Raw genomic sequence first — 72,089 nt, 5'->3', positions numbered from 1 at the left:
AGTGCTTGCTCACTCAGCTCTGATATTTTGATACCCATCCTTGTCCCTGAATTTCATCTGTGTTTTTTCTGTTTTGCCATTTCATTGTGCTCCGTTTGTACTAACTCCCTTTCAACACGACTCAAGTTCTCTTGGAGTCCTTACCTCCTACTTAAACTTTTCAGAGTTTCACTTACAAACAGGACAGATTGGAAAAATTTTCAGCTTTAAAATTAACAATTGGTGTAGCTATAGACATGTCTATCAGTATGAAACAAGACTGACCTATGATTTATTTAAAATATGACAGATCTAAGAAGAATTTTTAAAAGCTCACAACAATTATGTGCTGCAGTATCTCAAAATCTATTGTCCAAACATGGTAACTTCCAATTTTTTTTGGCAAAATTTATGGGATCAGTTTTAGAAAATGTCAAAAAGCCACCAAAACCACAAAATGACAAAAGCTACTAGTGCATGGGAAAAAAAGCATGCAGAAAAGCATTACCAACAACTCAAACTGTTATTTATAGAAAATTATAATTAACTTAATTTGTTATATTTTGTAAGAACATCATATGCATCTGGAGCAATAACTGACCAGTCAAGTTTCAGCCACACAGTGTCTGAAAAAGATAAAGCCATCTCAAACAGGGACTCAAGCTATATCCTTTCTCAGTTGCACTGATACAAATTCAAAGCCCATGGACATCAGTGGAATTACTCCAGATCTACACTCTTGTAAAGGGAGTTATTTCTACAGAATTTAAGGGGTAGGAGGGAGCAGGATATTAAAAATACTGGTGATTTGTAATACATTAAAAAACTCATAACAAAAACAACTTCAAATCAGTCTGAGCTATAGTACAGCTTCACTGAAGTACCTATTTTATCCAACATTTGTCTCCACTTGGGTGCCTCGGGAGAGTCAGGGTTCTTCTCCAACAGCTCTGTCACTTTGTCCTTTAGTTCCTGCACTTTATTCGCACTTTGCTTTAATTCAGTTTCAAAAAGCTGCAAATTCAAGTGATAAAATAAATAAATAAGAGACTAAAGATGAATGGCAAAGTGTAAAGTTTGAAGTCCATAATACTGAGATGCCAAGCATGAAGATAAACAGTAAGTATCTAGCACTTATAAACTACTTTTCTGCTATGAATCTCAAAACACTTTATACTGGTATACGTTGCTAGTCAGTTTTTTTGGAAGAGATAACCTGACAGATTTAAACTGTATTAATAATAACAATTATTGTTTAATTTGAACAAGTGACAGAACTAGAAGAATTCAGATAAATAAGATCCGCTAGGTCCCATCATTATACTTGGAATCCGTTCTTGTACAGAAGGCAAATTACGCACAGTACAGTTCACAGCAGAAATAACCCAGCTAGCGCCAACAGAGAGGAGTGCGGTGTAGCCTCATCTACCTCAGTGGAAATCCTGCTATCACAGATTGACTGCTTCTTGTAGATAATCTAGAACTTTAGTCTGAAGAGCACCATAGCTTAAGGTGTAGACCTAGAAGGGGACTGAGATGCCCTGGCAATTCCTAATGCGTGCTGTTCTTAGAGACAAAAGTGAACAGTCCTTGTGCCTGGGAAAGGGTTCTTAACATGAATTTTCTTAAGTAACAAAGCTCGCCCTGTGGAGCTGCATTTTAATTATCCAAAACCCACTGAAATAAACACTGAACAAACCTGTGCTTCATGTAGAACTTTTAGTAAAACGTCCAACTGCATCAGAAGGATGACTCTTCCCTGAGCACTCGCTCAGTTTTCCAACTATCTGTGAATACCCTTGTATTACTACACTGTGGGTAAGACTGTCATTTTAGCTTTGCGCATTCTCTGTTAAAAAAATAAGGATCTAGTTTTCTTCCACATTTAGTCTGAGTTCTCAGACTGAATGTTATCCAAGTCTGAGGAAAGTTAGTAGCTGTTAAGTTTTAAGCGTGACCAGCCAAATATAAAAGAAGTACCTCATTTGAATCAAATTCTGTCCTTGTTTATCCACAAAGGAAAGAATCTTCCCTGTCCACTAATTTCCCTTTATAAATGAACATTTACATGTGTAAATACTGTCCTTCATTGCCAGAGAAGCATACTTCTCCAATGCCAAAACAGGACACAAGCTTACTGCTGATTCAGTGGTTTTCTCATATCAATTAAAAAGAGGGAGGAGACTGTTGTGCAGCTATATAACTTAACAAGCATGACATGGCTGCTGAAGAGAAACACTGCCTTGGAATAGACATAAGCCACTGCAGCTGCAGAGACGGGGAGGCCTGTGGAGTGTCAGCGAACCACCAGCTGCAAAAATGGCTTTTAGATAACATAGAGCCCTGCAGATCTTACAAGCAATCCAGTATGTATCTCTAAAGCACTCAGGAGATGAAAAAAGTTTATTGCATAATCAATATGGCCTCATCTATTTAAACTGGCCACCAAAATTATTATTTTCTGACCTGCACAACTCCTTCTCTTTGACACAGTGCTCCTTTTACTCCACTGACAAGTTTGCCAGATTTGCTCTAAGCATGACTGGCATGCTTACTCAGATCATTTAAATATTCTCTGCAACATTAAGCTAGCCTGAGATATCAGGTGTTCAAATAGAATTTGCCCAATAACTGCAAGAATGAGTATTTTTTTGAAGGCACAAAGTACCTTATGTTGCTCAACTTGGGCTTTAACTGCTTCATTATCAGTCGGAGCAGCTTCCCAATCTGATGCAGTTTTGTCCATTTTTTGCAACCACTGCATCATTGAGGTCGATTCTTCCTGAATATTCTGCATTTTTGAAAGCATACTTTCTAGTTCTGAAATCTTTTCCTTCAATAAAACTCCCAAATCTTCGTAACTATGATTCACATCAGACATTGCTTGTTGAACAGTTGTCAGCTCTGTAAAACGTGAGATGCACAAAGACTATGTTAGAGATTACAAGCCCTTCAAACAATACTTAAAGAACTTCTAAAAAGTACACTGAGTTACAATAGCTAATAATCCCCCAAATAAGAAGTCACTGAACGTGTTAGTTATTTCCAGTTCACTCTAAATGTGGTAACACTACATCTGAGTGACTTAATGTTAGTTCCTACTTGCAAGAGCTTCTCATTTCACAGAAATCATTACCTTAATACACACAGGTACACAAGTACCTTACAATCTTTCTATCCATTGTTATTTTAATATTTTAAGCAAAAATTCCATGACAAAAAGTTGAACATACTGGACTACAGTTCAGTTACTTATATGACAGCCTAATATTACTGCAATAATAGCTTGCTCACACTCATGTACCATTAGAAAAGTGTTTTATCACTGAGAGAGCACAGCAGGCAGACTGTGTACTAGGTAGACTGTAGTTTAGGAGAACAGACACTGCAGACTCAGGACGTGGTAAGTGGCTATCCATAAGCACAGATGAAGCGCCTATATAAGTTCCTTTGTTTCTGTAAAGGGATTGGTCACATGCAGTCATACAAATATATGTCACGTGGGTGTCTTTGTATATGTATGTGTGTGTACGTGCACGTTGTGAATGCTGGTGAGCATTAAAAAGTTTCAAACCACATACACACGTGTGAGAATTTTCTCAAAAGCCATGTGTTTTATTAAAACAGCTATCCCTGTATACATTTAGAGAAGTACATACTGATTCAGAAAAAGCAGCAAAATTTGATTTCAATAGAAAATATTGAAGGTAGGTATTTTTACAATTAAGTTTAGTATCATGTCCTAGTCAATATAGTGATGGTGATGTGAAATTTCAGTCTAGTAGTGACTGCTACAAGTAGATTTATATACCATGTTTTAAAAATACTTACATATTTAACAGTAATTGGCAAGTGCAATTCTTTATCACATCCTGAAATTTTTACTGACCTTTATTTTTTAGGAAATCCTGAGTTCCTGGAGCTCCTCCTTCACCATTTAACATTGTGCCACCTGTAGATCAAGAAAGACCAAGTCCTATGCTTATCTGGGCCTTTTCCCACCAAAAAGCCAGTACTGCATTTCCTCTTCAAAACAACATGATACAGAGCTCTCATTATAACATTAAAGAAGTATCTGAATGCTAACCTTGTAATAGCAAATATTTTATTTAAACTGCTTTATGTATTTTAAGGTTGTTTTACGTTTCAAGCTGCTCCAGCCAGCTAGTACTGTAAGTGATACCACATACGCACAGCATATGTGTAGCGGGTGGGTGTGCACATGGATGCACATATAAGTATGCACATATGCATGACGTATAAGCAGTCCCACCACTCACAGTATTATGCTAAATAAAGGACTATAGTGGACACAGGTCTATGCCCTAGCTGTAAGGCCTACTCACATCCATACAGCTAACATCACTCCCTTCCTCTCCCCAAAAGGAGCCTGTTCCCTGCTACCTACCGAGAACATGGTTCTACACAGCCATGCCTGAGTATGCCTGGGAGAGGGTGAGCTGTCAAATGCTGAGAGACTCTGAGGAGAGCACTAAACATTAAACAGCAAAGAAGCCTGAAGCGGTCATTGCAGACACCACAACCAAAGGTACTGCTCACTCAGGACACCTTTATCCACCTGGGAAGTGGTTGAATCACCATCCCTGGAGGTATTTGAAAGATGCGTAGATGTTGCACTTAGGGACATGGTTTACTGGTGGACTTGGTAGTGCTAGGTTAACAGTTGGACTTGAGACCTTAAGGGTCTTTTCCAACCTAAATGATTCTGTGATTCTACCATTAAGCAGCACCTCACCTCTGCACAAAAAGCTCTTGATACCAACTGGATGAATCCCTCCCTATGTAGTCATGACCAAGACTTGAGCATGTGCTTCATGACAGGGATTGCAAAGTGGAGTCCTTACTGTCACTCGGAGGCAGCCACTCACCCAGGCAGCCCTACTAATTAAACATAATTTCAGAGTCTCTGGAGCCAGGGCTACTTGGGCTTTGTAAGACGCCATCAGACCACGGAGCTGGGGCACACAGTCAGGCCACAGAGAACTGCAAGGAGAATCACTTCCCGCTCTCCTGCACATATGTATTCCCAGAGGAGCAATTAACAGAGAAAGATTAATGGTTGTCTTGGAAAAGGCTATCCATCTACCCCACAGTACCAGCTGGACAGTGAGGACCACATTAGTGGCAGCTGGAGGATGGCAAGAGAAAATAAACCAGATAAACGAAGTCACAGGCTCCAGCCAGAGCCCTGTAAATCTTCATGGTCTATTAGCTGGATGCCGGTATTTATAACTGTGATTAAGCAATACACAGTACAGCTCTTGTCTTGGAGGGTGAATACTCTAGTCTGGAGGATTACAGCTGCTCTTACATGCTAGTTATTTAATTATTTTTCTATTAGGATGCACAGGAGTAAGGAAAGGGGCAGGGAAAGGAGACCAAATATCCCATATAAGGTTCCAAAATGTTCTTTGAAAGATTTTTATTTAAATTTCAAAGAAGAATGAAACCAGAGGCAGCTAATACAGAGAGATGTGAAAAAGAAAGTGCTCTACTATTGCCAAATAGGTATCCTCTGGCAGTCTCCATCCTCCCAGTCCTTTGCAAATGACCAATGAAGGCCAACACACTTGAACTGACTAGGTCTGGAAATAAATTCAAGAACTGACTGAAAATGTGCTTATGGCCATTAAAACACCCTTAAGCACCACATGCCTTGAACTATGGCTTGAATGATAGCTAGCAGAATTACTGGTGTCTGTAAAACAAATTAACATTTGAACACTAGAGTACAGAAAATCATGGAAACAGATTTGCTGCCTTTACAATCAGATTACTGGTAAAAAGGATCTAGCTGAAGCTCCAGACTGGAAACACACTTTGGCCCAGGAAAGTCATGCTGGGATATGGAGTTGGTTCCCTTCCATGCTGTTGTTTCAAGTAAAATATTGACTAGCATTAATTATACTATCATATTGGGATGAGAATGTTCACCTAGGCTCACTTTTTAGATAAACCATGTCCTCATCACCCTTCTAACAAAAACTCAGTGACTGCAAACTTTTATGTGTTTGTTTGGCATCACACAGAATAGCCTTGTGGCCGTGAAAGAAGTCTCTCTGTGGCAGCGAAGGTGTGCAGGTACATCAGTGTTTGCAAAACCAGGGTTTGTATTTGTCCTCCTTGCAGACTTAGTGGGTATCTGAAGCACTGAACACTGACCAGAGTAAGTCAGTTTCTCATTATCAGAACTTCTCTGGGATGAGGTGAAGGCAACTGTGATACTGTTAATTTTGTTCATTATCTGGGAATTACATACTGAACTAACAGCTTTAGGACCTATTAATCATTTACATCAAGGTGCTTTTACACTATTTTGGCAGTGTAAAGCACTCAGAATGTATACTGAATTACTACAGTAGTTAGACAGTTTAAATGACAGTCACAGCAAATGACAGTCAGAACAGACACAGCTAGCTGACTTCTCACAAGCCATAATATTCAGAAAGCTAATCCAAGGGTGAAGTATTTTAATTTTTCTCTTAAAGGTTTTAAAATCTCCTGAAATGTTAGGCTTACCTGATTTTACAATCACATACCTGATTTTGCAACTGCTCTCAGTTTGGCAGGAGAAGTCACAGCAGTAATTAGATTACACAGCAATGTTCCTCTGCTATTCATTTTCTGCAGTTCAGGTGCTTTTAATGTCCATTCATCTTTTAAATTCTGGTTAAGAAAAATAGTCATATGTTCACTACAAAACTGATTTCAGACTTAAAAGATTTAGTGTAGAGAAGAGAATAATGTTGCTACTTGGGAATCCTCTGCAGTATATCCAAACATGCAAAGGAAATGGGAATGTAAATGTGGACTGCAAGCTCTCTAGTCCTGATTACTGCGACTGCTTGCCCCTTAAGTCTGTACTCTTATGTTACTAATAGATGCCCTATTTCCTTCAGACATATTTCACTTCTCATCTACAATGTCTTACCAATGTATCTTCCAAAGGTTTCTTTAACTCCTGTGTATTTAGAGAGGGTTGCGCTGCTGGAATTCGTTCTGTTGTCTCTTTTATCCATTTCTTTAATGATTCTACAAGAAGCTCAAAAGCATCCATTTGTTTTTGACAAGATGATAGATCCTCTTCTCTAGACAATTAAAGACAACAAAAGAAATTGAACACTAAATGTCAGTATTCCTTCTGATAATTAAACCAACAGATCTTATCAATCTGAGATTGCTATTTCTAAATTCAAAGATTCACACAAACTAATTCTATGGATATGAGCAGAATGTGGAAAATCTAGTCTTGCTGTACAGGTAACTGATATGGAAGTTTTAATAATTTCTCCAGTTTTCCTTTACAGCCCAATTCCAAATGGTACTCTAAAGCAATTTGCACAAGCAGCAATTTATATTCTATCAGAGAAGGGGAGAAGCAGGGTTGTCTTAGAACTGACAGGACTCCTGTGAATGTCACAAAATTTGAAAAGAGTTACTTGTCTGTAAGCCAACATTAGAGCTCTTGAACCAGACAGACTAACTACAGACACATTTCCAAACAGAATCTCTCTTTTTTTAATAAAAAAACCTGTCTACTCTGTGGTTAACTGCCAATCGTGTGAGGTTGCATGGAAGAGGATAGCAGTCATCACAACACGAACGTGATATTATTAGCCAAGGCGGAAACACTTTAATTATTCAACTTACTTTTCCTTTACAGTCTCCTCAACCTCTCTGAATTTCTTTGACAAAGCATTTACTTTTTCTAATACCAATGCTTTATCTCCAGGAAGAGCATGGAATGTAAGTTCTTCAAGAAGCTGCTGCAAAATTTCCAGATCTTTCTTATGTTGTGCCAATTCTACACTAGCTTCCTGCAAAACAGGATTACATTCTTCATATTGGACTTTACAATCACATGTTCAAAATTAGATTCTTGATTTTAGCTAACCAACCAAAGTTGGGAAACAAGCATGCCTTATTTATTGTTCAACCAATTAGATGAGTTAGACTAGAAATGCACAATATATACAAATGGAATGGTATAGTACCTGCATATATTGAGACACCTCACTAACATCCTTTCTTGGTGCCTCCGTCTCATTGAGTGCCTGGTTTTTCTCATCTAGAAATGACTGAAGTTTTTCTGACAGACCTTCAAATAACTCCACTTTAGTCTTCAACTCCTCCATTTTCATGAGCTTCTCTTTATGCTTGTTACTTGCTTCAAAAAAACGCCCTGCAAGTTCACTCATTTTAGCTTGCAGTGTGGATGCAGTGGATGGATCTGCTGTTTCCGTGAACTTCTTCACTTTCTCATTCATAGTGTTTATACTGCTTTGGCGACCTGCAATGTCTTGTTCTAGCACCTGAAACAAGCAAGAACTACTTTGTATTGCTTATAACTAAATTTTAGAAAGTGAAACCAGTCTACCATATGAAGAAACAAATCAGTACAGATAGACCATCAGTGTAGATCTACCTATTTCAGCTACAAAAATCCTTATGTGCAGTTTCACTTCACTCAACAGTCCTCTTTATTATGTATTTTGAATCCAATAAAGGTGCCAAACTAAGATTGTAATTCTTTCTTGAAATCTGAATTATCAAACAAATGTTTCTTCTTTCAGAGAATGCTACTTACAATGCTTTTACTAATAATATCTTGAATAGCAGCAGAATTCAAAGGCACTTGATCTTGTTCTTCAAGGCTCTTTTCAACACCTTCCATCCAATCCAGCATTTCATCCAAACCATCCTGCACGCTTAGGGATCGTGTCAGAGTTATTTGTAGCTTCTCATTCCTTTCATTCACAGACTTGGATAAATTATCATACCTCTCCACAATATCATCTGATAAAAAGAAAACATATTTCTATTTTTTCCTTTAGCCAAACTAAGTTTTTAACTCATTTTACCAGTTCTCACCCGGTACATATGAGTCAAAAATTGCCTACATCAGAACAAAGTAAAAACATCAGCTTTATTCAGTAATAACACACAAGCAAAGATCAGAATCTTCAAATAGAGCCACGAAGCCCATAGGACAAGGGGAATGAGGGAGCAGCTAACAGCTGTGCTCCCCAGCTTTTAAAAGCTGGTTCCCATGCAGCTCTAGCTTATGACAGCTGTTGACTGTTCACAAAAAATAAAACAGCAGCGCATTAAGACAGTTCTTCTACAATTATGTCTCTTATGTTATTGTTAGAGCTGAAAGATTCTTCCAGGTGGTTCTTCATTACACCTTCAATACTTTTGGGATAAGCCTCTGAAAGTTACAAGTTCCATGTACCTCCCATGGACTTTCATCACCAACTCCAAAAAGGCAAGCCCACAGTTGTTTTATTTTGTTGCTCTACAAGTTACTTATGGGATTCCAGTAAGAGACAGTTGTGTGATATACATATAGAGTCTTCACACTTCAGACAGAGGTGAACGTCATGCTGTGCTACTTCTCGCAACTGACAGGAAAGAGTATTGGGTGTAGGCAGTAAGGTTTTGGTAGTGGTAAGGTTTTTGGCCTATCTGAGAAGAGGCCAGGGGCTGCTCTGTGGAAGACACAGATGGTTCCAGCCAGCTCCAGCTGACCCACCACAGGACACAGCTGAGCTCCTAGGCTGAGCTGGTGGCACCTCTGGGAAAATGTTATTTAGGAAAGGGGAAAATGATGCTGGAGAGTGAGAAGCAAGGGGGGAAAAAGTGTGAAAAACAGCACTGCAGACATCAAGGTCAGATTTTGTGAAGAGGTGCTCAAGGCACTGGAGCAGATTCCCCTGAAGCCTGTGAAGGACCATGCTGGAGCAGATAACGACACTGCAGCACATGGAGGACCTCATGCTGAAGGAGGTGGATATTTTCTGAAGGAATGACAGACCATAAAGACCCCACACTGGAGCAAGATTATCCTGAAAGCTTTCCGTCCCAAGATGCATGCTGGAGCAGGGCAAAAGTGTGAGGAGGAAGCAGCAGCAGAGAGGAGCTGTTATGGACTGACCACAATGACCCACTCCGCACCCACCCGGCAGTGTTTGGCAGGGAGGAGGTACAAGTAGTTAGGAAGGAAGGAGTGATGGTGAGCCTGGAAAAAAGAGTGGGGTGGGAGAAAGGTTTTGTTTTAATTTGTCTTTGTTTCTCACTATTGAAACCTATTTTATTTGGCAATAAATTAAATTTAATCTTCCCCTAGTAAAGTCTGTTTTGCCCATGATGTAATTGGTAAGTGACCTCCCTGTCTTCATCTTGACCCATGGGCTTTTCCATCTTATCTTCTACTGCCATCTTGCTGGGCAAGGTGAGTGAGAAAGCAGCTGGGTGGGCATCTGGCAGCCAGGCAAGGCCAACCCATCACAGTTGGTTTCTTGAAGTCAGAAGGAAATAATTCCTTGGCTAAGCAAACTTCAAATAATTGCCTGGAAATAGATAGTTGGAGTCATGTTCCTTCAACTTGAACATGCTCCTTCCCGCTGGAGAATTTATGATCCTCAGCAAATCACTAATTCTGGCATGCCCATCTGTAACATGGGAATTAAACATAATCTCTATCTCTAGGGGGAAAAAAAAATCGTAAAAAAAAAAAAAAAGACCGATTTTAAGTGGAAAGCATATGGATCAAGTGTAGGAGGCAGACCAATAATGAAGTTATTATGTTGTAATAGCTTATGACTCAACAAAACAGGGACTTAAACAGTGACACAAGAATGTAGAAAATCTGTATTTTGTGTCTTCCAGTACCTGCATCCAGACACAAGTGATAAAAAGAGTTATTAAGAAAAGTAAACATTTTACCCAGTGTTTTCTGAATCTCATCTTTGTCTGGTGTCAACTCTCCCCTTGTATCAAATAACACTTCAGCAGCTTTTTTCAGTTTTTCTACAGCAATTTGGTGGTTAGATACCTGTCCCTGAAGAACCTGTAAAATTCCACAATTATCAGTTATGCTTTTCAATACAGCTAATAGTTACACATGCAAGGCTTGAGATATGCCATACAGCCTAAACTTAGTGCTGGGAATAAACTAACTCAATTTGTGACCTCTCCTTAAGAAAAATTTTCACCAGTGGCTATGACTGCTGTTGACCTTCTGGCCATTGTTTTAGTGTATTCACCATCTGTTTTATCTTCTGTTTTACAATACTTCTCTGATCCAACTGACTTCTTGCATGTAACTTCAAAATGTGTCTTTTGATTAATTGTTTTTAAAGACCATTTGTACAGACTCATATACTATCCAAAAGAAAAATAAACATATTTTTCAACTCAGCATCAGAGAACAATTCAGGGAGAAAAACATACAGTTATCAGCAGTAGCTACACATTTACCATCAGTTGCATTGACAAAGGTTGAGGCTGGTATTGTAGCGTAAACAGGAATAGCTTGAAACAAGACGATCACCTTCACAGTTTAAGAACCTCCTGGAGCCATCATCACTGAATTTTGCCTAGGTTTGTCAATCTAACCAAGGAACACAGGTTTAGAGACTAGCCCAGCCATGACTCAGTCCAGAGCCAAGAGAGAAAGACAGGAAGGCTGAACCAACTTCTGAAAGTGGCTTTCCCTCTCCAGTGTGTAAACGTACTTTAGGGTGAATAGTCTTTAAATTATTTCAGGCCTCTGTGCTAGTGTATATGATGTATCTTTGTTTTGATTCACTTGAACTTTATACAAGTCCAAAATGAAAGGACTTCTCATTTATTTTTTGATACACACTAACTCAATGAACATATGACTCAAAAGATAATCCTATTTGCCCTGCCAGGACAAAAGAAGTCATGTCAGTGCATTCAGCACTGGTATCCAGAGCACAACAGTATGCCAGAACACAGTATGTCTTGCTGAACTACTTGACACAATAAAACTCAGATAGACCTGAAAAGGAGTTTTCCTTACACTAGAGAATTATACTGTACTTGTGGGGGAAAAAAAAAAAAAGAAAAAAGAAAAAAGATGTACCAGGAACCTTTTATGCTGACAGAAAGCAAGCAAGCTGATGGCAGTGGCACTGAAAAATATTCTGAAGAACAGTTAATCCCCATAAAAAGATTAGACCCCACCATGGTGCCAAGGTCTGTCCCTAGCTGGATTATCAGCTGCATGTGTTGGCTACAAGGGACAGCTTTAACTTGCAACACCTGACTTCTTCAAAAATACTCTTTGTTTTGCTTTCATTAATTGTCTGTCTTTCTTCAGCCTCCTGTTTTTTCTCTTCCTTTGAATCTTCTGACACATTGTACCCTCTCCCTTCTTCCCAGCTCATATTCATTGAGTGCTCTTTTGTGTGCCAAGTAATCCATGTAGGCATTTTATGAAAGAACCCCAGTACTCACTCCTTTTGTATTACTTGCATGAAAATTGGCATTATACAGGATATAATTCGTTTTGGCATAAGGAACAAAAAGTTTAAATGAAGCTTCAAATTGTAATTGGTGTTATTCCTACTTTTCTAGTGCTCGGGAGCACAAATGTGCCTAAATTGTTCCACTTTTAGGAATTCAAAATTCACACTTTCAATTTTTTTGTCTTAGAACATCACTGTGATTTGTCTCCTCTGATGTCTCATGCACCAAAGTGTTGGACAATTCCAATGGCAGATTTGAAAGATACCATGTGGTAAAGGTAACTCCGTTCAGGCTGATGTAAGAGAAATGGTTAAAGCACGTACTTTCCAAGACCCATTGACTGTCATTTGTCAATAGCAAACATATCAGACCTTCATGGATCTTGCATTTTAATTTTAGTATAGATGACTGAGTGTGTTGATGAAAATATAAGAGTCAGTTCCATGATGACAGACTGTATGAAACTTTATATAATTCACCTTACACTTGGGTTCCTCAAGCCTCCTGTAAATCTACATTTTACGCAAGTAATGGGAGTTTTACCTTCTGCTTCTACTAGGATTTACAAAAAATTGTTTTCCCTCAGTGGAAAAAAAGAAGAGCAAAATACTGTTTTTCTGTACACTCTCTGCAGGGCATATAGTACTGGATACAACTGAAGCAGGCAAACAGACTAGTCACATCACACTGCTTACCCAGTATGATCCCTTTCATAATGCAGTAACATATAAATGTGAACAGAAAAAAGCAAAATTCACAGGCCACAAACATCAGATGGTCTTCTCTACCAGGAGAGAGAAGTCCCAAGCCATACTCTGATAGCAAACTGTAATCACTAAATCCTTTCTTAGTTCAAAACCTTTCCAGATTTCACCCTATCATTTGCTGAAATGAATATGAAACACATCTTGCTTTCACCACCGCTAATGGCATCTTGGTTCCCCTTTTTTTTTCCCACCCTAGCACTTTTCAGATAACACTTTGGACAGCTGAATTTGAGACTAGAAAAGTTGCATGCCCACACGCCAGGCAAGAATTTGGCCTGCAGCCACTTGGATTATATTAGATCATCCTGTTTTTCAGCCAAAAAGCAGTTCCTTTTAGGACAAAAGTACTTCTGCTTTTTAAAGCTTTTCACCTTGGTTTCTTCTAGTTGTCTTTGGAGATTTTTGGGATCCACTGCAATTGGCTCTGATAGTTGTTTGTTCACAGCTATTTCAGAAGCCTGGAGACCTGACAAAAGTCCAGCTGAGGCATCTTCATAATGCTGGTATTTATCCACCAGGTCTTTAAGGTTATTTCCAAGGATGCTACACTAAAAGAGTAGAAAACAAACAAGCAAATACCCAGACATTAAACTGTGTGCTGCATTTCATACCAATGTCGAGGTCGTATTTTACTTCCTGAAATACTGCATGATTTTTTCCTGTCATCGTTCTACTGTCCAACTGATTTCTGAACTAAGGCACGACAGCTGGACAGGATACACAGGTCTTCCCAGTTTGTGCTCCTCAACAGTGACTTAGGATCAATTCACTGCTGCAGGTGGGAAATTGAAATCTAATCCATTGTACTAGAATAGGAAAAGCTTTACAAAGACCTTTTGATCCACCAACGTAAAGATTCTTATTCAGCATTCTGACAGCAAAAATGTAGCCATTGGAAGCTAGAATTTTTTTTAAAAAATCGTAAGATATGTGTATACTCATTAAAATACAGACAGCAGAGTGTTGCTTTCATAAACACCTTATCTGCATAGCTATGGCTCGGTATGGCACATATGCTTTGTTTTGGTTGCTTAAGAATGACATCTGACCAAGGTCATCTATGTTAGTATGCCCCAAAATGCATACAGTGAATTGTCACATAAAAAGGTCAGTGGACCTCTTTCAATCTTGTTGGAGATGGTTTCACATGCAAAATCTGATTATATGAAGTCATAATATTTATAAACAGTTACTTTAAATATTTATATTCTGAACCTTCCACACACTGTATTTTAACATTTACATTTGGTACTTGGCCTCCATCTGGTGGGCAAACATAGAATGCATTCATTTATATACTCTAAGGTTAACCAAGAACTGACTTTAAGATTCCTTGACATATACGCCTATAAACTCACATGTGTGTGTGCGAATATATATAAAAAATAAAAATGAAAGCAATATAAATATTTATTAAGAGCAAGAAGCTTTTACAAAAGGCAAAAAATGGGTTACTACAAACCCATTTACAACTTGGAAGATACCACTTTTTAAAAGCCTGTCCTTCAAGTTCTTAACGAGACTCAATTTAATAATAGTCTACCTTGTGTTGGTTTTGCTCTGCACATTTATAGTCAAATATTTAAAGCATGTTAAATGTGTATTTGGAAAGGATAGAATTTGGCAAGTTGACTTATCTGAGACCACAAATCAAGCTGCTAGCACAGGATTTTTATGTGCATAAAAATAAGCTCTCTGAAAGTTTTGCAATGAAAGCTTTACATTCACACTCAAACTAATCCAATAAACCAACTGTTTCATTGTTCATATAAATTAAGTAGGAAAATTAAAATGAGCTTCTGCAAATGGAGAGCCTTCTTCACAAATTGTTCAACAGAGCAATTGTTCTTACATTGGTTTTGTAATCAAGTGATCAAATCCATGCCTCTACAGAATTTATGTTTCTGAGCAAGAAAACCTTAAAGAGATGAAAATTCTCAAAGATGCTGCTGACCAACACTGAATCAGTGGACACTGAAGCTCTACTAAGAAGTCTGAACCTATGATCTTAGAAAATTATGAAATGGCATAGTCAAAGCATACAGACAGTAACTCTCTCTTAAATGGTTCAACTAATAGTTATCTAAAAAGTTTACAACTTCAGAATATTATCAATATCGAACAACACTTTGTTGGTTTTTTGAAAACACGAGAGTCAGCATGTGAGACCAGTAGGTGATGTCTGCCTCGTTCTACCAGACAGATTCCATATGTGAACTTGGCACAAAGAGCTGAATTATCTTCCCTAGGTTCTCACTAGTTAAGAGACTAATCTCAGATTGTTAAGAATAAAATTGTATTTGGCAGAGTAGTGGAAAAAGAATTGCTATCCTCAAATCAGTACATTCCTGTATGCCTAGTGCTGACAACAAAGGTCTCATTGGGATAAACTATTTCAGGATACAAATCAAATTGAAATTTTGAATGTTAATCTTGGCATAGTCTCTCTTTTTCTATACTCATTTTATTAGTAGGAAGCCAAGTAAATAAGCAGTTGTGGAAAATATTGCAAGGAACATAAAGAAATGTTATCCATCTAGAAGTATTACAGTTTCTTTCCACCCCAAAATGTTACTCAGGCATCCTGTACTGTCATAAACTCAAAGAGTCTGTTTAAGGTTGGAAAGCACAACAAAGAAATCTGGGCTGATTCCTCCCTTATAACACAAGGTAGAAAATTTCATCCATTCAGACCTTAAATAGTCTGGCACTTGACTAAAGCAGATCTTCTAGAAAAGCATCTTGTTCTGTAATCTAACTTGAAGAAACAAAGAACTTACAACTTCCCACAGTATTTGTTTCACCAGCTGACCCCTTTCAATACAAATTGCCAAATCAGTTAGTCTTTCCTATTCAGTATAAATATAACTTACCTTAGTATAGAGAGATTTGAAACGATCTGAAGCACTATCCAGTTTATTTTGCACTTCAGCATATGTAGCAGAAGTATCGATACCATCTTTGTCAACCTTCACACCATCTCGTTTGCTACATGACCTTGCAGCATCTAAAACTCTTTGTCCAGAAATTGTAATGTACCGTAAGTCACCTTTGTGAGATATAACATCTTCTGAAAAACTCTTTTGCCTTTTCAGTTTGACCATAATACCACTGAAGTCAGAAGCACCGGCCTCCAAATTGTCAAGTTCTTGTTCTGCCTGCTGCAACCAGGTTTCAAATTCACTATAGTCTGCATCAAATTTCTCAAGTTCTTCTCTTAGAGAATGAGTCAACTTCATTTTCCGTTCTGATTCAGCTAAAGCAGCCTCGTACTGAGCCTTCAGTTCTTTCATGTTTCTTTGCATCTTGTCTTTTTCTTCAGGGGAAAGGTAGTGCCCTTGTTTCTCAAGCAGTGCCTGAGCAGACTGCGTTGCTATTATGACAGCCTGCTGCTGTGAAACAATTTTCTCATGTTGAGCCTACAGGAAAAAAAAAAAAGAGTAAATTATGACCAGCACCTTCTCAGACGGTACCTTACAAACGACAAGTAAAACGAAGTCCATCAAAATGATAAAAAGCTTTTCTAGTTTTCATATTATTTATAAAAAACCATTTTTTAAGTAACATAAGTGAACATATGACTCCTGGTCATCATACTTCTATGCAGTTTCAAAATTTTACAAAATACCCAATGGTAATTTTAGCCAGATATACAGGCCACGACCAAATGGGAGTCTTCAAATATCACTGGAACTCAGAAATACGAGAATATATATCTCACACACTTTCCCTGTACTTCTAAAAGACAACTCTGTATAGTAAAACTAAACACTATCAATCCCTTTAATTTTTTTTTCCTAATAAAAATTAGTTGCTTATTACTTTAACGTTTAGGGTAGCATGCTTAGTGTAATCAAAATTTTCCTAATTCCCTGTCTCAAAATAGGTTTTATCAAATAAAGTATTCAAAGGTAGGCGACTTTCCAAATCAAAACTGTTACATTTCCTGTTACATATATTGTAGCTACCATTTCAGACAAACAGATCAAAATGAGTGAAAGCATCAAACATTAAAAAGAAGACAGACATTTTCTTCTTATATTGAGTGAACAAACATGACTATCCAGTATTTTTTAATTTCATTTTTCAATTTCAAGAGCAGTGATTCCTATCAAATATACTTGGTCATAAAACAGGTCCTTTTGACATTAAAAATCGAAACACATTCTATGCATGTAAATTGTTTCAATCTCATAAAAAAACAGGAAGTCATAGGAACTAGAACTATATGCCAAATAAAATCCGCATTTCAAATAGACTCTTTCCAAAAATCTCCATTCTTGAAGGTCCCCTATTCCCATGTAAAATAGCTATGTAAAATAGACTATCCTGTAGGCATTAGGTGCAGAAAAAAACTATCAAAAAGTGAAAGTAAAAAAATTATGTACACAAAAACAAATGATCTCATTTTCTTAGGTTGTTTTTTTTTATTTTTAATAAGAAAGGAAATCCAAAATAGTATCAGCTATCAGCATAATAATTTTCATCAACATGACCATCAACCCACACCTAAAACTTCTTCGTTGCTCAACTGTAAGTCAACAAAAGCCATAAAACTGAGTTCTTATTATTTTGAATGCTTCCAATTATCTTACCTGGAAAAACTACTTTTAAAATGCTGCGCTGTGGTTTTATGTAACTCATCCTTCTGAAGACTTCAAATAGTGCTTTGCCCATGTGTTAAAGTTACAGGGAATAAAGATTATAATTTCAGCAAACCATTATTTGCAGCGATTGGTAATCAGTGGTCACAGGGAACTGCAGAGGGCTGAATCACTTGGCTATTACAAAGATTTTTTAAAGAAAGTATGAATTTGTGTTGCTGCTTTTTGCATTTTATTTACCTGCATTATTTTCTCACTATAAAAATTAAGAATAATAGACTCACTATCAGGACTCTCAACAGTTACCTTGTAGAATATGTCCTTTTTCTTCTTTTTGCAGGAAACAACGATAGTAACAGTGGAAAAGCGGCAAATTTGCATTACATTCTAACTACTGAAATTCCTACCACCCAATATTACTAACTTTCTCTGTTCCAAAGTCTATGACAGAAAGGATGAGATTGAATTAACTCATGTTGAATGAAGACTGACACACTTAGCACCAAAATGTTGAATAAACCCAGTAACAGTACCTTGACTTTCTGATACTGCTGGTTCAGATTATCTTCTGTGCTTTTTACTAGTCCATCCACCTGAGTTTCACTGTCTTGCTGAATTTCTAGCAGATTACCATTGACATCATCCTCCTCTCCTTCCAAAGCCTTGACATCTCCCTCTTCAAAGTGTGTTCCATTCTGTTCTATCACCTGCTTAAATTTCCAGCCGTGCTCTGCTTCTTTATCCACATTTGATAACCAGTCCAAGAGATTTTCTATTGTATTTTTACTTTCTTCCAGCTGTTCTATGGCTGCAACCTGCATTGAAATTTTACAGTTTCAGTTTAGAAATCTTCTTTCAGCATTACAAAATATCATATGCAAACAGACCATTTAAAATACATTAACATTAAACAATATTTTTGATTGACATATACGTTGCTGTTTGCTGTTTATTTTATAAACAAAATAAACCAACAAACAGTTTATTAGTCACCCAAATTAAATATGCTTTTTATCTCTCCACAGTATATCAATAATAAGTTGCAAGACTAATCCCCTGAGACATGTAAAAAGTTTGAATATAGGTATGAAATGGTTGCCTAAAAACCTTTTCTGTTTCCTGCTTAATTGCTGTTGTCATAGCTTTATCCAGTTCTTTTTTGGACTCTTCTGCCTTCTGGCTAAGGAGCAAACACTTTGTCTTAGCTTCATTCAGTTTCTGTTCAAGAATAGTCTTGTCTTCTTTTGACAACTTTTCTCCATTCTCTTTCAAGAAGGTTTCAGTGTTTTTCACAATCTCTGCCAGTGTCTGGGCACTCATTCTCATGTCCTTTTGTATCTCCTTTTGAAAAAAAAAGAAAGTCAATAGGAGTAAGTAAATTATTCACCAGAACTTTCCAATTAACTTTACTGGAACTCTCTCTGTTCTGGGGATAAGAACTATACTGGCCCTTTCTAACTGGGGAGAGTACATAACACATTACTAAACTGCAGGTAGGATTATTCAAAAAATAAAATCAATCCAACATCTGACAATGTTGCTGCAGTTCCGTTTGTCTTTTTTTTTTTTTAAATTGCAAGTCTGTTGGCTTACACTCCTATTCAGACTGAGGCCACTTTTTTCCTTTGTTTAGCAGCTCAAATATTGCATTTCCATGTAGACAGAAGAAAATATAACTTATTTTTTAGGTATCAAGAGATAAAGTAAATCTGCTATACTGTAGCTAGTAAGGTGAGTCTCTTGAAAAATTCTGTTCCATTACTATCCTAACAGAAAGCCATGGAAAATAAGGGGACTAAATAGAAGTCAGAGACTTGCAGTCACCTTTCCCAGGTGGAAGTTTTCCTGTATTTCTTGGTTTTGTTCAGGCCAGAAATGCCATAAGAGTATTTTTCTTTAATTGTCATCAATCATAGTATCTAAATCTCCAAAGAATGTTTAAGTCCATTAAATTTCATAGAGGACAGATGTTTAGTTTATCCAAAGCAGTTTGCCTAGTCCTGTGATAGTGTTAGATAAAAAAAAAATCTCCCTCCCAGTTACCTGAGAGAAGCTTTAATTATAACAGTAATTATGCTGTTCAATATATTCACCCAGTTACTGAAATAATGAAGGTTTTTTTCTTTATATGTGCTATAACACTCCTGAAACTGCGAGACAAAACATTTGATTCTCATTCTAGACTACAGATTTTGTAGCAATTATAGAATATATTTTGGCAGCTAAAACTGTAACGCGTTTTAACACTTCAGCAAGTATGTTAGAAAGATTTTCCTGGGGACACTATATCAAGACAAGAGTCTCCTTCTTTGACAAAGATCTCTGTGCTCCCTTTCAAACAGCTCACTAAGGACAAAAGCTCTGACTTGATGTATAAAAGACTTTTTTTAAGCCCCCATTCCCCTCCTGAGACACACTTCTACAATGATGTCTACAAGAAATCAGTCAGCAAATAACAACTAGTCTGCTAGGCAATCACAAACACTAGATGGGAAAAAAAATGAAGCATATGCTATATCAGTTCTTCACTCCCATGGGTACCACATTTAGGCCATAAACTCTTAAGACAGGTAGGCGATATTAAGAGGTACCATAGGGGTGTCTGTATCTTTCCACTCACTATAAGGAGAACTTTAATGAACTAGGTGTGTTACTTTGAAGATAAGTAAAGCAAGGCAAGATGAATAAGGACTTTTCTGCCTTTATAAATTACTAAACCTGATGTAGAGCTCTACAGTATAGTAAACTACTACTAGGAGAAGGAGGAAGAAGAGCAGTACCGAGTCCTTCAGTCCTTTAACTATCATAAACTCAATCAGTATCAGCCAGGATAGAGTAAACGCTTATAGATGACAGGATATAGCTGAAAAGCAAGGTCTTAATAGGAAAGCAAGCAAACTGAAAGGGCTCTGTGACAACATGAGGACACCAAGGTGATTGCAGGCAACACTAGAAAAAACAGAATTCAAACCAAAACAAGAGTGAAGCAATGAAAAGCCTCAGGTAAGAGAAAGCCTTGCAGCAAAATTCCTCAAAATACTCTGAACAGGAGTAAGCACTCCCTGATACCAGTTAAAACACTGGTTAAATTATTTTAGTGTAATAAACAAGTGTGATTTTATCACATCCAACAGGAACAATTTGAAGCCAATATATAACACATATCATGCCTGCTCCAAGACTGCTTCTTGAAATGTCTACTACATACTCCCTATTCTAGTGTCTCCTAGTTTGAAAGTTTCCTTCCTCCCACCTGGCACATACTGGGGTGTATTCATGGGCAACAGTTTAAATGCACGCCATTAAGACTTTACTTTGGTAGGTCTAACAAATCTATTTTACTCTCCTCTCACATGACAGTCTTGTTATTCAGCAAAAGAGCCTAGTCACTCTCCTGTGCACTCAAGTCTTCTTTAACTTATCGGACTAGAATTGTGCATACCTCCTGTTTGGTCTGGTATTGTTCTAACTCAGCCTTGCTGTCTCCAATAACAAGAGATTCTTGCTGTCCGATGAGTCGATTTTCAGTCTGTGTAAGCAAATCATAGATTTCCTGCAGTTTCTCTTTGCATCCCTGCTGCCGTTCAGCCACATCCTATATTAGAGCCAAATAATATTGAACAGTAAAACAAAAAGGTCCTCACTTCAGGAACTATCTAGACACTCTAATAGGAATTACCTTTGAACATCAATATTGCAAAGCAATCGTTTTAAAAGTATGCTGTAAACATGATAGCAGTGGTACAAAGAGTGAGATAACATACGGAAGTTATGGATAAACCTCTAATATGTTGTAAGTAAAAGAGACCATGTTTGATGGAATTGCGCAGTAGAAGTCTGGCCATGCACATATGTGAAAGATGAAATCTCCAAACCACAGGAGCGAAAATCCAGTCTCTTAGCTGCTTGCAACCTGTGATAAACACTGTTAATTCTGAAAAAAGGATATCAAAAGAGAGGTTAGTTGTGACTGTGAGTTAGCTCTTGTTGGTATGCATAATATGTTACCTGAATAGAAAATGTTGACTTTTTAAGCAGTAGAAAAGAACAAAACATGCAAGCTCATTGTTGTTACTAAGTCCTAGAAAAGTTATCTGTGCCTTTCCTTTACTCTATTTTACGTTTCTTTCACAGAGTATGGTGGAAACAAACGTCCTTAAAATGGCAAAATAATACAAAGTGTTCAAAATGCTAAACCACTTTTCATTATGCTTAAACCGGGAGGTTAGGTGGTGATTCTGAGTCTTAACAATGCTTCTATGAGAGAGGAGGAGATGCAGTTACATTGCAGCATCTCATCAGACTCCTTTGACTCTACAAAGGCTGCTTATGCTTGCCAACTGCAGCCATGCCAGCTGAAGAGGTGACTGTCCCAACTTTACTCATAGCTTTCCCAGTGCCCATACCTAGAATAGCAAATATCTTAGCCAATTTACTCATGTTTGTCGCTCTAACCTGTCAGTCAAAGCAAGCCATGCTAGCAAGGATTTATATAAATCTGGCTCTTTGACTGTAAAGACCTAGAAAAAAGATCACATAAGCAGGTTACCTGGCAAATCGGAGGAAAAGAAAGTCTTTAGCAAGACAGAAGTGATGAGCAATGGTCCAATAGGAAATTCATTGATCAATACAGCTGCAACCAGAAAAGTTTGCTGCTTTATTTAATTACTGATATAGCCGCAAACAAATACCACCTGTAAGAAACCTCAGGTACATTTCTCTCATTGCTAGAAGGAGCAGATGTGATCACCTCAGGCTGTACAGATCCTAATGCCCAAAACTGTATCTGTCCATAATCTAATATCCTGTTTCTGTGACTGTACCAAGGAAAGACAAAAATGACAATTCACCAAAGTTGATCACCACCATCATTGTAGAACTGTGATTGTATCTGAGAAGATAGGAATACACTTAATACTGCATGCTGGTATTAAAATTCCTCATCCATAGACAAAAACACTCAGCACACATTTACACAAAAAGGCGAACCTTCTGATCACCCAGCTCTTGTGCTGCCTGTAACTGATTCTCTAAACTTTCCACTTGAGATGTTATTGCTTCCTGTACTTCCTGAAAAGATTTCTGTGTGGTATTTAAGAGCCTCAGCAGCTGTTTGCTCTGATTAGGAGAAAGATCTTGGGCATGTTCAGAAATGAAGAACTGAACATCAAATGCAGTGGACTCCAGTTGCATTTTTTTACAGCCGAGCTCTGCAGCACTGTTCTGTAAATGAAGAGAAGGAAATGACTAGCGATGAAGACAAATTCAGTACAAATAAAACACAAGTATCACCACTCTCTGTTTCTTAGCTCCTGTTCCAAAATGCTTTTGGGACACAGTTTGGCCACAGTAAATCAAAACTCTCTGTAAGAATCATTCTGACACATTCAGATATGACATTTGAATTTGTGCATGGTTTCCTTCTGGGATAGTCCATGTCCAAGTAGTAAATAAGATGACCTTGAACATCTCTTTCTTTGCTCTCTCATGGATGTCTGAAAACTGGCTGACCTTCAACTCTGAAAGACTTATGGCAAGTTAGATTTAACACTTCTAGGTTCTAGGTCTGAAGACCCAGAAATGTTAAAATATTTACTTGAAAGCATTCCTATTCTTAATACCACAGTGAAAAGTCCGATTTCCAGTAGTGTGGCAAATTCTGCCCATGGTTACACACTGTGCAGGCCTTATGACATTACCATGCATACTGGAACTCTATTAAAGCACAGTAAAATAATGCCATTTTTATCATTCATGCATACAGAGGTGTATGAACTTCACTAAAATCTTGATCTGATTTGTTTTTCATGACTCATTTCATGAAGTGTATAATGAAGAGGCTTTTTATCTCTCCTGATCTTCTGTTCTCACATATAATTGATTTGGAAGGCAATTAAACTTCAGTAAACATTCTGGATCTTACGCATAAAGATCCAATTTCAAGCACTGAAATATTTGTATTATAGATTACATTTCCAAAAAGGGCCAGATTTATTGCAACAAATGTAAGTAGAACCAAGAGTTTTCTTAGTAAGTCAAACTCTATAAAAAATTTTTTCAAGATAAAAAGCAAATCAACATGATTATTAAGTTTATCAAGTAGTTGTCTTCTTCAGTAATTAGTTCTAGCTGTCTGTTTAAGCAATAGAGGTTAATGAGCAAGTATACAAAACCTAGCCAATAATTCATAATAGGCAGTAACATTCGTCAGAAGCACCAACACCTGCCATAAAGGATACTTACTTTAAGTAGCTGTAAACTTTTCTTCATCTCTTCTATATCATTAGCATTCACTATGAAGTCATTCATGATTTTACTGTTTTCTGTGATCCAGTCTGAAAATCTCTGCAGCTTGCTTAAAAGTTGCTGGTGTAATACTGCAAGCTTAGACTAGAAAGGGAAGTTGTATATTTATTTATGCCCCTGGAGTCTAGTCACATTTTCTATCATATTAAATAGAATCATACATGTTATACTAAGATAAAACAAAATAAAGCAAAACCAAATCCTTTCTTTTTATCTGAATTACCTTGAAGAAAACCAAGATAAAAACATACACCAATAAAAACATACCATTTCCAAGTCAACAGCACAGACTATTTGTTTTGCTCGTTTTGAAGATGTATCACAGACCACCAAAAAAGCTTCCTGCAAATTGTCATAGCTTATCTTTAGTTCTTTAAGTTTCTCTTCGGGAACATCGCTGTGACAAAACTTTAAAAACTCTTCTGTCAACTTCATGTCCTTTTTTAGGATAATTGCAAAGGTAGCAAGTCCTGATTCAAATGACTACAAAGAGAATATATATAAAATGCATTAAGTTACTAAGCAAGACAGACATTTAAATCTGAATTACTTTAATTATATTTGAAATCTCTTTTTTTATCTAAGGGTTCTTCCTAGCACCCATCACTGAAGCAACAAGCATAAAGAACACTTTACTTACCTCTAGTTGTTCCAGTTCATCTTTCAGTATCTCCAAGTTGTTACTAATAGGCTGCTGGTTATCTAGGTAGCTTTTCATATCTCGAAGCACTGCCAAATGTCCTCGCATTTTCGCTGTTAACTTTAAACATTGCTGTACTCCATCAACCTGAAAATTAGTTTTAACAATAAGAAAAGGTTTTCCAAACTGAGAGGCTTGAAAATAAGCAATAAAAGTCCTTGCTTTAATTATAATTTATTTTAAATTTATCATTTAATGTTTCAACCATTTTTCCAGCTTAATTATTCTTTCCAGCACTTGGAAGGATTCATGCAATTCCTTTAATACAGGACACATAACACATACCAGCTGTTGTTACTTACCGTGCTGGTGGGGGTGTCTTCCAGGACTGCTTCTTTTGTTTTGAAAACAGGCTCAGTAAAGCCTTTGGACAAGCTGTCGGTCTTCCCATCCTCCTGGTCACTTTTCCAAGCAACAACTGTGTCGTCTGCCAATGTTTTCTCTTTAGGAATTTCTGATCCAAACTGTTCTGTTGAGAAAACAGTATGAAGCCCATCTACTTTGCCTCTACCCTCTCGTTCTGTTGTAATACCAGCAACCTGTGAGCTCATAAGCAAACAACTTATCAGCTCCTCTAACTTGCTTGTACTTTCATCTCCAGGTGAGATTTGAAAAATCTCCAGAAGTTCAGAAGTAGTAAGTTTTGGAACAGGAGCTTTCATGTTTGTTTTACTCTTCCTTTCATCTGGATCATCCATCTTTTGCTTGCAGGATTCCTGCTTCAGAACATCACGAAGAAGATCAGGACTTCTGCAATCAGGCCAAAGCAATGAAAGAGCATCACTGCCCTTTGGCTCAGTACATGGTGCAGGAACCATTAATGCAGTTCTAACAGCATTGCCTATTTGCTTGAGATTAGACTCACTAGATGTGTCACTCCCAAGCTGGGTGCTTCTAACCATTGTAAGTAAATTCTGCATTAAAATTTTGGTATCAGAGTAACTTAGGGGTTCATCCTCCTGCTTGCAGTAAACATGTCCCATTTTCAATTTCCTTTGTAAAATACTCTTTATGTCTTCCATTAGTGTGTCGGACATTTCTGGCGATTGTGAAATACCTTCCTTTACTTGAAAACCGTGGCAGGGTCCTCTTTCCTTTTGTAATGACTCCATGGACATTTGCTTTTTGAAACCAGTTCCAAGGGAAGAAGTCTCACTGGCCAGGACATTTTCTCCCTTTGTGTTTTTCAGTGTCTCATGTTCTTTCTGGGCACCATCATTCAAGTCAGCCCCTATGCTGCTCAGAATTGCGGAAGAAACGTCAGTGGTATGAGCATGACACCCAGAAGGTGGCACTTCACTCCCATCCCCTGATTCTTTGGCATACTCAATACTTCCTAAAGCATCTGCTTTTATTGAGGAAAATTCGCTATCATTGCTGCTCCTGTTTTCTGAAAAGCCTTTAGGAATATTGTCAGTATTTTGACAGATAACTCTCCCTGTTGCTTTAGTCATGCTAATTTCCTTTGGTTTCACTGTATCAGCTGGGGGAAAAGAGTTAGTGTTGAATTCACTTGAAAGCATTTCTTCCTTATTTAGCAGAAAATCCTTTTCATTCTGTATACCCTTCTTCCCTCTTTGCCTATCCTCAAAGAAACAGGATTCAGTTTTATCCAATTCTGAATGGCCGCCTTCTTTTATGTCTGTTGTATGTTGTTTTAAAGAAGCAGAAATGTTAGTATCACTCTTAAATTCATCTGATTTCACACCACCTCTAACGTCAAGCAAAGCTTGATCAACATTTACTTGTTCTTTACTCAAAACAGGACTTTCTCTATCAGCTTTAATTACTGATGCATCAAATATTTCCCCAAGGCTTTCCATCTGAATCGGACTTTTACTTAGCCCCATGATATCACATTCCTCCATAACAGTTACTCTATTTTTATTTTCTGTAAGAATTTCAAAACCTCTTCCTATTTGTCCATGCTTCCTAATGGTGACTGGATGTACTTGGTCACTAAGTGAACTACCACCATCACTCACATAAGGCATATCCACAAAGAATTTATTGTCATTTTGGGATGAACTTTCCTTTAGTTGTTCCATACCAGCCATATCGTTTAATACTTTTTCCTCTGCAAATACTGCTTCTCTCTGCCTTTGCCCACGATTTGAATGTAACACTGGCATGGTACTATTGTTTTCATTCATACTATGAATAAAGCTTTCTGAGAGAAGCAAATTAGTCAGAGTACTTTCATCATCAGTAGCTTGCTTTGTAATTGGGAAGGCTGTTACACTAGTATCAGATGTCACAATATCATGAAGAAGCTGAGAACTTTGAACCTTAAGCTGTCTTTTATTATTTTCCTCACTCTTATAGGATGTCTGTTTACTGTCAAAAGTTTTTTCGTACTGAATAGGCTCAGTAGTATCTTGTGACATATGTTTACTTCTGACACAAGTCTCATATTCTTCTTCCATTTCCTGCTGTCTGTCGTCTTCACTTGTGCATGTAAGATCACTAACGCATCTTTCTTCAGAAACATCTGATGCAGATTCACATTTCCCTGAAGAAAATTTTCCATTTTCATGGTCAGACTGAAATGGCAAAGCACACCCTCTCTTGTGGCCTAAAGAATACCAACAGTCATCAATATTCTGATTATTTTCATCGCTATTTTCTATGTCTCCCAAGGAAATTAACAGTTGATCACCTTTGTTTATACATTGATGGTGTGAGTAAAAAATATCCGTTTCTTCATCACTGTCAGAATCAGTGTCAGAGCCATCATAACTATCATAATCCTCCTCCTCCTGTGTTCCTTCAGATTCATCCTCATAGGAGTCACACTCTACTTTCATTTCATCTTCCTCATTTCTGTTTCGTACTTCTGCTTCATACATCTTCCGTAAAGAACTAAGGCCCCTCTCCGTTCTTCTTTCACTCTCCAGAGTAAGTGATAAATTTTGCTCCTTCTCTCCAAAACTCCCTGTTCTTTCCCTTTCCTCCTCAAGGATTCTTTCCATAGTTTCAGCACTTGTGGAAGGTGTATTTACGCTCTCAGGTAGACCTGTCAGATCTACATAGATACTCTCTCCAACATTAGTTGCAAGTTCTTCAGAAGAGCTGGTTTCTTCTCTCAGGGTTATTAGACCACCTCTTTCCTCTAGAACACCTAATGGAACTGACATTCCAGACAATTCTGGCTCTGGTGTATCATCATTCCCCAATTGCAAAGTATCAAAACCATCATCAACTTGGGGAGTGTCATAGGAACCATCATCATCAATTTGTGGAGTATCATAGACATCACTGTCATCATCATCAACCTGAGGTGTTTCGTAGGCATCATTGTCATCATCATCATCATCAAACTGAGAGCTGTTATCTTCAGGGGCTACCTCACCACATTCATCCTGCAAGCAGTTACTTTCAAACTGTGGGATGCCATCACTCCCTTCTACTGATGAATCAGAACTACTGTCACATAGCAGTAACTTGTTGAACGTAAGATTGCTTTCTTCTACTGTTAGCCTTTCTGCTGTGCTGTTACTGTCTCCCACAAGTGGTCCATCACCTATAACAGTATTGCCACTCAATGACGGCCTGCAGTACATGTCTCCACTGTCTGCTAGACACAGCTTACTCTGCAAATCAGTACAATCCTCCAAGGGTGGGCTGCCATGTATATAAAGATAGTCCTCTAGGGATGGCCTGCTACATACATCAGTGTAGTCCTGTAGAGGTTGCTCACTATATCCATTATCTTCAAACTGTAGTGTGTCACCACATTGACTAACGAATTCCTCTGGAAGTTTATATTCAGTATCTTCACTGATGAATGAACCAAGACTTCTCTGAAAAACATCTTTCTTGCTGCTATCCAGTACCATTGTGCTATTGTCAGCTTGCATTATGAGAGGCCCATATTTTGTGCACCTTTCCAGCTCTCTCCAGGTTACATTATCTGACAAATCATTCACACTCAAGGAATTTTGTAAGGTTTTATCATTCTTGTTTTCATTACCCAGACTGTCTGCTGTATAAATCTCTTCTTTCTCTGTATCTGAAATAAAATTTGGATTTGAGTCCTTTGGAAGATATCCTTCAATGTTTCCTGAATTTGCCTTCTGATTATTATGCTTACACAGTTCTGTCCACTCAGAAACGTCCAGAAGACCACTGAGTACATTCCTGTTCATGGAATTTTGAGTGCTACTTACTACATTTCTAAGTTCTGTAGGGTTAGTTAACAACATCTGTGCACATCCTGATTGCTCAGAACCAACAGCATTGCAAACATCTGGTCTACACACATGGAGATCTTCTCCCTGAGAAGACACATAATTCCCAAAATCTTCAAACTGATTTAATTTCATGTGATTTGAAGTATTCTCACCACCTGAAAGATCAGCCTGAACACTGCCTGTGACATTATTAAAGTGGACATTGCCCATCGACTTTAGGTTAATTCCTTTCGGGCTTATGTATTTGTTATTAAACTCCATTTCTGGCACATCAGCATTGTACGCGGCACCATCACCTTCCAGCAACATATTGATGGCTTCTTGCAGTTGTCCATCATATAATAAAAGTCTTCCTCCAGTGTTTGCATCCATGTAGCTATTTATCATCAGATATGATATGAATAATTTCTTAGCTTGATCTACATTATGACATACAGGCTCTTCTGTACCAGAATCTTCATGTTCCTCCTCACAGTCATGAAATACAGATGGCAGGAATTCATACGTCGATAACCATTTTGCAGCATTTCTACAAGGGGACTCTAATTCTTCTACATTGGGCATTTTATCTGGTAAAGTCACATTGGTCAAAACAGATACAGTATTGATGTCTATTATCCCTGATTGTGCAGCCTTATCCAGACTGACTACTTCACAAGTTTCTGGAATGTAAAGTGCAGCTATTTTCTGTCTTTCATTTAGTATTTTGAATGCCAGCTCATTTGTTATCAACTCTTGGTGCAAAGAAGTTGATATGGGGAATATTTCACCAGTGTGAGGCCAAATAAGTCCAACAAAGCCTCTCTGTGCTTCTAACACCAGCAGTGCACTGGTAGATGAGATTAAGTTGCATTGCACAGCTTCATCAACAGTCAAGCGTTGTCCTGAATTTGGACAAAGGATTCCACCAGTCTGAACCTGATGTGTGAGGATCCCACAAGCAGTGTCCTGATCTATCATCCCTTTTCTCATGGCCTCTTCCACAGTCATTCGCTTCCCTGAGTCAGGGTCAATTATACCTCCAGACATTAACTGAGCACCCAACAGCCTGAACATTGTTTCCCGATCGACAAGTCCTTCATGGGCTGCCCTCAAAATAGTTATCTTCCTTCCACATTTTAATGTGATTCTACCTTTTTCTTGTGGTTTCACAAGTAGGAGTCTTAACCCTGTTTTTTCATGTATTATGCTTCTACGAACCATCTGTTCAAGGGAAATCTTCTCAGCACAGTTGGGGTCTATGAGATCTTTACATGTGTCTCGTCTTTCCAGAAGTTTTGCATATAATATTGGAGAAATCAGGTTTCTCTGGAAAGCATTCTGCAAAGTCAAGTTTTCTCCAGTAGATGGCAAAATCAAGTGCCCACTTGAAAGCTGATTCTCAAGAATTTTAATAGCAAAATGTTCCGAAATTAGACCTTGTTCTAAAGCTGATACCACTGGAAGATTTGATAATGATGATTCTGAAATAAGCTTCTTTGCATTACTTAATTCCTGCAACTGCAACAGAGTCTGCTCATCAATTAAAGCATGAGCTTTAGCTTCTTCCAAATCATAACAAACTCCCAATTCTGGAGAAATTATTCCAGAAAGGATCAGCTGATTCTCAAGCAATCTAATTCCAGTGTCATAGTCAATAAAACCTTTTAAAATAGAATGAAAGACTGAAATGACTTCTCCAGTTGTTTGGTCAATGACACCAGCAATTACTTTATTCACCTAAAAAGGAATATAAAAGAAAAGCTATCACTATTTTCAGACTGTGCATTTTAAACTTTCTTTTGACTTGAATGCATGATAGCATAAAAACATGTACTTACCAGGCCTGGAGGAATGCTGTGAATGTTAGCAGCTCAAATGCGCAAGTGATCTATGTCAGTCATTCAACAGCACACGATGTGATAAAAGATTTAAAATCAACATGCATCTGTGAACTGAAAACCTATGCTTTGCATACACAAATAGGGTTAGTGAAAGACAATAGAAGAAATGACTGCAGAGTGAGCAAATAGAACATATTCCTGAAAGGCAAATTTTCATGCTTTAAATGTCTGTGAAAGGTTAGAATATTCAGAAACAGTATGTGATTTAAAACCACCATGCTATTCATGTTTACAGCATACAGCACTTCTGTATATACACTCAACAATATGGAATCAGATACTCTAGCACCAAATACTACATTTAGTTTGCATGGAAAGCATGAAGTCAGTCTGGCAACATTATTTGAACTAATTACACAGACACTGCCTCTATTATGTACATGAGAACACTCATTTGCAACATAATTTTTGAGAATTCCATGTTTAAAATTATGGTCCATTAACAAATGTATTTGTAGTGTCTCAGAGCTAATCACGTTAAAATGTGCTCGCATTTTCATATCCAGATAAATTTTAAGAAAAATTGAAAGTAGACCTCTCCTAGGACATTTCTGAGTGATGTATGGGAGAGATTAACATGTTATTTTATGGTGTCATTTTTGCAGCAGAAACACAGACTTATCTAGCAGTCAAAGAATGGCTTTTAAGAGAAGAGTTAAGAGATGAATGATTTGTTTATCTTTCTTCATGCAAGGCACACATTATTAAGACTCTTTGCAAAAAAATCTGATGAGCAGAATGTTCATATGCACAGGTAAGGTCACACACAGTATTCCACAGCAAATACACAAAACCTTCAGTCAATTAAATCTCAGATTCTTTTATATGCTGTTAATTGCACCTGCTACTTTTACTTATCATGAGTGGTTCCCACACCATGCAGTAAACCTCAAAAGAGACTGAAATTTAAGTTTCAATCTTGTTACCTTTTCTTCCATCTTGTCTTCACCCAGATTCTGTGCTTCCTGCAGCTGCTTCAAAGCTTCAGTGGATAACAAGCTGTAGCTCTCCTGGAGGGATCTGACTTGCTTTTCCATTTCATTTCTCTCTTCATCTGTCATTCTATTAAGAAAAAAAGAAAAACGGAAGAGGGAAATCTCATTGAGTAATCTGTAACCTGCACTGGGGTCATCTGATTACCTTACTTAAAAAAAGGGGGTGTGGTGGGGAATTGGCAAAAGTAGTCTGAAAGAAATATAGCCTAATTACGAGGTTAATTATGGTCCAGAGGAGGGCCACAAAAATGATAAGAGGGATGGAACACTTCTCCTATGAAGAAAGGCTGAGAGCGTTGGGGTTGTTCAGCCTGGAGAAGAGAAGGCTCTGCAGAGACCTTACTGAAGTCTTACAGTCCTTAAAGGGGGCTTCTAAGAAAGATGGGGACAGACTTTTTAGCAAGGCCTGTTGTGATAGGACAAGCGGTAATGGTTTTAAACTAAAAAAGGGCAGATTTAGACAATGAGGGTTGTGAAACAGTGGCACGGGTTGCCCAGAGAGAGGTGGTAGATGCCCAATCCCTGGAAACATTCCAGGTCAGGTTGGACGGGGCTCTGAGCAACCTGATCTAGTGAAAGATGTCCCTGCTCATTGCAGGGGGGGTGGGCTAGATGACCTTTATCAGCGCAAACCATTCTATGATTCTACGAGGATACTCATGAAAGCTATCATCTCCTTGCAGTCATCCAGGAAAAGAAGCTACATTAATCTAGAATTTATGGTGAATTATCACTAAAGCATTTAACATTTGCATATGCCTTTGTCTATTGATTACCAGTCAAGAAAGGTAACACAGCTAGCAAGGAATCATGAGATATCTCAGCAGTTTTAAGACCTTAAACAGTGTGATTTCAGGCACAGATGAAACAAACTTGTGACATGTAGTTCCAAGTACTAATGTACTACTAATTTGTTAATTATTTTGACTTCAAATGAACAGTACTATCTATCTAATGTTTTTTAAGCTGAACAGAGGTATATAAACTTAGCCAAATTCTGGAAATAAACAAAACTGCATCAAGCTTCCCCAAATGGGAAGACAAAATTATAAAATTAAAGAAGAAAACTGACATATTTGTATGCAAAATGTAATTGGAACTGTAAGATGAGGATATAATTTCTTTTTAAGCAAACAGTATGTACTGATTCAAGTAATATACATTATGTAAAAAATAAAAAACAGCATACTTGTCACTGTGCTTAGCTAAAAATGACTGAGTGGTCTGCAGAGCTTCAGCTATTTGTTCTTTCTTGGTTGACATTTCATCCAGGGAAATCTGAAAAATAAACCACCTCTGTTCAAGACTTAACTATGCACATACATAAAAATAAAAACAAACAAACAACACAGTATTTTAATCTGGGACTAAGCTCAATAGTATAAGAACCTGATTTTTTTCCTTTAAATACTAGCTATTCTTAGAGCAATATTGTTTACTGTGGAATTGTATCATTTATATATGGACAAGTTATCCAGTTACTTGTTTTGGTTAAATAAGCTGTTTGTATTGGAAAACTATTGGGTGAGCCAAAGAGAATTTATTTTTAAATATTATTTGTTTGAAAATTAATCAATCATTTAAAACCAGTTATTATAGTTGGCACAGTTTAAAGCAGCTTTATAAAGATATGTGTACAATGGTCATGCTCAAGAAGTTGTTCATCAAACTATTATACGATTCTATGATTCTATAAGAGACAGTAGCTATTTAAAAAAACATAGCAGAAGGCCACAAACCTTCATGAAATTAAATGATGGAGACAAATGCAGTACCAGACACTTGGAAAAAATGAATTATTTTTTAATATTCTCCCTGCTATAACTTCTGTGCCATCCCCACTAAAGCACTTGTTCTGACAGAGGAACTTGCGAGAATTTAATCTTTTAACTTTCCTGAGAAACTGCCTGTAGTCTCTTTGAGAGAAAAACACCCATTTTGGATAAATAAAGGCAAAGTATCAAAGGGGATACTAGGACTGCATTAGCAAGCCCATGATATCCTCAATGTCAGTGCTAAGAGACCTCCAGCAAGGTGCTTGGGCCCTGCATTCACCTGGGTCTGGACACGACCGATTCTGCCCCTGCGTGCATCGCGTCAAAGGGCCTGAACACGCTCTTCAACAGCCCCCTCTGCAATCGCCACCAGCAAGCCACAACCCCACCACTTGTGCTGCTTGGACGGAAACCAAGAGAGCAAGTGCGGCACGCGCTAGATGGGAAGACGATGTGAGCAGGCTGAGGCAGCAGGTGGGAACACGAGCTCCACTTTGCTCGGGGAACCGGCATGGCTGCGGCTGCGGTGTGTGCCCCATCACTACTGGCACCAACTCCTCCACCCACTCCGTGGCTACAGCCCACAGCAACCCCAAACCTCTCTGTGAAATCTAATTCAGCAAACATAAATCACTGGTTGACATGTTTCTGCAAAACTTGTCACAGCACCTGTGCTAGTCAGTGGAAACGCAAAGCCAGGCACCTCTGGAAGATGCCGCTACCTCGCTGGGCCGTTTCACAAGGGAAGGAAACACCCTCGGCAAACTCCCATCTCACACAGGCTGGAGGAGGCCAAGGCAGCCAACTCACAGGTTCCTCACTGAGGGCTCAGGCTGGATGGGGAAGACGCCATCCATGGCTGCTGTGGTCAGGCTGAGGTGCTCTAAGGAGTTGAGCACTGGCCCAGTGCTGACAGATGTTTGCACTGTTATCATTAACGAGGGCAAAAAAAGACCAGCATTGCATGTTTTTGCAAATCCTGATCCTAATTATTGGTGATTTACCAATCAATAAGCTCAAATCAATACAAGCTTATTTCCTCCTATAGATACAGGGACAAACTCAGCAAGTGAACTAGTACTGGTCCTCTATGGAACAAGCAGCTCGCTGGGACTGGTGGCCATCAGGCCTGCAGGACTGCTGACCTGCCCGGCAGCAAGCTTGATTTATGCACTTGCTGTTCCAGTGGCTCTAACGAGCAGCAGCATGCGTGACCAAAACAAAAAGCAGGAACAGGCTGCCAGGAAGGCCAAAGTCACGTCTGCATGATGACACATCCAGCCCTGTGCTGAGGGATGGGGGAAAGACACTGCTCTGCCTCTGCTGCTCAGCGTGCAGGCAGACCTCCACCTGCTGAGATCTTTTTAGGTGTCACTAAGCTATTTCGTGGGATGAGCCAAGCAGGGGAGCTGTTAGAAATTAGAGGAAACGCCACAGATGGAAATCTATGGTCAGTTACAACTGTACACAACGACAATGTATCTTAAATACAAAGGTGGCAAGATGGGGCCACTGCAGCAGCCTGCGGGCTAGCGTGACAATGAAGAGGGCTCAGTCAACACCGGCTGTCTTCCCTAAGACAGCAGTTTTGACCATCGCAGAAGAGGATCCCCCTCAGAATAACTTTTTAAAAGCAAATAAAAAGAAACCTGGCCCTCAGGCTCCTCCTGCCAACCTTCTCCTGCCTGGTGCCAGGGTAGAAGTCACCAGACTTACTCATTGAACTATTTCAGGGCAAGGGGACAGACCTACAACGTGCCGTCCTGCCAGGATGTGCTGTCCCGCTACAAAGGCTGAGCTACGGTGTGCAGGGTCTAGTTTCTCTAAACTGGTATTTTCTAGTGTCAGAACACGTCACGCACCAGCCCTGTAAAAAGCGGCTTACACTTCTTCCTGAGTAACACGTTTGTGTCCCTAAACATTGGTGTTCATTTATCCAACCCTCCACTCACACCCAAATGTGAAATTACATCTTTAGTAAAATGTGGATGGTGATTTGAAGAAAAAAGGTATTTATGCAATATTTTGTCATTTTAATCAGCACAAAACGCAAAGAAGAGAAAGTGGTATTTTACCAGAAGACATCTGTGTACCTGTTGCTTAGGCAAATCTGTCTTTTCAGCCTTTTCTCCTTCTTCTTTGCTGAGTGTCTTGCTGAGGTTTGACACCCATTTCAGTAAATCCCCAGCTTTCTCAACATGTTCCTTCTTCTCTTCTTCCATTGACTTCTGATAAGCACCGCGAATTGTAAAAAAATACGTAAATGTGAATTGTTGAAATATTTAACATTAACATCCACAGAAACACGATGCTACCACAATGGCAGTATTATCACATCAACATAAAGTGATTTCTTTTTATTTATCACCACACTCATTACTACGACGCTTTGATGTAGGAACAAAAATGCCACGTAATTATAAACATTAACAAAATAATTCCTCAAGTGATTTGTAATTATGATTATGGTGCTTATTCATACACATGTACATTCATTATAAAACGATTGATATTAAGAAAAAGCATAGTTTCCCAGCCATTACTCAGCAGATAAAATCTGAACAACATTTGTATATAAAGTATCTTTGAATTGCTGCCTTTGCATTACCCTCAGGTGTAGACACGTACAACCAGCGTAGGATGTTGCAATCTATGCACATGGATTACTAAATTACAATTAGGAAGAATATATAGCTTTTATGTCTGCAGAAACAAGAACAATAAAAGTAAAATCCTGAGACATTTAACCTTTTTCTGCACAGGAAAACACAATTCTTTTTATAGTAGTACAACCTCTTAGTAGTTTGAAATTTATCATTACTTAGGAAACAAGTTAAACCACAAGAACACTTAAGCCCCTTCCATGCATCACAAGTGAATATGAAGAAATTTTATTTCAATGATTTTTTAATTTGATATGTAATTGTAATTAATTTGCCTATTACAGCATGAAAAAAATTCTAAAAAAAAAATGTTACCTGAAGTGAGAGAAAAAAATTAGGATATGTAACTTTATGATGTGAGTAGCCCATTAAAATTAATGAAATACCAGTGTGAGAAAAGTTACTTATGCATACATGTTTACTGGACTGCAGATTTAACCCCTGTATACCTTTTTGCCACTTTTGTAAAATAAATTATATCTGCAAACTAATTTGTAATATTAAGTAATCGGGTCACACGGAATACTTGCAGTATTTGTAAAATGGACATCTATTTTGATTTTTTAATATAAGTATCTGATTCTTAGCCCACTTCAATCTACCCATTGTGCACTAATGTTAACTTCACCAACCTCAGTATAACTTCCAATTTATAGTACCTATAATGTCATATAAGGCCTTCAGGTAAATCCTGAACATAGACTGCATTTTGAAATTATGAATCTGCCTAAGCTTATCTAAAAATTTTACCTTTATAACAAATATCTAATTCCAGGTTTCATGGTTTATAGTAATTAGTGGTTTATACTAATTAGTTTTACAGCAACTCATGATTATGCTAGACAACACCATTTATAGGTTTCCATAAGGGTCATCACAGATCTCTTCCTTAACTTGAACGTGTTTAAAAGCAGGCACCAAAATGAGTACCAATATCTTTGTTCCATTACGAATTATAGTAAAGACTGGAAATTCCCGTTTTCATGGGCTGAGCTGCTTCTAACAATCGCAGCCCAGTGTGGCAATCAAAAACAGCTCTCTCTAAAGCTTCTTTATAGGTTAACTTCTTCTTCGTCTTGGGGCATGTTATAACTTTAACATACAATTTTTCATCTTTCATCTTCGTAGCTGTGACAGCATCAATAATACCATTCTTAATTGCATCTTCCATTGTTAATCTGGAATGAGACTTTGGATCTATCAACCCACCCGTCAAATACTGATACTCCAGGCAGCGCATACCCATTTCTTTGTCTACAGCACTTAAATGCATAGCTTCAACAGCTGACATAACTGTGTTTCTTACAGGGTGAATGATCCCAGTAAAGATCAATTCACACTGCTGGATTTGCTTGGCACAACCATCATCGATTAACTCCCTTTGCAAAGCTTCTGAAACACTGTACTTTTTCCCAGTAAATGGATCAACTATGCCTCCTGTACTAACCTGAGCTTCAAGACATCGGAGGGCAGTAATTCTATCTACCAAGTTTTTGCGTGAGGCTTTTAAGACTGAAATTCTTTCATTGGTTTCAGAAAGCCAGAACCCTGCAATAGGACTGTTTAAATCTTTATTTGGCTGTGAACTGCTAGCTAAAATATCACCAAATTCATTAGCTGTGATTAAACCTTCCTTGTATTTATTGACTAATGCTCTGCCAATTCTACCCTGATTTATGGTCTCCTCAATATTAAACTGTACACCAGTTTTAAGATCTGTAAGCAAAAGAAAAGAATTCCCATCAGAGTCAAAACATGTAGACTCCTTCCAATCAAATTCCTGTTTTGAAAGCTCAAGATATGTAGCTTTATCAACACAATTTTTTTGATAAGCCTCATATGAAGTCATCTCAGCCCCTGTTTCAACATCTACTACAGAAATTTTATGACTTTTCTCTGCTGATGGGCTGCTTATTTTCCTTTCACCAACTGGAAGCAGAAAGCATTTACTGCTTACACTGAACAAACACATTTTCAGCAAATCACAGTAGTACATAGCTTTCCTGTTATTTGGATTGTGAAAACATTTTGCATTACTAGAAGGTTCATGCAAAAATTTTAAAATTGTGTTATTGAGCAAGCCAAGCTGCACAGCGGTTTCTGGAGGTACGCGAACACTTCTTACAGGATCAATCACTCCCCCACTTGCGATTTGAGCCTCAAGGATATTTTTACCTTTTTGCCTTTCTAACAGTCGAGCTTCCATAGCCTGATACACAGAGATCACTCTCCCAGAACAGCAATATCCCAGAACAGCTTTCTCTGCCTCAAGCAGTCTACTCTTGAATTCATTATCTGCAAGCCCTGCAATGACTGAATCATCAACAGAGAATTTCTGACCTGTTGTGGGATTAATGATGAAACCAGTAGCTGCTTGGGCCTCTAAAAATGCTACTGCCAATGCTTTTCCTATGATTCTTTTCTTTGCTGCTAAAGCAAAAGAAAGTATTTCTTTGCTGGATTCAAGGTACAGCCCAGCTACAGCTGTAGGTTTAGTTAAAAATTTTTCAAGACTTTTCTGAACCTCATCAATAGTTTTCTGCCCTGAACGGAGCTGCTCTACTGTGAGCCTGTCTAAAAGTTTAACTTCAGCCAACTGTCTGGCAGTTACATCATGTCGGAGACCTTGAAATTTAATATCATCATATTCTTCTGTAAAATATTCCAACTGAGTAGCATCATCAACAGTTTTCAAAATCTCTTCCCCTAAGAAAGAGCTCATCTTTGCAAAGTCTTCTCTCCTAAACCTTTCAGACGTTTTGCATCCCTCAAACATTCTCTCTTCATTACCAAAAGTCTTTTCATGTTCTTGGTTTAATGTTGTGACTTCAACATGCATGTCATACTGCTTGTTCTTCACTATCTGTAAATAGGAATTTTTTGACACAGTGAGAAATACATCTGCGGAACTATGCTGTATATAATTCACTCCTACATCCACCACCAGAGAAACAAAAGGGAGAACTTGAATGTAAGTCAGAAAAGGAGAACTGCTACTAGCGTTGGAGAGCAGAGAAATACAGATAGTTGGAGTTTTAGAGAGCATTTGCCATTTCAAATATTTATTCAATAACAGACTAAGCAACAGTAATGATTTTTTGGTACCTTATGAACTTAGTGCTGCTGATCAAAGCTCATTTTGACCAGTAATGATACAATGTTGTATGTGAATCCCTATTTCCAACACAAATATTTAAAATAACATGTTTCTTAGATATTAACAAATCTGCTACAAAGGTTTAATGAAAAGCTTCTTGTGCAATGTAAGAATGAAGGGGTCCCGTTCACCAAGGTAAGAAATAAGAAACATTAGAGAAAATACAGAAGAGTGGCAAAGCAGAACTAAAACCAAACAAATTAAAAAATAGACTAGTAAAAACCAGCACTAGGAAGGCAAACCCTCACAAAACGTAGTGTGTACCTCCAAGGGATGCAGTTTTACCACTCCTAATTCATGTTTCATGTCTTCTCCATGTCTAATAGTTTGCCTGGAACTGTGTAGGTTCCTGTTTCTCAATTTGTCCCTTTCAGATGTTCCAGAGATTTGGCTTGCTTTATCAAAAGTTATCTGGAACTGTGTACTTGTTTGAGAAACAAACTCTGTAAAAGACTGTGGGCTTGCATCTTCTTCTAGTGACTGGTTTATTCTTGACACCTGGAACTGCACTTCTCTCGGTATTGTATCATCAGCACTCATGTACAATGTATTTTCTTCTATTTGATCGGATTTAAAACCCGATCTCTCCTGTTTCTGCCTTAACAAAGGTGAGCTAGGTTTTGTATGCAGAGGAAGCTGTTCAAATTCTCTAGCTGTGGTGTCACTCAGGTAATTGAAATCATTCCCTCTTCTCTCACAGCTCAATTTAAATCCAGATTCTTGGAGTTTATTATTTTGATGAACTTCATTCTGAAACAAAAGAAACCTGTGTTCACTCTCCTTGACCTGTAGGTCCATTTTCTGTTTCAAGCTCTCAACTGTGCGCTTCTGCACTTCCAATTCTTCCTCAAGTTTCCTGCATTTCTGGTGATAGTCCATTTCAGCCTGCTTCCCTTGCTGTAGTTGTTCATGACATTTTTTAAGCCTTTCTTGCAGATCTTCCATTTGTATCTTGTACAACATGACGTTTTCCTCAGCCATATGCTTTTCTTGTTGAAGAGCAACACATTCTAGTTTTATGCCAGAAATATCCTTTTCTGCAATGCTATGGGATTCCAGTAATTTTTCAACTTTTTTCCTAAATTCTTCTGCAGAGTGTTTAAACTTAATGGATTCTTCCTGAAACAGAATCATCTTCTTGCATGCCATTTGTTCATCCAGAGTCTTCTGATGGAGTTCATCCTGTAATTTTTTTAATTTACAATTTAGCTCTTGTATATGAGTTTGCTGTAGCTGTATCTTCTGCTCATTCACTCTCTTCTCCATAGTTAAAGCATTCATTTGGGCATTTAGATTTTTAACTTCCCGGTTAGTGGTTAGGGTAGAAACACTTTGTTTATCACATTTTTGTTTATATTCACTAGCCAAGTCTTTTGTTTTTGCTAAATCAGCTTCTAGGCTTTTGATTTTACATATGAATTCTTGCTCAATTATTGTTTGCTTGTGCAATTGTTCATTTGTTGTACGCAGTTGCTCTTTGAAACCATCTGCTAGGGCTTTTAATGCATCGTTTTTCCTCTGAATGCTTTGTTTTTCCAAAGTCATCTTCTCCAACTCAGACTCAATTTGCTTCATCAATAGTTTTGTTTCAGTATTCCATTTATTAAGGTCCTCTATCTTTCGTTTCAATGTTTCTGACATCTGATTACTTCTGGCTAATTCATTCTTCAGCATCTGAATTTCCTGCTGGTTTTCTTTCTCCAGGTTTGCTTTTTGAAGCAACTGTTCTTGGATTTTCCTACATTGATCTTGAAGACTATTTGCTTCTCCTTTGCATGACTGTGTTCTGTGTTCAGCTGCCTGCTTCTCTTTTTGAAGAGAACTGATTTGTGAATTTAAATGTTTGATAGTGATTTCAGTTTTTGTCTGTGATCTAGTTAATTCCTCCACTTCTCTTTTTAGCTGTGTCTTCTCTTGCTGAACAGATTTCAGCTCCTCCTGATAGTTCATCTTAATTTTCTTAAGATCCATAGCTTCTTGCATCACCTCTTCAGCTTTACCTGTGGTTCTATGTAGCTGCTTGTCCAGTTCTTTCAACTGTTGCAAATATCCCTGCTCTACTTGGTCTTTTTCCTCCAACTTAATTTTTAGGCATTTAAGTTCACTATTGACTTTATCTAGTTTTTCTTTTAATAAACGAGACTTTTCTTCTGTTGATGATTTCTGAAGCTCAGTTTCAGTCAGTTCATATTTCAGGTCTTTAATAGTTTTATCAGCTTTTTTGTTAGCAAGGGTTAGCTCATCTATCTTCTGTTTAAGCTCTTCTACTTTTTTGGCTTCTTGTTTCTTCTGCAAACTTGTAATTTCAGAATCTGTCCTACACTGGCTGCCTTGCCTAGCTGTGAAAGCTGGCAGGGAAGTTTCTCTAGTTACAGAGTACCTGCCTTCAACAACCTTCCTTGTGACTTCAGTTTTCTCTTTTTCTTGCAGCTTTATCTCTGATAGATTCCCTTTAAATTCAAGATCTTGTTCCATTTGCTTTATCAGTTTCATAAGTTTCTCCTCTCCTTCTGTTTTTTTCTTCAGCTCCTGCATTAAGGTTTTTTTTTGTTGCTCTAAATCATGAAGATTAGTATCTTTTCTTCTTAGGTGCTCTTCAAGGTTTCTTCTGGTAAAAGTGCTTTCTTCTATTTGATTTCGAAAAGCACGGAGGTTTTCTTCCAGTACACTTCTTTGAGTCTCTGCCTGAAAAATGAGCTGCTTTACACACTCCAACTCCTGCTCTGCATCTGCTTTCTCTTTCTCAATGCTCTCTAGATCTATACGACACTGCTTTGCCTCTTGCTCAGCCTTGGTCTTCTGAAGACAGATCTCCTCCATGTCCTTCTGCTGCTTCTTCCGCTCTTTTTCTGCAGCTTCCCTCACTTTCGGGAGCTCCTGTTCCACTTGGAATTTCTGTTTCTTCATATCCTCCAACATCTCCTCAAGTGTTTTTAGCTTTCCCGTGAGTTTTCTGTTCTCATCAATTGTGCTATTTTGCTGTGCCATTAGATCTGAATACGCCTCACGCACTGATGCTTCCTTATCCTTTAAAGTCTGTAAAAGAACAAGATGAGTTGGAATGTACTTTTTGTAATAGAGCGTATGAAACATGTTAGGCTCTGAAAAGCATAATGGAAAATACTTACTCATATATATATGGTACGTCCAGAAAGTAGGACGAGCAGTTCCCACCACCATCACCTTCTCTTGATACAGTAAGCTTCAGGAAGTTACCATTAGCCAAATATGAAACCCTCCATAAAGACATCCACAAAGCGAAGAAGTCTTGAAGCCTCTCAGCGGTAAGCACCATCAAACAGCTCGCATAAGCTTTTTCTCCAAACAAATAGGTAGAGCAAACAGTGAGCCAAACACTACATGCAAGAATTCCCAAGAAGAAAGTGGCCTACCATTTCTGGATCAGTTCAGTAGGAACTGGAAGAAGGGCTTTATGCTTGCAAGCACAAATAACACATGAGAAGTTTGGAAATCCCCCACCAAGAAAAGAAACAGTATCTAGAGCTAAAGCCAAGATGCATCATCCCCTATAAAGAGAAGTACCTAAACCCCAGTACACCCATGCTCTGTAGTGTGCTCCACAGTCCCAGTGCGTCCACTGGCTCAGCTGGGGGACTGGTAGGAGCACAGCTCCTCTGCAGTGTAGACACAGAGATATAACCATGGTAATCAGGAAAATCCTAGTGAAAGCCAGTCAGCTAGTAGCCTCTGTACATTGGCAGATCAAGGGAAACTCTTACAAGCAAGATGTATATTCACCAGTAATAATATGGTTGAAACCATACATACCTTGTCTTCGTTAGCACTATTACCGCGTTAGTTACCAAATGTGAGCTAACATGAGGTAAGAACACACTTATATTTCTATGATCATACAAACATGGCATGAGGGGTAATTATAGCAACATTTCCAAATAAACAAAATGTTTAGTTCAAATTTACCAGTTACTTGATTTTTCATATCATATATGAAACTTATTTCCTAAAAGGCTAATGCAAAGGCAGCTTCTTCAGTTCCTCTCCGTGTTTCCCCTGTGTCACAATTTTGTACAGACCCCAATGGATACAAAACATTTGAATTGGTTTCTTATCAGATCTCCTTTTATGCTCCCATTCACACAAAATCTAATGTATTATGCTTGAAAAACTAAAAATACAGATACAGTCACAAACTATATCTTGTTAGCTTTCATTATTTCTAATCAACATGACTGAGCATCAGCTGGGTGGAGAAAAGGATGGCAATTAAATAGTAATAAAAAATAAACATAAATTTAAAAGAACTTAAAAGCATCTCAAAATGCACAGTAATTAATATATCATTAGCATATTCATTGTTTAGATTATGTTCAATCAACTTTAAATCACTTGACCTTGACACATTTTTAGGTTGAAGTCTTTAGATTGGTTTAGAATCAGTCTTAAATTAACCGTTTCATTTGCACTACATAAAAACTCTGGTACCTCAGCAATAGTTGTGCTCCTTTTCTCTTCATTATGATTGTATCCTTTTTTTTCCTTTTCTTTTTTTCCAAGTGAGGCTTTTTTCCCTGTTTTTTCACAGAATGTTTTCTGTAGTTCAGCATTTTTTCCAGGTACCTTTGTGCTATGACCTATATCTCTACTGTCCATTTCTGCAACTAGCAATAAATCTTTACATTTCTGACCTTGTTCTAACTTGTCTTCTCCACTCTGCTTCTCACAGCTTAAATTTATGTTGTCCAAACCACAAATTTTACCCTGTGATATTTTCTTCTCACTTACTTTCTCATCATGACTCAAAAGCTTTTTTGCTAATCCATGTTCTAATAATGGAAAATAATCCTCTCCTCCAGAAATAATTTCTGACAGGACTATATTTGCATTTAAATCACCAGCATTTTCTAGCAATTCTGTACCTAAACTTGGATCCCTCTGCACTGGTGACAGTTCCAAATCTAACGGGTAAGATTCAGAGACTTTTGTTGCATACTGATTCTCTGAAATATTTCCTGAAGAAACAGACAAAATTTCTTGCATTGTACTCTTAGCTTCCTTTAGATTTAAATCTGATTTTTCTAGGATTTCATTTTCTGCTATGAAGTAACTTTTATCCAGAGATGCCCTGTGCAGTTTGTTTGTATCCCTTTCAACACTACCAGAAATGCCTGGATCGCTCACAAATTGCAAATTTAACTTTTTTTTTTCACTTCCATTGTCTCCTGTCAGCTCTCTGAAAGAGGACGCAACTTTCTCTAAAGATATGGCATCCCTTACACCTGAGAGTGAGTCACTTTTTTTACCACACACTTGAAACTCTCTGTCTTCAGAGTTTAAAGTATTATGGCTATTACTTTCTGTAAGCCAATGTTCTTTATGCTGGCGTTCAAAATGAGTCCTTGGTGAAAAATGTTGCTGCTTGTAAGGGCTGATATCCAAGGCATGCTTTCCAGTTTTTGGTGTAACTTCATCTTTCTTCGTTGTTAGCTCAGAATTAATTCCCGATTGCATCTTACATTCTTCCTCTGTTGGAACATCACTCTCTGCCTTTCTTGAACAGTTTTTTCCTGAGATTTTGTGTATCATTTCCACTTCAGGCAACTTCTTTGATACTCCCTCTGTTTTCTGTCTCTCTCCATTAACAATTTGCTCATTTAACATTTCACCAGGATCATTATTCACACTCACACAGATCTCAGCTGAAATAAAACAATCTTTTCTACCGTTTGCTTCTTCTTTACTTTGATTACCAAAACCCATTAAATTATCTTGCTCTGTATGTAGCTTGTGTTTTGTGTTGCCACTAATATTACTTTCTTGACCACTGAAATTTAAAAATTGCTTTAGTGTTCTATCAGTTTTGATTTTATCATATCTGCCTACATCTAATTTTCTTCTGTCAGTTTCCAATTTATTTTCTGTGTGTTTAGGCTTACTGGCAGAGTTGTCTTTTTGCAAATATTCCACATCCATCATGCTTTCATTAGGTGTGTTTTCCTCTCTGAATTCAACAGCTTCATTACATCCCAAATGTTGAAAGACTTCAGCTGACTTCACAGGTTGTTGGAGTTCACCCTCCTCTGGAAAGCTCTGAGCATGACAGCACATGGATTAAACTGACATATAATGGAAAATAATTTTTTTTTCCTTATTCTGTGCATTCTTAGTGGCATTACTGAGAGTTAGGAAGAAAGACTGGCATGTAAGAAAATCTTGGAACAATCACAGACTTCATATGTCTGATCCCAGAAGAAAAAAAAGTATCATTCCTTCTTTGAAAAGGATTATTCATTTTCTGATTTGCTACCCTGATTACAAAGAAAAAACCCATCAAACCACTTTGAGACTAGAAACCTACAAAGATATCAAAGATTTAGAAGGCTGAGGGAAGGTGGAGGAAGATGGAAGACTGGGGGTGTTTGACTTCCAAAAAAGCAGTCCTGGAGATCCAAAAGAGTTGAAAACATTTCATTTGCTCTTGAAGAACATGAAGCCTATCAGCATTCACAGATTTCTTAATCCTTGTTTCAATTCTTGTTCTTTGTTTCACTTTTTTTCCTTGATACCATTACCATTATCAGCCATACTAAATCCTCAGTTATAACAGTTACTTATAAGCAAACATTATCTATTTCCACCCATATGCTCCACGACTTCACGATGCACAAAGATACATGCTGTTAGTGTTACAGTTTACCCAGAGGTATTCAATAGCAAGAAAAGCCAATAAAGATAAAGCCAGCACCAGAATTATCCAACAGTTGTTTAGAACTCTGTTTTTTCTGTAATAATAACCTTTATGAGAGTGTTCTCCAATTCTATGTAATTTATATAGGACTACCTTTAATATGGGCAAAATTCATTATAGGACTACATTTCATATGGGCTTTATTTTTGAGATATGCACTGCATAGATTATATTAAAACACTGTAGTCCTTAAAGAATGACTATATAATCTCTTTCAGAGACAAACATTTCCAGAGAAAGTGAAGAATTTAGAAGTATTTTTTTCTCAATTATTTGGAAGGTTGATTCTGCAGCAAGCATGTATTTCGAGTAATTTGTCTGCTCATTTTCAGTAACCTGTTAATAAGATTCAATGCTAAGCATAAATAAAATGCTGTTTGACCCCAGGGAATCAGTACAGTAGGAAGGTAGAAGGAAAAAAATTATCTAAACATGTCAAAGAAACTTAATCATTAAGAGGGCATCCCATCTCCCTTATATGTTCTTAACGGCCAGAACGCATACTATGGGAATATATAAGGACTACACAGGACATCAACGGTGTGCACACACTAAGTTTGACCTCATCTTAATGTCTGCATTTATCCAAAAGATCAAGCCCTAAAATATTACAGTATTAAAATGTACTGTATGTAACTACATCTGCATCAGAATTCAGTGAGTCATATGATCCTTCTAGCTGGAAGAACTAGTAAAATGTATGGATGGTATATGGCTTTGCTTATCTGAATGACAATAGTGTAATTTAATACTCCTACATTACTGTATAAAGTGCAGTATATACGGAATTTTAGTCTTTCGTATCTGCTGCTAACTTTGTGAATAATTCCAACAGGTATATTGTTCTTTGTTTTCCTAGCTGTTCTTTTTGCTTGGTTGGCTGCCAGGGGATGACCTACCTCTTCTTCTTCCAGTCTTTTCAAAGAGTCACCTGCAAACTTAATGTATTGGGTCATCAAGGTCACTAAGGCAGTATAACGAGTCCGTAAATCCATGAACTGTAGAGAAATAAAAGGGGGAGTTGGCGGGGGAGAGAGAGGGAAGCACTCCCATTAACCCACAAAGAAGTGTTAAACACTACTGTAGAACCTATGAAGATTTTTATTCCAAAATTCTGATTGTGGACTCCAAAGTCCCAATTTTGATTCCAAAGTTGAATGCCATCAAGCAGGGTGCACTTGCACAAATAAATCCTAAGTATCTATGAGGAGATCCATAAGGAGAAGAAACAGAAGCCAATGTTTTGACTTCACAGTCACTTGATTCTTCCCCCCTCTAAGAACAGTTTATAAATGGGATTATATAGTGGCAACTATTCCTCTCTCTAACAGTTCGCAGGGAGACAGATTTCTCTTTCCCACCCAAATGAGGCTGATTTGCCTTGGAACCCGTCCAAGTGTTCAGATCTGGTATGTTTTACCATAGCAAAGATGAAAGCTCCCCCTGTTTTCTGTGATCAAGAGCCAGACCAGAGGTAGTTCTAAACAGTTTTACTGAGGTACATTTCTCATATAGTTTTTTATAACTTGGGGGACTTCTGTTCATCAACAGCAATATACCATCTCGTTATCTAAATACTGCATAATGACCAGTATTTATCACATCATGTATCTATAGAGACAAAAATAATCTTGCTTGATTGCCCTATTTCATCCTAAATCCTATTCTTGTGTTTACTCTGTTTTAAGCAAAGACTCAAAAAAACATGTTTTGCTGTCATAAGAAATCTATTTACCTCTTGAATAATGAAGTCTGATGAGCTTTGGATTCTTCGGCGTTTCACTGGAGATTTTTGTTGGGAGTCAACCATAGCTCTGTAGGTCATAGTCTGCAACTCATAGTCCTGTAAAAGGAGAAAATACACAAAAAAGATTGGAATTCCACATGATACTGACACTAAAGAAAAAAGGATTCTAAGTGTAACGTTATTTATTACCTTCACAGCAGCTGAGTATTGTTCTGAATACTTCTGGCATTCATCTATTTTGCTTTGTTTCATTTCAATCTCAGAAACCAGCATCTGTAAAATATGAATCTATATCTTCATCTTAAAAAGTTATTATTACTATTATTATGAGCATTTCTACTCTAGCTAGCATTATGAAATATATATAATATGCTCATTTCCATGTGTGTACAAGTAATTACATGCTCAAGCTTACGTTCTGGGCCTTGTCAAGCTCATAGTACAGAAGTACTGAAAAAAACCCAGCAGGTTTAATAGCTGGAATCAGGAATATACCATTTTGTGCATCTAATTTGTTATTCTGTCTCTTATTTAAGCTGCATTTCCTTCTTGCAGGAGACAGTTGTTGAGTTTAGCTCTGCTTCCATGAAAATATTCCTATGTTCACAAACCAAGAGCAGTACTGAATAAAAAATTATGTGATCGGAGAGTCCAGAGTTTCAGGCACTCTCTAAGGTTTTGCTCTTCTTGCAGATTTGAGGACCAAAACAATCTGGTCTATAAAATGGCAATAATCAGTGAGTGACATGTTCATGATGTTTATAAACATAAAACCATAAAAACTGGTGATGACTTGGAATTTTACAGCAAGGGCTGAAGAATATAAGCATCTCGTATCAAGACATAGGACTGACATCACTGGGTTAAACTGATACTTTAATTCTTCGGTCATTACAGCAGTGATTTCCTACAATGAGATCCCTTTCATACCTTATGTTGGTTCAGCTGTTTAGCCAATGCTTTGCTATTTTCAGGATGGATTTCTTGAATCTTTCTCTGAGTATCTTCCACTTGTTGAATCCAAGTGTCCAAAGAATTGTAAGTGTCTTTGTAATACTTCAGAGATTTATTAATACCTTCTAAGTCACGCAACCTGATTTTATTTTAGAAGATAAACCAAAGGGGAAAAGATGAATATTAAAGATAAGAAGTACAACACTAAGGCAAATATAGCTTTAAAGGCTTTGGATACATTAGCTCTGCTATAGCTCACACTATAAACATACTAAAATAACACTAACTAAACAGTAAATTAACTTTTCAAACACCAAGATTCCCAGCTTGATGAAGCCTTTTCATTAGTCATAAATGACACCCAGGAGAGATCCTACTACAGAAGAAACTCTGCAGACATCCCTCATTAGTGAGCGAAACTGCTTGAACCTCCAGGAGCACAGGAAATCCCAAGGAAGAAGGAGGGCTCTGCAAACAGCAATTAATTCTGTTATAAGAAGTGAGAGCATTTCAAATGTGACCTATATGAATCAAGGTGTGTGCTGTGTTTTGCTGGAGTTAAGTAATGGTTCATCATACTCTCTGTGCCTCCTACAAAACAACAGGAGCTACACTAAAATTAAAGCCTTTAAGATGTGCGAAAGCAATTGATCCTGTAAGTTCATTTTTAAATCATATTTTTGACCTGAGAGTGCTGTGTATTTCTTGAAACTGTTTTTTCTTTCATGATCCTTATACTGTTACTTCAAAGTTTGACTTGGAATGAATGCTTTGAATCACTCTAGTGTTGCCCTCAAGATGCCAAAAGCAGACTGAAAAAGAGCAAGCAAAGCAAACTGTATTGCTCAGGTTTCACACTTAAGCATGTTTTAAAGTTAATAACCATGAAAAAGAGAAAGGATCATGATAACTGCAGCCAATATTTGTGCATACTTTTCGTATAATGATCATCAGTGTCAAGTTGTTAGGAAGCAACAGAGTGAACATTTGTAGACAGCATCTTGTTTACAGCTCCACACTGCAACTACCACAATCTGTGCTATTTACACTAGAAGCCACTATGTAATAACAGTTATTTTTCAGCATATTCTATTCAGGATACAGTCCTGTGAGGAGAGCATGTGGTTCATGCTTGCCCTCTGAGAAATAAGGACGCTTCAGTACTCATGATAAACCTACTGTTTTATCATTTAAACTATGTCACGCTATCAAATGATGAAAAATCTGAGGTGGATTTGAAGTTAGCCATTCTGCAGTCAGCTTTAAATGAGTCAGCCCATCTTCATTTTAACTTCCAGCAACGTTAAAAAGAGACAACTAAATTAATTAATTACAAGTGAGTAACTTCAGTATTGCCCCTAAATGGATATTCACCCCTTAGAAAAGGGGGACCAAAATGTGAACGGTTGTTGTGTGAACTTTTACATCAACAGCACCGTCTTTGATGCTTTTGTTAAGGTTACCTATAATGACAAACTAAAGTAGATTTTAAAGAAAATAAACCCAGGCTGTATAGCACAGACTTCCTTAGCTTGTCCATACTTTTTCCTTCAGTGTCTACAGTTCTGTTACATACAGGAATGTCATGTATGGACATCTCCTTTGGAATTACAGGTAGGGATGTTCTGCTGTAACTGCACATCTGTGTAGGCATGTGCATTTGAGGAACATTCTCCAATATCGTCATGACAGTTATACTGAAGGGTTGAATTTAGAGCAACTGGATGTTGAGGCGGCATGAAAACAGTTGTACACCAAAAGAAAATACTGGCACTTCACCAAAAGTTATTGCGGCAAAACTATCACAGAAGTCAATGGAAGCTAACGGCTTCCAGACTTAGCACTTGAGTCATTAAAAGCAAATTAACATGAATCCAATCATAACTGATGAATCAGCTCATCAGTTCACCCTGTCAGAACTAATTATGTGGAGAAACAGATGGTATTTCCATAGGACAGCAAGCCATTTCTGCAGGCTTTTTTTGGAAAGATAGAAGACAATTTATCTTTACTGTGCCTAAATAAGTTGTAACTAAATAAAAATTGTGTATCTTGTCAATGTTTTGGTGCTCAACAGTCACAGGCATTTCCTGTGGAAAAGTATGACAATGATTTCAACAGCACAGGAAAGGTCCTTGATCTTAAAACATTTCACAAATAGTTCAGAAAACTATTCTGACCTATTTTAACATTTCTTTCTGATTAATCTTCCTCAGAAACAAAAAAACAGCATAAAACATGAACAGATTATAATAAGAAGTTATACAAACCTATTTTCAATTTGAGAATGAATGTTTTGCCACCTCTCGGCTAACTGATCAACTTTTTCTTTATGCCAGTCAAAGTCAAGATCACGTTCCTTGTGCATTTTAAACATCTGATCACTGATCATCTTTGCCTTCTGCAGTTCATCCTCTAAGGCATGGAACACTCCTCTTTTCTCATCTACTTCAGATCTCCATTGCTAGTATGTGATAAACGATAAATTGTAAATAATTCCTAAATTATGACTCTATTTTATAAATGAGTACTTTACGGGAGTAAAATGTATAAAAGAATAAACGAAAAATGTTTAAATGAGTATTTTACTTCTGGTTGCTCAAACACTGGAATGGCACCAGAATGGGTCTGAAGCAACTGGTTAGTTATGAACTGCAAAATAATTCTAAGTAACAGCATTCCCCACAACACATACATCAAAACACAGGCAGCAAATTAACACACTTATAAACTACAGCTTTCAAGAAAATCATTAGGTAGATGCCAATAATTCTATCTAACAAAAAAGCTTTACTCATAATTTGCAATAGTAAAATGAGGTATATACAGCACACAAAAAATGCTGAATTTGAATCTTATCCTTTTTCAAAGATATCTGCCAAACCTCCTGGAAAACCCTGATTAGTATACCATAGCAGAAGCAGGAAATGTTATTGTGGCCACATTTATTTATGTTACCTTAAGCATATGTTACCTTAAGCATATGTTACCTTTTGAAGAGACAAAAAAAAAAAAGTCTTACTGCAGCATTAACAAGTACCACTCTTGGAAGTTTAGATACAGGAATGCACATGCCAACTATCTGATTCCTAACGCTCCAAAGCTGTCATTTTTTTTCTGAGCTGTCAATCTTAATACAGACTTTCCTCCAAATACACAAGCCAACTTTTGACACACATTATAGCAATATATAGCATAATCAAAACAGGTGTTATAAGACAGATCATTTTCCTATTATTTTTTTATTTGCTCATGAAAAGGCACCAGCCAACTCTTACCTTTAATGTACCCATCAGATTTTCTATATTGTTTTTGTCAGCCGTTACTGCCTCTTCTTCACACAACTTAGTTTCATAGAGTTTTACTAATGATTCTGCTCCTTGGGTGTTCTTCAGCACCAAATTTACAGTTTTTAATCTGAAAAACAGTTATTTCCTGTTAACTGAACCATCAATAACAACAATTTTCAACATACCTGTGATTTTTCATCCTTTTCATGTCATGGGGTACCCCTTTATACAGTGTTAAAAATATGTTAACACCCTTTTCCTTGATCAGTATTATTCATACTACTATCTTTCTATTTAATTTATTTTTAAGAGAAAACTGTAAACTACAACGCGTGATGGGAGACGGCCTATTACATACTTATCTATGTAAATGGAAGACATGGAATAAACTTGGTTCATGTTCTGAATAACAACATTGAGTTCCGAGCGCAGAGTAGGGACTGAAGGTGAACCAGCAGCTTGACAAAAAAACTCTTCACATTTATCTGTGATGACTCCCAAGTCATCCTTCAGTCGATCCAGTTCTTTCTTCAGCTTCTGTAAAATGAAAGGTCATTGACAGTGCTTTTATGCTACATCAACCTCATGTATACTCTACAGATCTGCTCTCTTTTGCTTGTTTCATGTGGACACTGTTAAAAATTTTTAACAAGGAACTTATGTGTAAGAGGGAAACTAACAGAGTCGCCATTTATTGGTGTCTTTTTTCTGACAAACACAATCTTATCTCTGATTCTTGTCTTTTAAAGGTGCGCCACAAACTTTTATGGCTACAATCAAAACATCTCGATTTATTTGGTTTAAAACAAAACTCTTTTGCTATGTAAAACAGCCTTTCTCAAAGGCCTACCTCTTGCTCGGAAATCCTAAAAACACTTTCATGTATATCATCCCTTTCCATTGGGGTTCGGATCTGCCGTATTAACCGCTCCTCACAACTCTCCAGCTGAAGTCTGATATTTCTGACTTCAGAGATGTACAGATTGTAAATAGATTCTTCCTGCTCCTCTGTTGAAAGAAACAAGGCACATGTTAGCAAACAAAGCCATCACTATATTTCCACGATGTCTTCTTATGAAACACTTTATAAAGTCACCATTCTACAGGTCTTTTCATGACTGGCTGAAATCCCATCAGTTTCCATTGGTATTTTGGCTGTAAGGCAAATGTTAGGAACCCTTAAATTTTAGCTATTATTAGATCACCTCCTCACACATGAAAAATTAGCATACCTCTTTGACCATTCATCCCAGGCACAGGTACCACCCCTTACACAGACACTGCTAAACCCTGTGACTGATTCTTTCAGTCAGATGGTATCAGGCACAATACTACAGTAAACACTACAGCTTTTTTTTTTTTAAATCCCATCTTTCAGACACACAGGGCAACACACCTTTCCCTAAATATAGTGAACTATGCTAATGCAGTAATCAGCTTTGCACTACTGTATTTCTTTAACTCATTAGTTACTTGACAGTAAATCAGAGCAGATATTTTAAGCTTTCTGTTCTTACTGTATTTAAAAACAGAGTTAAGAGAGCAGTAACTACAGAGATTCTGTGGAGGCAGGAAAATACCTAGGACAATTTTCTTGCCTTAACAGTGTGGAAAAAGTTCTGTTATAAGCTCAACAAAGTAATCAGGTTGCATTTCCAGCATTCAAAAACAAGGAAGGCATTACTAAGCAGTGAGCTGCAGTGCACAGAATAAATTCTTAGGTGTAAATTTTTTTGTAGCAATCTGCATATTAAGTAAGACATCGATATTTTTACAGAGCTTAAAATATATAAAGTTAAAAAAAACTTAGAGCTTCTCTACAATGTAACTGTGCACATTGTTAAAATGATGACTATCTGTTCAGAAGAACTGGGGCATTAACAGTATCAGTATGATAAAAGGGGTAGTGCACGAGAGCTTGTATTCAAAGACAGAAGTTTTATCAAGAACCACAGTCTCTCTCAAGAGGGCATCTTTCTACTCTTCTCAGCAAAGTTTTACCTCTTTCTGCAGATTTCAGAAGCTCTTGATAGTATTGCTTGCAAACATTAACTTCCCTTTCCAGTTGTGCTGTATCAGAGCTTGTAAAGATTTTGGACTCCTGGCTATCTTCCACAAAATCATCAAAGCGGGACTGCAAATTGCTTAGAACCTGCTGATGTTCACCTGGCAGCATCGTCTTTATCTGCAACAAATTATAAATCCAAGGTACAGTCAGCAATGATGCATCACTCACTCAGTTCCCTGCAACACTTTTTATCAAAAAGCAATATTGACCAATTACGAAGATGGTAAAGTCAAAGAATCAAGGTTCTGGAAGCTTGCAGTGCCTGGGCTGGAGTCCACTTGACAGATATCAGCATAACAGCTGATAGTTTACACTCACTATAAAATCCTTTTCCATCTTTAATGCCAGTAATGGGTTGTGTTAAGACAATCCTACATTAGACACCAGCTCTCCATCTAATGCCATGTAGCAACAAACAGGAAGCCAGCAAGAGTCATAGAAGTAGGGACACTTCAAGAATTACATCAGATTCCTTCTTTTCAACAGCAACAGTGGGAAATGAGGAGTGAAAATGTTGTTTTGGGTATTACAAATATTATTGCAACAGTTTGTAGACAGATATACATGAATATTGTATAATAAACTACGATATTAAACAGTATTACACTATACATCTAACAATGTGTAGTTCAGTGATCTCACACACTGTTTTAGCTAGACAGAATAGTATTTTGATCAACATCACAATTTCATTTCTGACAAATTGATCCTAATTAGCTATTACACATTTCAAGTTACAGATGGGTATTGAGAATGAAAAAACGCATTATGGAAGAATGAGTGTTCAGCTGCCTCAGCTTGAAAGACTAGATGTCCCTTCACAGTTGTTCCGTTATTAGTAAGAAGTTGCAGCCGTAAGGAAATAATGGAGGTTTTCATGAAGATTAACCTCAGCCTAATGAAGCAAAACTCCCCAGATATCTTCAACATAAATGCAGAAAAGGTAGACGCCTCCAGAACAAAATTCAGATTTAGTCACTGTTCAATTGCTTTTGAGAGATCCTGTTTCTCTGCTTGACAACAGGAGACTAGAGAGATAAGTGCAAAAAGGCTACAGGTAGTTTTCATAGTACAACCTCTCTGCTCCTTCCCCAAATCCATCTGTGTAAAGGCTGCTCAGATCAAGGCAAAACACCGCACAGTGGCAACCAGCGTGACCACTGCCGGCTATTCCCACAAGGGAGACGAGCAATTTGCTGCAAATTGCTGACTATGCAGTATTTCTGGGAAGTGTAGCCTATGGCTTCCCAGCAAATGGCTTAGAGGCCCATCCTACACATAGCACATACCGAGGCAACATTGCCAGCTCGAACAGCTTCGATTTCGTTTGTCAGGTAATGCCAGGACACTACACTCTTCATGTTTACATGTGACTCGTGCCAAAGGGCCAGAACATTCTGAAATTGCTGTTCAATCCTGCAACATAAAAAGACTCCAACTTTAGATCCAAGTAACACATGAAGAGGAAAAAAAAAAAGTTAGACGTTCTTTTAACTCAAACTTCTTAATAAATTAATTCTCAAAGAAAATGGGTGGTTTTGTTTTGTCTGTACCTGTTGGCTGTATCTATTGCTTCTTTGTTTGGTGGAGGAACTGTGAAGCATACAGATGGAACCATGGCCTCATTACCACTCGGACTAATGACTTTCCATTTAGCACGATGGGAGTTGTTTGCTAATACACACTCATCATCTTTGTAAATAGTTATCTAGTATTAACAGAAAAGCAGAATAATTTAATGAGCTAAGCATTACAAAATACTTTTACAAAGCACTTCTGCAAATGGTGTCAACAAATAAGCAACAGAACAACAAAAACAACGTTCAGCACAAGGATTTGCTCTTGTTTACTAGGGTGGAAGAAATTTAGAGCTTAGGGTTCTCCAGGAACATGGTAATTAATGAAACTTTAGTTGAATTCTCACGTCTGTAATTGATTTGAGGAAATTCAAGTTTCTAACCTCAATTTGTCTATAGTCACAGATGGCTTTAATTGGGATGGATGTTTTGAGTATACAGTCAGGGTTCCTTGGCTTCAGCTGAATTATTGCCTTTGCTCTCCCCACAAGGCCTGCTACTGTGCTTTTATACTGCAAGAGTTGCTCTTTTTCTTCCTAAAACAGTTAAGAAAAGAACACGTCAATGGCCAGAATACAATGCTGTTTCTTTGATCCTGTTAAGCTTTTCTTTTCCTGACTTACTTCACCGTGTTTCGTAGAAGTAATACATTTTACAAGAACAAAGTATCTTTGTGACAAAGTCGCCAGTTTCCCACAACATCTGGTATTGTAAAGGTAAATTAATAATTAAAACTGTATTTTAAGGGTATGAAAAACAGTCAAGTGGATAGGTGCAATTATTTAATTATAAATTCTGAAAAACAAATCTTCTTTTTGTCTTCCTTCACTTCAAAGGAATAACTTTAACAGACCTATTTTATATCCAACTATAATCTACACATTCCTTGTTTAATTGTAACTCACATTAATAGGATCCTTGAATTCTTACCATAGACTCTTGGACAAGGTCTTCCAGCCTATGAAGGCTGCTTGATCTATCACAACTGTATTTTCGGTATATTGTATCTTTCAAATTCTTCAAATATTCCATGGCTTCTTTGGCATCACTGAAAAACTAGGATGAGATAAATACCTAGGTTATTCTTAAACAATCTAAAAAGTATACAAACAGCTACACTATGAAGTTTAAGTACTGTCTTTTTAAAAATAATCTTTTCTAGTAGCTTGAAGTGACCACTGAACCACACAACACTATTCATGATCTCATGTCTAAATGTACTGTTCAGGAAGGCACACGTTGTAACACCGGTTATTCTTGCTACTATCTACATGCAAAATTAATTCATCAATTATTGTACCTTAGTTAATTACTGTTCCTGCAGTGGAAAAATTTTCTGATGTGATTCTCGCTTCTCTTGGAACTACAATTACTTTTGTGTATAAAGAACAGATAAAGCCTACAAACTGTTGCAATCTAGCTGCAAAATTCAGCAAGCACACTGAAGCAAACATTTTGTGCAGGAGGGTAAGCAAGCTGCCACACTTGGCAGTTCTGCGTGGGTATCTGCACCCCCAAACTAGGTCCTGCTTAAGCACGATTGGAAAGGGAAATGTCCTGTGATAACCCTCACCCCGTTCTGTCCCTGAAACCTCGTTTCTCAAATACAGAATTCCCATTTCTTTCCCCTACCACTAGGAGCCCAAATCGCTCACTTTGTCTTCTCCAGCATCCATTTCCTAACTTTGGGCTCTCACCCTTCTCAGTCTGAAGGCACCTCATCCCAGCATCACCCCCTTCCTCTTCAACCACCCAACCCAGAAGACACAAAGGACTAATCTGTATAATTTAAATATTAAAAAGAGTACATTTTTTTTAAACCAAAAACTCTTAACTCTTTGATCCTCATGCATGTAACTGAGAAACCCTTAAATCTTCGATCCTCAAGCATGTAACTGAGTACTGCATCATTTGCTGAGTATGTAAATGGGTGATAATCAGAAAGGTGTTTCATTGGACATGTCTGCTGTCAGGGTGTTCTCTGTTCCATTTATTATTAATGCTGTATGTTCCATTTCTAATTGGGTAGTCCTGGAAAAAACACCTAGAGTATGTTCTCCCTTGGCCACCATTAACCACCATCCGCTCTACATCATCTGCAAATGCAGTACTGATGGCAGTTGTGTATGGCAGGGAGAGAACATGGGTTCATTCTCAGTCTCTACTTGAGCTGCGGCACTCTGAAAAAACATCATGCCAGGTTTTCATCTGCTGTGAACTGATTTAACTGTAGTGAAGACAATGCAGGTGTGGGAACACTGTGGGAGCATGGCTCATCATCTATTACTGCACATGACAAATGTCAATTCTGCAACTGTTGTGAGAGAGCAACTAGGACTTTCAGGGGAACTTTTTTACTTCAGTCCTACCTTAAAACGTTTCACATTCTTACCTCAAAATATGCAGCATTTTCTCTCAAATGTTGTTCAACACAGTGACAGAGCTGAAGAATCCAGCTCCATTGTGTCTGCATTGCAGCTCTGTAGGCCTTTAAAAGAGACAAAGAGATTTTACAAAAGGAAATGAAAATTAAAATGTGTACACATTTGCAGAATTTAGGAAACATAGAAGTAATGTAGCAAACACAAAAATCTAAACCTGATTTCTTCACTCAGGAAAAGCAAGCTGCAGCAAGGAAAATTCCAATTAGATGTGAGAAAAAGCCTGTCACTACAGCATAGTCAAACATTAGAAAACACACCCAGAGAAGCTGTGAAATCGCCATCCTCGGGCACATTCAAAATTCAGCCAAACAAAGCCTTGACACTGCTTTAAGCAGGGGCTGGACTACATCTCCTGAGGTTCCCCCAGTCTAAGCTAGTCTATGATTCTGGGACTCTATTTACTCACTCAAAATATCCAAAAAAATCCAAAATAGCTGGATTCATCCTTGGATACAAATCAGATATTAAAGTAACAGAGAATGCACAATAAAAATAATTAATCAGGATTCACTGCAATGTATAGTTTTCTGTAACAGCGGCACAGGAATTTCAAGAACGTAACCCTGCTTGACGATGCCTCCTACACCGTCTGCGTGGTGCTGCCACTGGAGATGCACTGCACGAGTGTTCACCAGCAGAGGGTACTCTTGACTTTGTGAAACCAGCCAAAAGTCTCAATTTCTCAATTCCGTATGATTCTCAGGGAATTCAAAAGAGCTTTTTCTATTGGCTTCGATGAATTTCAAACTGATGCATTAATGCATAAATTCTTCCATAGAAAAGGCATTTTTTTTCATTTTCAAATGTATCAATACAGCATTACTGCTGACATCATAAACTGTACAGTGATCTTCACTGCGATGGCCTGGTTTCATAATATCTTTAATATACTCATATATTAAGTATGTTACACTGATAACAACCCATTAAAACAGCATATGCTTTTAAAGAATAGAATTCCCCACATTACATAAAGAGTAATTTATTATTTACAGTAAATGTCATGAGAAGGAAGAAAGGGAGGAGTTTTCTTCATGTTTCCAATTTATGCAGCTATAAACTCACTGAGCTGAAGAACTATAAAAACCCATCCTCTCTGACTTTTTTCATTCTTCTATAATTAAACAGCTTTTAATTGTTTCCATTTTTACCACCCACTTTCTGTATTTACTCTTTTCTTGAAGACCTACAGGGAAAAGTGTTTTACATTCTCCTTTGGAAACTTGTTATGACCCTGCAACAGCTACACTATATTTTCTGTAAATCTACCTATAATACAGAGCTCGATTCAAGCCTGCAGCAAATCACATCACCTGGTAAGATTTTTAACATCAAAACAAGTTTCATAATTCACTGACAAATAAGTTATGAAACAACCCTAAACTATAATAAGAACCCATACACATAGTGACTAGACAGAAATGTCTTTCAATCCAACAGGAGAGAAACCACATAAGGTTTCTGTGTCCCCAGTTTGCCAATGCAATTTGTATCAATAACTCTAGAAGCTGTGTGTGTGACCAGAAACGTCTATACAGACCAACTCTGGAAATTTTAATTTTAGACTTCAGGGGGATTTTATTTAAGCAATTCAAGACATAGCCATAACTTTACAGAAGTGTTTTTACTTTTTGGAAACTGGAAGACAGATACAGCAGAGGCACTGAAGAGGAAAAAATAAAGTCCTCATTATTCAGAGTCTTGTTGTTTAATCTCCTATGACTTAGGACTTCTTTTCTCCCAAAATCTAAGGTCTAGTTTTTACTAACTTACCTCGATGGTTAGCCTGGCTGGGTGATTTTCAAGAAGCAATTGCTCAGCTACTTCTTGTACTGATTTAATAACTTCTTCTTTTTGATCAAGTTCTCTCATTAATTCCTTTTTTTCCAAACAAAGAAAGATAGGAATGTTTTAGAAATCTCTTAAATTCTTAAAGTGCATTTAATTATTTCCTCTGCATTATATTAGCAATACATACGGCATGGTATTCCTTTTTTCTTGTTATATTGGGGTTTCTTTCGCTCCAGTCATATGCAACCTCTTCCTCTTCTTTTTCATTCAACCATATCAGCTCTCTAGTAGCACGAGACACAAAATTGTGAAGAGTATCTAGATGCCTTTCCTGATTTCTCGATGTGTTCTTTATGAAAAAGAAAAAAAAAAATTTACAAAACCCAGAATTTAAAGCTTATCCCTTATCAAAGATGATGTATACTAACAAGCTGAACATCGAAGAGGTATGACAAACTTACCAAGAGTTTTGAATACTGACTCTCCAGTTTGTGCAATTTTTCCACATAACTGAGTTTAAGAGGGGCAGTCATTTGGATCTGTATTTGGTACATGAGGTCAAAAGACAACAGAAAGGTTAAATATGTTAAACCATTAGATCTCCTGATTTCACCATACATCATCTAGAGATCAGAAATAAAAGTAAGACTGTAAAACCCAAACACAGTTCTAAAATTTAACATTAGTTTATGGGGCACCCAGTGAAAAAGTATCAAAAGAAATAAAGAATATGGTGCTGTACCTCACTGATTTTAGCTTCTTTAAGGCTGGATTCAAATTCCTCAATGGCTTTGTGGACATTTTTGTGATTTTCTAAATGGCTTTCAACACTTGGCAAATCTGAACCCCATTCTGCTCGATCAAGTTGCACCTTACAAATAAGAAGGAAAAATTAGCCACAGTCTACAAGGAGTAAACATAATAATTAGAAGCAGACTGTTTCCATAAAGATTGCTACCTGCATTTCTTCCACCCAGTTCAATAGGTCCTGGACAAATTTCATGTTCACCTCTTCTTCTGTTAAATTCTGATCCACAAAAGCTGATTTCATAAGAGGTTTTCTGATTTGCATCAGTTTGAGTGTTTGCAGAGTCCCCCCATCTACTCCTGTCACATAGCTTTGAATTAACCGTGGTGGGATGCCTGGTGTGTAAGCGGGAGTGATGGTTGGTGTCATTCTGGAAGTAAGACCTGATGAAAGGCCAGATGTCAAGCTGGAAGAAGTCAAAGTAGGTGTTAAACCATGGGTCATTGCAGCATTTAATTCAGGGGTTAGGTTTGTTGTAAATCCTGAGTTTAAGCTTTCGGTTATTCCTGATATCATCAGCTTTGTCTGTTCTGTTGTCAGTGCATGCCCCTTGTTGTACACAGAAGAACATTCAGTCCGTATGGACATCAGTTCATCACGAAGTTTTGCGACTCTATTAAAATAAAATAAAATAAATAAATAATGTCAATGAATGCTTATGATTAAGGTTTATCATGCTGAACTGAATAGCAATATGAATTCACATGACCTCTTACACTTTCATTGTACTTAAGTATGTATCAATAAGCATTTATATCAGAAAGTATAGGGTATGTCAGCTTATACTTCTATAAATACAGATAATAGATGCAGAAATCAGGCAATGGCTAGAAAAAAACAGCATGGTACGGGCACTAGCATGCACCATACACAATTCCAGGGAACAATCAGCAAAGCAGAAATCTTACAAGATACTACATGTTGCAGTAGATCAAACACTTGCAGTTCACTGCCAAGAGGCTGTTATGTGCTTGATTTCATCCCGTCTAGAACGAACCCTGAAAAACTTTAGAGCCACGTCTTCATAAAATTGAATTATGCTGTTTAAATGCATCTTTCTGCCAAGACTGTAACACACTGCCACATATAAGCTAATGTTACCACACTTATTACCTGTTAAGATATCTACAGCTATCAGCAGAAATCTCACCTCCATTTTTAGAATCAATGTTAGTGACTTCTTGGAGCATTATAGGTGCAATAAAAGAAGCTAACATCTTTACACTCAGATATCTAGCAAACATTAAACATGTTACGGTGAATGACTTAATTTTATCAAATGAGTACAAATAGCTCCTCTTGTCTTCAAAAATGTTTGTGGGCAATGTACCCACCAGAACACCTGATAATCTTTATTTGTGTGCCCAGTGACAGATTGAGAAGTTTATCGATAGACCTAAAGATTTGAAAATGTCCATAACGGGTATCCATATTTGGGACATTTTTTTATTCATATAAATACATTGTAAAGTACCTTTGCACAAGCTGGTCTGCCTGATAGTATTTTCCATCAATAAGAATTTGGGCATCAATCACTTGCTGGCGGAGAAGGTTCTCAGATTCAAGAAGATACCCAGCTATCTCTGCTTCATGTTGGAACTGGAGCCCTGACTCTAATCGCTTGGTGTCCTAAATAAATAAGAGAAAGCCATTAAGCCCTGCAGCTAAACCAAAGAGAAATGAGCTGTAAGAAATTTCCGATCTTGAAACAATTGTGAAGCATTTTATCTAACTACTGGCAGAAAAAATCTACCAGAACTCACTCTAAGCAATTTTGGTATTTTCTTGTAGAAATGCTAAATTAAAAATAACACCACAATGACAATAAAAGTAGCGGCTATTAAGCATGCATTCAAGTTACCCTAAAGGTTTATTTTTTTTTAAGTAGCCATTCCACTGCAGTAAGTTCATGAACACAGCCAAGTAAAATCACCAACTTACAGACTGCAGAGCATTCCGGGCAAGTATTAGTTTGTCCTCACAGCTCCGGCTGTCCCGCTGAATTCTGTTTGCAATCTGCTGCAGCATTTCCAACCTGCGATGTCAGAGCATTTCAGAAAAATAAGTAAGTATTGATGTTATTTATTATTTACTATACATGTTGCATGACTTTAAAAACAAACAAAGAGCATCTAACACAAAGCAGAAATATATATGTCAAGTTACCTGTTTCCTTCTAAGGTGCCATTACCAAAGCTTATACAAGATTTAATCAGTGTCGGACCACAATTAACAGAAAGGAAATTCTCGTTAGAGTCAACACTGGTTCGAGCACTAGTACTATTGCTAAACAGTGAATCACTGCTATGATAGCTATAACTACTGCTATTCATTTTTACATCCAGAGGATGGTCCTTCTGGCTGTTTACATTTGCTGAAAAATGAAAAGATGAAACTCCTACAAAATGTACAGCTTCTAGGGATGAAATTTCACTACTGGCTTTTGAAACACCTAGCACTCCTCCTTTAAATAGGCTTCAGTACGCATATTCAAAACCCAGCAATTAATATTCTGCCAGCTCTTCAAAGGATTTTACCTGGGGCTATGTACGCTACCTTGCTTTTGGCTTCCCTACCTTGCATTAAAGCTTTGCAAGTACAGACTAGGCAGCAACATTAGGGCGTCTCTAGGAAACAGACACGCCAAATATTTTATTTAAGTGTCACTAAATGTCTATAAGCCAAATAAGAACTTATAAGAAGTCTTTGCAGTGTTTCTCAGACTCTTCAATGAGAAGTTTCAAAAAGGAGTGAAGTGAGAACTCCATGCTCCACCGTACAGTACAGAGCACCTCCAGCTTGGGCTGACTCCTTTTCCTTCAAATGGAACTGCACAATAAAACTGCGGGAATATCACAATTAATCAGCTCATAACATAATATAATTTGAGACACCTGTACACCGTCCAACCCACCATCATTACTCCACTGTCCAACTATGTGTGTTTACTAACTGCCCTGTCTCCCACATCTGTCCTCTTGCAAATTCCCCTTCAACTTCTTCCACATTCAGAGCCAACTGCTTCTTGCTGTTTTGACCACAAAACAAATAAGAAAAATCTGATCACTGCTCTTAGGTTTACGTTTTAAATCAGAACTGGGGTTAAGAGTGATTTTTTCAGTATCTCACCCCCTGCTTTTAGGGCCTCCTGAATAACCACGCCGACAACCATAAGATGACTGTGTTTACGCAGAAGAGCTCAGCAAAGGCATAGACACACCCCTGCAGTAATGCCAAAGTCTGCTAGTTTTGCAAACTAGAGCTCACTTTGGCACTCTCCTCACTGACATCATACTAATTTTGATCTCATACACCAATCTGGCCACACATGGTCTATCCATGTTGATACTTTCAGATTTATTCACCAGACCTGCAGGCAAAGTTTGCCAAACTTTAGCTGAGGTCACGACTTTGCCACAAAAAAATCCCACCCCAGGAGCTGTATCAAGACCTCATATTAGTGAGATTCACTAGTAGCTCATGCAAGAAACATGGGTCAAGATCTTGTGTCCAGATCTGACAATTTTAACTCAATCTCTAAGCCAGAATCACTTAGTCAACTATTCTCTCTCATTTTACAGTGACCACCACATGTAGTGACCATCACCATATGATCTGTCACTTTAAGTGTGTTTACCAATCCTGAAATACGGGAAGGAGTTTATGTTTATTTACCTGTGCTCAGTCCATTTGAATAAAAAAGAAATAAACTAACGTCATTTATACACATTCTCAATAAAGATAATCCAGCTTTCTATGAGTATTAATAGAATTCCTTTTGGTGAGGGCAGGCACTATCTTTGCTTTTGGCAGGTCCGGGCAGATGACCCTACAAGATCTAGCAGGCTGTATTTCTTACGCTGTTTTCCAGTGTTCTGTTCTGCACGGTGGGGAACATTTTGCATTCCTCTATAGGTACTTCTTTAGCAGCAGGTTGCTGTGAATCAACACCTCCCATTGAATCTGTCTTTTCAGTCATACTCTTGTTTTTATAAGCATGACACATACTTAACCAACTCTTACTGTCTTTGGGATCTTCTCTGACTAAAACCTGTCTTTCTGAGGACTTCCTACACAATGGTCTGGATGCTTTCGCACCTAATTTCAGGTACCTAAATCAGAGAGAATTATCACCCTATTGTCACCAGAAAGTCTGTGCCAGGAGTCTCTAGAAAGTGATTCAGAACTTAGGTGTCTCCTTTGGATGCTTAAAGTTAAGCAGAATGAATTCAGACCCAGGCGTTTCCACCTACTGGCAGGTAGAAGCCCAAAGAATCATATAACTTAGAGTTAAATAAAAGGGTTTTTTAAGTTAATGAATGGATAGCATCTATGCCTGCCACAGAACTCAAAAGAGGTACTATGAAAAAGCAGAAATGCTCTAAGACTGCATCAAGATTTTAAACATCCTCAGTATGTTATTAGCAATGTACAAAACTGTGTCACACATTCTACTACCACGGAAGACTACTATGCGCTTTGCTCGTCTGAACACTTCATGTGCTCTTGAGTCAACTTTTAAACAAACCCAGGACAGGATGTTAGCCCGCAAAGCTGTGCACCAAGTGAAATGCACATTTCATGTAAAGGATGAAGATATTGCTTATATGAAACCAAGTCCAAACAAGACAGTGAAGTGGTATGAACCTAGCTCTGACTAACTGTACAATGAAGGTCGTTATATTTGTGTTTGAGTGCTTTGATGATCTAAGGCACAGATACTATTCATCATGACCTCTTGAGACCACCGAAGTTATTTCCATCTCAACCTGCTTCTATGAAGTAGGTAAAGAACTTCAGGCCTTGAACAAAGGCAGAATTACTTGATCTAGAAAAATAATGTGGATGTTAACATGGAAGAAAGCATTTACAATTTTCAATACAGGTTAAAACAGCAGAAAATATATTAACCAAGCCTGTCAAACATTCACTAGCGTACCTCTCCACTTCAGGCCGAAGGGTCTTCTCTCTTTCCAGCATGGCAATAATAAGCTTTCCCCATTCTTTTTCTATATCATTTGGATGGTAGCCTTGAGGAAGTTTGATGCGTCCAAATTCTATCCAGACCTTAACAATTCATACATATTTGTTATTTTAAGCCACAGAAAGGGAATTTCTATACATTTCAATGCATGTTAAAACTTACCTCTAGCAGTTTATACAGACGTTTAATTTTTGATTTATCTGTCTCCTTTGGTGGAATTTCTGTTTCTTTAAACTGTAAATATTGATTATAAAGTGCCTACAAAAACATAAAAACCATTATCAACTTTTAGTTACAGTGAATATACCCTTACTCTCTAAACCCTCTCCTAATAAGCTTACATTTTTATACTGTTCTACTTTTCTACAAAAATGATCAGTGACAAGCTAAAGATTTGCTTTTGATTGTTCATATGTTAGTAATGTATTTATTGTATTTTGAAAAGGTTAAGGAGTAGTACTGTTCTGCAGTTGATTTGGCTGTATAAACCAACAAGCACTTAATTTGTTCAAGCATGCTTTGAGTCAGTACAAGAAAGTATCATTCCAACAAGGAGTTTAAGACACCACACCTCACCTTCAATTCCACAGGATTGTTGGGAAATGTTCTGTCAGACATTATCGCGACATGGTGTCTGATCCACTGCATGAGGTAGTTCACCATATTCTGATATTCAACCCATTTGACTTCAACATCCTACCAAAGCACAATCCAGATTACAGATTAGAAGAAAATCATCTGAGAGCTCATTTTTGCTTTATATCTGAAGTCTGAGGTCTTCACACACATAGAAATGAGATTTCTAAACTCTGAAATTCTGAAACAATATTTACTTGCTCATTACAGCTCACTTAAAGCTTCCAAATATATGATTTCACTCTTCAGTTTTGGTCACAAATAATTCCATTGAAAACACATTCTTCTAGTTTAATAAACTTCAAAATGGTAAGAATCAGAAAGGCACAATTTATAGGTCCACAACTGAAAAGTAAGAACTTTGACTCCATCCTTCTCCAACTTGAGGTATATTGGTTTTAGTTAAGCTCTTTGTATGAATATTTTCATGTCCACAACATGAAGTAGCTGCTAAGCCTAATCTCAACCTAGAAAATCATGTCAAAGAAAAGTATGACAGCAGTCTTGTCACATATTTCATCCTATCATGTTAGGTGGAGCTAACATTCTGGAGCTGAAATTAAGAATTGTATTAATGAAGCTCACACACTGCACAAGTATTTTTCTCCTACTTACATTTGCACCGACGCCTTCACCACCTTCTGGTACTTTGGGAAATGCATCATAAAGTGATGACACATAAGTTATTACTGACTTCTCATCAGGTGAGGAAACATCTACATCTAAAAGAGCAAGATAGAACAGCGTTTTATCACGTAGTTGTAAGAATGCCCACAAATATGCTACAACCTGCAGGCAGATTGGATTTTATTTTAATATTAGGGGTTTTGCAACAAAGCCCTTTGGAGCTATCTTACCTTCAGGATCCAGAAGTCTGGCAACACCAAGTTTTTCTGCTACAAAAAAAGCATGTTCTAAATTTGCAAGGTTGCTTTGAACAGCAACGGTATTCATGTCTATCAGGTCCGGCCTGTCAAATAAGAACAATAACACTTGATTACAATTCTTTACAGGTTTTAAATAACTTCTGTATTAGTAAATCAAACCAAGAGCATGGATGGCTACAGCAACAGAGTTTTCATTAAAAAAAGATTTCTTTAAAATCATGTAAACAAGCTGAGGTCAGTGCTAAGTGATAAACACAAGCAGCAGGCAACTACAATACTGTCAGTTCTTCTTTACCTACAAGCTAAAGTTTCTAGATATCCCTTATGTATATATATATACATCTATATCTATTTTCTGATGCATATTTATTCATGTGCATTGCCATTGTATTATTGCATCTTGTCCTTTCCACTGCCCTCTAAGGAGGCTAAACTCACTTTTCTCTTAAGACTCATGTACGTGAAGAATTTCATTTCTACTGCCTTTACAAGTTTTTAGTCATCCTGCATCAAACTCTTCAGCGCATGTCAGAACCCATACAGAAACAAGTTCAGTCACAAAAACATCACTTTAACCTGGAAGACAAATATTCTTACTGGGCTTTAAAGAAGTTGTGTTCAAACTGCATTGAAGCCCTGCTTTCAATTAAACATCACTGCCAGTTCTCTCGTAGACAACCCTCAGCCCCATGCACTTACACCTTCACACCTTGATCCTGCTAAACTCCACTGCCAGCTGCAACACGTGTGTTAATGGAATACTTGTCTTAAGCCAATCTTATCTATAAGCATTTTTAAGGCACCTAAGTATTATCCTGCCCCAAAAATCTACTTTAATGCTTTAAATTAATGTAAAACTTCAAATTTAATATTGTCTTTTAGGTTTGCTAAGTGGTACTTGGCTTTTAAATCTTGCAATTCTCAGGGCAGAGTGTGTTATTGTCTGCCTCTTTCACCATCGTGAGTCCTCTTGGCCATGAAAACTAAAAGGAAGAAGGGATTTTCAAAGATGCTGAGTAAAAACTCATCCCACTGAATCCAGTAGAGTCACAAGGGTCTGGAACCTTTGCCACTGAAATCCTACACTACTGAAAACCAGATGCACACTGAAAAAAAACTAAAACAAAACCCCCAAATAAAAACATACGGCATATAAGCTTTAGTGAACAATTCAGTCTTTAAATTGTCTCATTTTTGTTTCTAGAGAAACTATTTTCTTAGTTTTACCTAGCAGAAGCTTTAAATAATTGTAACAGAGAGAAATAAAGCTGTTAAATATCATGTTACTCACAATGAATGATAACATTTCATTTGGTAACACACCAAATTCCCTTTGTCACAAATTGGTATTAACTTTGGGAAACTCAATACAAGCTTGTCTTTTGAATTAACTACAAGGGAGTCTAAATAAAAATGTATTTCTTTTCAGTCATTTAGAATCACTGGTTTCCTTGTGCTCTTTAGATAACGTCTACATGACAGATAACAATATTGCACCTATTATTTCTTGAAAGAACATTTAATTAATAACGAAACTTAGGTGGTGTTAAAAGAAACATAATCCTCCTAAACCAGCAGGACTTTCCACTTCCAATATGCTTAGTGGGAGCATGATCAAGCTCATGCCATTCTTCTCTGAATTTCAGTGCAATGAAAACAATGCAACAAAACCAATATCATCCGTTGCTCTTAGCAGCACAGAAAATCCATGAAAAATAAAAGACAATCCTAGAAAAGGAAACAGAGCACTCCAGTCTCCTGTTTCAGCCACAATAACGGAGACAGTATGAGTAATAAAGATTGCTTTGTAAAAGCAAAACTGTAAGCACAGTTTTGACAAGAGAAAGCAGGCTTCTGTAAGCGTACACTGTTGGTTTGGTTATTTTTTTTCACCTGCCTTCTTTACATTTGTTTCAGACTTGATAAAAATGGCCCAAGAATCACTTACACTGCCTGTTCAATTGCCAACTCTCAGAACAAGAAAGGACAAGTTGCTCTAAAAGCCTCAACTATTCCCAGAAAACGCGCTGCAAGCTGCAGACACTGACACGATAATCTCCTTCAACATAAAGCTTTCATTTAGATGAAGAAGAGGTAAGTTTTTCTCACTGTAATACAGGTAAAAATCAAGAAAAACAACTGCTGTTGTGCAATACATCACTTTACATCGGTGCTGTGGCTTCACCCCCCAGCTGAAGAAAAAACCACCCTGTGAGATGCCTCCCCCTTCTTAAACATACTTTCCCATCCCTGCAACGCCTACCAGCATAGGGTGATTCCAGTTCCCCTTTAAGAAGGGAAAACTGCAATGAATATTGCTGTTTTCGGCTAATTATACACTTAACACATAGCATACCGACCTAGATTAACTGGTCTATATTTACCTAAAGTCTTGATCTACCAGAAAATACTACAGAAGACAGCATTTGTTTCTGCCTTGATAGTGCTTGCTTTTGTTTTTTTAAAGCAGACAGAAGGTTCAACAGCTGACTGAGCTCAAGCCTACTGATGGCTTTTAAAAGGGAAAAGACAGGTATTATGACTTGAATGTAAAAGCACCTGGTACTGGCCATGGGAACAGCACCCTGCCAGGGGCCTGGAGCCTCCACCCTCTGCAGGTCACCCTTTCCTCTTCCCAAATAGTAGAGGGGAAACTTTGCAAAGCCACAGGAAAAGGAGTTTACCTCCCAGACCTCAGTAAAAGCCTTTTTTTAGCCCCAGAAAAATGCATCGAAAAAACATGGCTCAGGAAACCACTGATTGCCACATTGTCCCTTTTGTTTGAGTGCTTTCTCGTGATTTTAAAATAAAAGTCGTTTTTATCTTCTGTAAGCTTGCAGAGATACCAGTCCACTAACTGGGTACGTGGGAATTTGCACTTGAGCATGCGCATGAGGATTTCAGTGTTGTGATCACTGATCACCACCCTCCCGTGAAGAATCAAGGGAATCCAGTACTAGTGAGCACAGATTGTGCACAGTGAGCCTTGTGGGGCTGTATTACAAAGGACGACAAATATTTTCCAGTATCTTTAGTATTTCATTATTCCTTTGAATTCTGAAATACTACTAACTATTTAAATGGCAGTTGTGATGAGTATCCTTCTAATATGTATTTATTTATAATTGTCTGAATTGAAGTAAACACTAGATTGAAAAGCATCATCCATCATGGCAAACATTTTCATTTTTAAGGCTAAAAAGAAAATACATGAGTTTAGTAGAAGCTATTTGTCATGTCTTATATTTTATATCAATTTGCATAGCACTATTAAGTGGTTTCATACATAGACAAGAACAAATTAAATTAAAAGCACTTTAAGTAAAAGACGATGACTCTACCTTCTGTCATAATATTGTGAGTCATCTTATGCCAGATTTTTCAGCGGGCTGGGGCCTTGCCATCAAAACACACACATAAACATCCCAAACACCAGCTGAGTTGGAACATTCCATGCAAAGGAGATGCTTCTGCTGCAGCCACACCTAAGTCTAAAGGTTTGGCTTCTACATCGTGAGTCATTAATCTCATTTCATTTATAAAAAGATTGGTGCCTGCAATTCGAGATTTTAGTGTAGGTGTTAGAAATCAGACACAATTTGTATCACAAGTGAGAAAAAAAAAGGTGTGATTAATACCACTTCAATTAGGAAGCTGGCAAAATTATGATCAATTCAAGAAAACAAATACCTAGCACCACAAAGAGAAGCAAGTGAACAACATCTGCAGGACAGCACAAAGAAATGAAGTGGTTTATAAGGCAAGTTACATGGATCAAATGCAAGCTTTCCACTCTGCAGAGACTCCCTGAAATCAAAGAGTTCTGCATAATAAATAGTAAGGCACATGTAGATTTTCCCATAGCCAGAACCTAATACCTAGTAAAACAGTTCAAGATCCAAACTAGCAGCTACAATATTTGCCCATTAAAACAAAAGGTTAGATTTGAAGGGAATTTGATACTTCAAAGTGGAAAAATATATTTAACTGAACTTTTCTTTTCCCGGTCAATGCTGAAGAAACCCCATCCTTCTCTTCACTGTTCCTGGATGACAGTTGCCCAAGTTACAACAATGTTTAACTTTATTAAAACATACATACATCAGACTAATATTCCACATGAAAATACTGTTAATGAGTTCAGGAAGCTAACCGACAAGCCTGAGGTTATTTACATGAACCATCTAAGCTGTTCAATCTGCACAACTCCCTTTCAGTCAAAACTCTGGATGCTGACTGAGTAATGTCTGATATTAAAAGGATATTTCTTTCGGTGCTTATATTGAGCAGAAATACTAATATAGTGAGTTTCAAGCAGAATTCTCAGAGAAAGCGTGACTGAAGATGTAGAGTGAAGCATACATGTCACTCTAGTCCAGTTAGCTTTTCCACTGCTGTAATTAGAAAATGCCTATAAAAATTAAACAAACTCTCTGCTTCATTGTTCACAGACAATTGAAAAGGACGGGTGCCAGCAAGACATTTTTCAGGGATGGGAGGACTACTGAAGAAAATGAAAGACCATGCCAGAATACATAGTCACAACATAAATTTAAAAAAAAAAGACAAGAATAGAGAGACTTCTCAAACAGATAGGATTCAACACATTTTGGAAGGGAGCACAAGAAATACACCATCATCTACTCTAGCAATTTTGGTTAATAGCAGAAAGATTGCAAAGAAAGGAATCCGAAAATTGAGGAAACGTCCACGTAAAAAAGAAATCTTAGCTCTATCTCTTCTAACATATATCGCCTATTACTTCCCCAGGAACTTCTACAAATGAGATGATGAAGCAACATCTGTTTATTATTTAACCTATTATACAATGATATCTACCATTTAAACTATCCC

The 72,089-nt window shown here is 37.6% G+C and overlaps 2 protein-coding genes across 2 annotated transcripts; both read right to left on the bottom strand.

Moving 5' to 3' along the window:
* Positions 1 to 37,111: 37,111 nt before the first annotated feature.
* DST (dystonin) lies at positions 37,112 to 63,061 on the bottom strand. The gene is made up of 24 exons (XM_010292936.1): positions 62,895 to 63,061; positions 62,670 to 62,763; positions 62,203 to 62,357; positions 60,879 to 61,341; positions 60,663 to 60,791; positions 60,382 to 60,459; positions 60,108 to 60,269; positions 59,903 to 60,007; positions 58,078 to 58,173; positions 56,616 to 56,741; positions 56,069 to 56,221; positions 55,662 to 55,816; positions 55,398 to 55,524; positions 54,042 to 54,225; positions 52,891 to 53,048; positions 52,399 to 52,577; positions 52,029 to 52,167; positions 51,021 to 51,214; positions 48,727 to 48,889; positions 47,986 to 48,069; positions 47,785 to 47,892; positions 46,949 to 47,047; positions 39,587 to 42,358; positions 37,112 to 39,028 (listed from the first exon to the last, which is right to left on the bottom strand). The coding sequence occupies exons 1-24, from the start codon at positions 63,059 to 63,061 to the stop codon at positions 37,112 to 37,114; spliced, it is 8,007 nt and encodes a 2,668-aa protein (XP_010291238.1).
* On the bottom strand, positions 43,313 to 45,409 carry LOC104625336. The gene is made up of 3 exons (XM_010292937.1): positions 44,172 to 45,409; positions 43,922 to 44,027; positions 43,313 to 43,354 (listed from the first exon to the last, which is right to left on the bottom strand). The coding sequence occupies exons 1-3, from the start codon at positions 45,407 to 45,409 to the stop codon at positions 43,313 to 43,315; spliced, it is 1,386 nt and encodes a 461-aa protein (XP_010291239.1).
* Positions 63,062 to 72,089: the final 9,028 nt, after the last annotated feature.

The sequence above is a fragment of the Phaethon lepturus genome, unplaced genomic scaffold (assembly GCF_000687285.1).
Source record: "Phaethon lepturus isolate BGI_N335 unplaced genomic scaffold, ASM68728v1 scaffold2998, whole genome shotgun sequence".
In the NCBI taxonomy this organism is placed as follows: Eukaryota; Metazoa; Chordata; class Aves; order Phaethontiformes; family Phaethontidae; genus Phaethon; species Phaethon lepturus.
This window is presented reverse-complemented; position numbering and strand designations above follow the sequence as displayed.

Bases quoted from the DNA above. Each gene is read 5' to 3' on its own strand.
- LOC104625336 (XM_010292937.1), bottom strand. From the start codon at position 45,409: ATGTGCTGTCATGCTCAGAGCTTTCCAGAGGAGGGTGAACTCCAACAA. The intron at 44,028-44,171 runs GTCAGAAATTAT...CATAAATTTAAG, and splicing joins TTAAATGCAAATATAGTCCT to CTGTGAGAAGCAGAGTGGAG. The intron at 43,355-43,921 runs GTACCTGGAAAA...ATTGTGACACAG, and splicing joins ATATAGGTCATAGCACAAAG to GGGAAACACGGAGAGGAACT.
- DST (XM_010292936.1), bottom strand. From the start codon at position 63,061: ATGAATAGCAGTAGTTATAGCTATCATAGCAGTGATTCACTGTTTAGC. The intron at 60,270-60,381 runs GTAAGTTTGTCA...TTTTTCATAAAG, and splicing joins GTCAGTATTCAAAACTCTTG to AACACATCGAGAAATCAGGA. The intron at 51,215-52,028 runs GTAAGAGTTGGC...ATCACATACTAG, and splicing joins ATCTGATGGGTACATTAAAG to CAATGGAGATCTGAAGTAGA.